The sequence below is a fragment of the Ovis canadensis genome, chromosome 13 (genome assembly GCF_042477335.2).
Source record: "Ovis canadensis isolate MfBH-ARS-UI-01 breed Bighorn chromosome 13, ARS-UI_OviCan_v2, whole genome shotgun sequence".
Lineage (NCBI taxonomy): Eukaryota > Metazoa > Chordata > Mammalia > Artiodactyla > Bovidae > Ovis > Ovis canadensis.
Genome location: NC_091257.1, coordinates 81,793,946 through 81,864,449, shown reverse-complemented (window position 1 = coordinate 81,864,449; position 70,504 = coordinate 81,793,946). Strand labels below are relative to the sequence as shown.

Genomic DNA, 70,504 nt, shown 5'->3' with positions numbered 1-70,504 from the left:
TACAGAAACCCCAAATGGCTCTCTCCCTCCTCAGTCATAGTTGAAGCTCTATGTAGTCCTTAATCAGAGAAAATTAAAATCACAGACATTTGGGGGTTGAAGGGACCTCACAGGCAGGCCCTGTCAAACGCTGAAATCTCTCGTACAGCATCGACCCCTCCCCCACTGAAGAGTTCATTCAGCATCTGTTTGAATTCCTTCAGTGGCAGGGAGCTCACCACCTTGCAAGACAGCTCTTGTCACTGTGACTCACCTTTAATTATGCTGTTGGAACAAGATGTCCCTTCCCATAGTGCCAATCCTTAATGAACATCTCCAAGCTCCTCCCCTACAGCAGCTGGGACATGGAACAAATCAGGGCCCGCCTGACTGGGGAGCCCTAAAGCACCAGTTTGGGGATAGAAATGACGCTCTGGGCGCTCAGAGAAGGACCAGTCACTCTAATGAGCCTGACGACTCCCTTGAAACCAACCGCCCCCCACCGCCACCAATTTGGCATGTAATTTCTGAATATTCATGGACCCCTAAAGTCCCATGATCCAGTCCAAATCTCTTATCACATAGATGAGAAAATTGCAGCCCAGAGACCAAAGAGACTTTCCCAAGGTCAAGGTCACTCAGTACTTAAGAGGCAAAATCAGGATCCAAACCTACATCTTCTGCCTCAAATCCTGCCAAGTTCCCCTCAGCCCACCCCACCTCCATCAGGCCATTTTCCAGCCCAGCCTAGACAAGCCCAGAATCTGAGATCTGAAGCAGAGCCTCCCCCCTGCTTTCCCAGCCTCCCCTCTCCCCATCCCTGGAGTTGGGGAGCGGTTAGATCTGCCTGGCAACCCTCAACCACAGTCGCCACAGGAGACCTTGGTGTGTACACAGGCCACTGAAGGGGGCGGACAGCTGGCCCGGTGATGGGTGGTTTTAATATTTAAACACAGTTTGCTGCTGCACAGCCAAAGGCAAAAGCCAGCTGCCTCCCTTTTCTTCTCCTTCCTCTCCTTCCTTCTTCCCCCCCTTTTTTTTTTTTAAATCTTTAATGTCTCCCGCCAGCCCGCCAGTGGGGGAGGTGTTGCTGGAGTGTCATATTTCAAAGGGTTGCCACAGCTGGAGGGATATTCAGAGCATTTCCAGCCAATCCATTGTGTATAAATACACAGATATATATATATAGGTTTCATTATCCCCTTCAGGGCTGCCAGAGAATATATTCTTTTAATATGTATAATATATTTGAGCTGCTACATGACTCGCTGAGGCAGGAGGGAGGGTGGGTGGCCCACAACTGACATTTCAGAGGCATTTCCAGGGAAGAGAAACAGCTGACTTTGGGAAAGGGGAGGACTGCGTTCAGTTGAGATTGGCTTCTGGGGTCCTGTCGCTAGGATGGAATGGGGTCCCCATCTTCTGCCTGAGCCCAGTGTGGAGATTTATCTGGTCCCTTGAGATGCTTCATCTGATCCTTTTGGGTATCTGTAGCTTTCCACTGATCGGTGGTGTTCAGCTATAACAAAAGATTTGAGGGCCACATTACCCTGACCTGCCACAGTCACAGAAGTTCAAGGCTGTATGCCTGCTGTGTGACCTTAGGCAAGTAGTTAAACTCTCTGAACCTTAGTGCCTTTGTCTGTAAAAGGAGATGTCAGGCCTGCCTTGCAGGGTGAAATCAGATCGTGTCGGTGAACATGGAAACAGATTGCCAAGTGGGTGCTCACAGTGGGGGACATGACCCACTTATGGGAATGAGGTTGGGGTGAGGGAGGGCTTCCCTGGAGAAGTGCCAGAGACCCCAGAGATGACTCCAGAAGAAGAGGGTCAGGGCAAGGGAATATTCCCTTCTCTCCCAAGCCAATATTCCCTACCTCCCAGGCCTGCAAGGCTAACGACCTTTAGGCCATTTAAGACCCACTAATGGGATGAGTCCAGAATGAACTGGGCTGCCCTCAGTGGGCAAGCTTAGTTTGGAGTGAGCCCAGGGCCCGAGTGCCCCTGACTTCCGCCTCTGCAAGTGCATGGTGCAAGGCTTGAACCTCTGTGTTTTGTGTCGCTTGCCAATTCCTCTGGGTGATTCCCCCAGCTACTTCCCAGGAAGCAAAGTAATATCTTTCTTAGTAGCTGGGATTATTTAGAAATGAGGTCAAAATTAAAAGGAGGCTTGTTTTCCCCTGGCATTTCTCAGCATCTCAAAAACTCTAGCAGCCTCTGCTCTTTTGTCTCTCTCGGAGTTCCCTCCTCATTCTCTTGCCACTGCCTCTTCCCTCACTTGGGTAGAGCCACCCGGGAGAGGAGGACAGAGGTCACCAGGGTCCCAGTGGAAACAGACACCCTGAGCTCTGAGGTAGGGGTTCCCCCAGATCGGTTGAATCAGCAACCCCGGGAAGCTTTCAAGTGGGTAGACTGGGGGCCCAGGGATCATATTTCCCAACACTCCAGGGTGATGCTGAGGCCACGTTTAGGCGCCACAAAGCTGAGCTCAGAACCACAATCCACCCCAAAGGCAGGGGAATAGAGGCAAGCTGGAGTCCGTCTTGGCATCCCTAAGAGTCTGCCAGCGGTCGTCAGTTCTGTGACCCTCCCTCTCCACTTGCTTTCCTCATACGCTTCCCCATCTCAGCACAGAGCACTCCCAACCACCTAACTCTTTAAGGCATCATCTTGGATCCTCCCCTGTCCCTTATCTCTCATCTAGCAGAATCCAGCACCCGCCTGGCCACCCTGATCTGAGGCACCAGCATTTCTCCCCTGAATTATTACTACTGCTTCCTCTCTGGCTGTCCAGCTTTCACGCCCTGCCCCAGCCCGTCCTCCTCCCAGCAGCCAGAAGGATCTTTTAAAAATATGAATCTGATCACTTTCCTTGCCCTGTTTCCCCCCTTTCCACATGCCTCGCCTGTGCATGACTGGCTCCATCTCATCTTTCAGCTCCTAGTTTAAATGTTGCCTCATTAGAGTCCCTCCCCTGACAGTTCTGGCCAAGAGCAGCCTCCCCCTCCTTGGTTACTCTTTATCTCTGCCCTTTCCTGGTTCCCTTCACAGCACTGATCCCAATTTGTAATTATTTGGTTGTTGTGTACTTGTTTGACAATCTGTCTCCCCACTCAGGAGGGGTAAGGTCCTAGGGGAAGGACCTCATTTTCCTGTTTATTGTTCCCTCCCCAGGACCCAGCACAAAGACTACTGCCCTGCGCTGGCTTCCATATCAAATTCTGGAAGAGCAGGTATTTGATTGGCCCAATTCATCATTTTGAGACAGGCTGCTTAGGTAATAAAAATACACACCCTCAGGTCAGATGACAATCCCATTTTCCAACTGAGCAGGGTCCAGGAATGAGCAGGGTGGTCTCATCTAGAAGCGGTTGTCTGGCCAGGGCAAGGATGGAGTCCCCAGGACACTGGTCCAGCCACCTCTTAAGCCACAGATGAAGCAGAAAGGACAGGAGAGAACTGGAGGAGATGGTTCCCTACACATCTGTTTTACAGATGAGTAAATAGGTCTTTGGGCTTTTCTCTGTGACTCAGTAGTAAAGAATCCACCAGCCAATGCAGGAGATGCAAGTACCATCCCTAGGTGGGGAAGATCCCCTGGAGGAGGATGTGGCAACCCACTCCAGTATTCTTGACTGCAAAATCCCATGGCCAGAGGAGCCTGAGGGGCTACAGCCAGACCAGACTTAGTGACTAAACAACATCAAAAGGGGCCTTCAGCCTCTCCCTTATACTGGGTGACTTCCAGAGGGGCAAGTCTCCCCAGCCTTGACCACCAGACCTCACCCCCAGGCTCACAGACCTCGCGGCAGCTAACGAAGTTCTCTGAGGGGATTGAGAGGTCGAGTCTATACCCCTGCCTCCGAGCAAGTCTGAGTGGCCCAGTGAGAAGACAGTCAGTCCCTCCGCTCTACCTCCCAGAGACGCCCTCCCTTCCCACGCCAAGTCTAGAGAAGGGTGTGGTGCGGTGGGAAATTGGGCCTGGGATTTGGGAGATCTCAGTTAGCCTGCCACCCGCTTTCTGAGCCTCAGTTTCCGTTTCTGGACGAGATGAAGTATTTTGAGGCTGCGGAAGTCTCGCACCCAGTCCAGCGCCGTCTCTCGCAGTCCCCAGTCCGCCCTCCGCCCGCAGCAAGGCTGCAGCGCAGCTTCTCCGCGGAGCGCCGGCGCCCCCTGCTGGAGCGAGATGGGAGGACAGCCCTGGCCCGGCCGCCTCCGGTGTCTCGAGGTGGCTTCCCGGGGGGTGGGCAGTACCACCGGGCCTGGAACCATGGGCTGGCACAGAGACATCGGGCTGGCAAGAGATTCAGATACACAAGGACACAGATACATTCCAGGGCCACCCTAAAACATGGGCCCAATACCACCCGCGCCCTTCCCATGGTTCTAGGAGCACAGAAAAGCAAGGGGCAGAGGATGGCAGAAGGTGTGCAGAGTTTGCACACATGGACCACAGTAGGGACTCGTATGTGTGTCTCGGAGGCCCTTCATGGTGTGTGAGGACGCGGAAGAGGGTGGGCTGCATAAACACCTGGTGAGGGAAAGGCCCCCAGGGCCCCAGCGCTGGGAGAAATGCCACACGCAGGGGCAGCAGGCTGAGTCCTAAGGGACACGAGAGGAGGCAAGCGCCTCTGCCACATCTCAGGGTTACAGGAGACCCTCAGGAATTCCAGCTGTGAGAATCAAGACCCCTGAAGCCACCATGTAACGATTTCGCCTCTCCTGTGTACATTGTTCCCCTGCGGGGCTCAGAAACTGTCAGCCTTCCCCAGCAACCACAGCAGGAACCGGCCACGGGGGAGGAGGTGCCCCCAAACCCAGCAGACCCCTGGCTCAGAGCCCTGACATTTGGAAATCAGCCCTCCTGACTTTTTATTCATTCATTGTGGACATGCCACGTGCTTGCTTGTCTGCATCCAGTGGTGAGCCAAGTCCAGCTCCGAAGATGCAGAGTAGGGAAAAGGGACTGTATACAAAAACCAAACAAATAGGTAATGTAATCCCGTTGATTATCCAGCAGGTTAACAGTTCAGTATACCCAAGAGAATTGAAAACATACCACCATATGTCCACCCGTAGATGTACGTGTGACTATTCATAGCAGCTTTAGTTCTGATACTTGAGAACTGGACACAGCGCAGGTGTCCATCAACAGGAAAGTGAACAAATCACCTGAGATCCATCCATATGGTGGAATACAGCTCAGCCACAGGACTGCATGAACCCCCTCACGACAAGCGTGTGCATGCATGCTTAGTTGCTCAGTTGTGTTATAACCTGTAACCCTCCAGGCTCCTCTCTGTCCATGGATTTCCCAAGCAAAAATACTAGAATGGGATGCCATTTCCTTCTCCAGGGGATCTTCCTGGACCTAGAGATCGAACCCGGGTCTCCTGCATTGCAGACGGACTCTTTTACCGTCTGAGCCACCATCAGTTCAGTTCAGTCGCTCAGTCGTGTCCGACTCTTTGTGACCGCATGAATCGCAGCACGCCAGGCCTCCCTGTTCATCACCATCTCCCGGAGTTCACTCAGACTCACGTCCATCGAGTCCGTGATGCCACCCAGCCATCTCATCCTCAGTCGTCCCCTTCTCCTCCTGCCCCCAATCCCTCCCAGCATCAGAGTCTTTTCCAATGAGTCAACTCTTCGCATCAGGTGGCCAAAGTACTGGAGTTTCAGCTTTAGCATCATTCCCTCCAAAGAAATCCCAGGGTTGATCTCCTTCAGAATGGACTGGTTGGATCTCCTTGCAGTCCAAGGGACTCTCAAGAGTCTTCTCCAACACCACAGTTCAAAAGCATCAATTCTTCGGCGCTCAGCCTTCTTCACAGTCCAACTCTCACATCCATACATGACCACAGGAAAAAACCATAGCCTTGACTAGACGGACAGTCGGCAAAGTAATGTCTCTGCTATTGAATACGCTATCTAGGTTGGTCATAACTTTTCTTCCAAGGAGTAAGTGTCTTTTAATTTCATGGCTGCAGTCACCATCTGCAGTGATTTTGGAGCCCCCCAAAATAAATTCTGACACTGTTTCCACTGTTTCCCCATCTATTTCCCATGAAGCAATGGGACCGGATGCCATGATCTTCGTTTTCTGAATGTTGAGCTTTAGGCTCTTTTTCGCTCTCCTCTTTCACTTTGATCAAGAGGCTTTTTAGCTCCTCTTCACTTTCTGCCATAAGGGTGGTGTCATCTGCATATCTGAGGTTATTGATATTTCTCCCGGCAATCTTGATTCTTGTGTTTCTTCCAGTCCAGCGTTTCTCATGAGCCACCATGGAAGCCCCATAATGATGAGAGAGAATCTCAGAAACAATATGGTGAGCAAAGGAAATCAAACACAAAAGAACATGTGCAAAATTATTCCATGTATGTGGAATTCTAGAAAAGAAATAGCTGAGCTATAGTGACAAAAAGTGGACGGGTGAGTGCGTTGGGCAGGGAGAAAGCCATCTGACTGAACTTTGGAGAGTGATGGAAGTGTTGATTCCAGTGCATACATATTTGTTAAAACTTGGCAGACTGCACACGCTAAATGAACGTCTTGTAAGTTATACCACAATAAAGCGGTTTTTTAAAAGATGCAATACCAAGAGCTATAAAAACAATAGAATGAAGGGAAAAGGAGTGTGTTTAGGATTATGTGGTCATAGATGCCTCTTTGAGGAGTCAATATTTAAACTAAGAATGGAAATAGATGAGCTGGACTTGGGTGTGTCTTAGGGGAAACATCTCAGGGGCAGGACCTGCAAGTGCAAAGGCCCTGAGGCAGGAAGGCCCCTCCCTCCATGTGCCAATCACCTGAAACAAAGCTTATGCCAGCAGATACCCAAGGGCTGCCAATCACTGGCCTAAATGAAACAATAAAAAGGAGGCTTTCTACCCCTTCCACAGTCTTGGTTTTCTGGTTGTGCCTACAGACTGCTATAACTGGTGGGCTATTAGGGTACACACTAGCTCTGGGTTTCATTTGGGTGGATGAAACCTACATCTCCAGGGCAGGAGGGAGACATAGGGGTATCCCTGGCATTTCTTGCTTCTCTGTCTCCCCTGGGGTCCCCTGAAGGCAGACCCTGAGCAAAGGATGCAGGTGCTTTTGCAGGGCAGTGGTCCCAGGAGGCACAATCTAAGAGCAAGAAGTGAAAGAAGGGAAGAAAACTTAATACAGGGTTGTTAATGTGGGGCTCCTGCTGTGTGTAATGGGGGCTGCATCTGGCTGGGGGCCTCTGGGACACTGCATGAAGCACACGAATGAGGGCCAGTCCTGGGACATGAATTCAGCTAGTCCAGCTGCCTGGTGTGTAGGCTGACCCGGTTCTGGCTAGAGAATGCTCACTGGCAGAGAGACACTCAGAAAGATGTCAGCGAGGATGGTACTGTCTGCGAGCCACCTGCAGCATGGGCTGAGGGAGGGGGATGAGCAGGGCACCAACCGCATCTGCTGCAGCATCTGACTGGGAACACGGGGCAGGAACTATAGAGTTCTGCAAATTATATTTCATTGCAGGATATAAGAATCCGAGTCTTATAAGGTGAAGCCACTCTAACATGACTGACTCTGGCACCACCTTAAAAGTAGCCTGGTCCCTTCAAGCCAAAAACCAGGGCTTCCCCCAACTCCTCATCTTTTTTACTCCCATATCCAATCAAACCCCAAGACCCATGGATTCTTGCCTCCTTCCTGCCCTCTAGGCTCTGGACTCATGTCCTCCTATCACTCCCCAGTCAAGCCAGGTGGCCAATGAGCAGGCAGAGTGAGCCTCAACGTTCCAGCCTTGCCTTGCTCCTCCCTCGTTTCATCCTTGCTATGGCGCCCACCAGCCTCAGCAGTATTCATCAGTCATCTATCCCTGATCTACCTGCTTTTGTTATTTACTTAATATTTTCCTTCAAGTTGACTCGCCTGTTTGATTTATGTACATTTATCTTCAAAACAAAACTATTAAAAATCCCATCCTATTTTAAAATCCTTGTGAAATTATGAATTTGACATCCTATCTAAAACCATCCAGCCTCTTTCCTCTTTCCCTCCTTGGTACCCTCTTGGGGATCAGGAGTGGGTGTTTGGGTGGGCATCCTAGGGGGGCTATGTCCATCAGCAGGGAGCCTGAGTCTGGGTACCACTGCCAGCCCCCAGCTACTCCCTCGACATTCTATCTAAGCTTTAGCATCTCCCTCCTGGAATACCAGCTCTCTTCTGGCAGCCCTCTCTGCCGCTTATCCTCCTTACCCCATCCAGACCACCTCACACTGATGCTTTATAACCCAGGGTTGGCCACACTACACCCCTGCTCAACCCCCTTCAGTGGCTCCCAGACCCCTGAGACAGGGTCTGAACTCCTTTCAGCATTGGAGGATTTCTTGACCTCACTCCCTCCACCTCCTCTGCCTCCTCAACTCCCACCCTACACACACACACACACACACAATTAGGGTAGCACTCACCTGCTCCCAGGCTTTTAGCTACACTGTTCCCTCTTCCTGACATCTTCTTCCCACATCTTTATGTACCTGATGCTCTTCTCTTCATCCTTCAAAACCCATTTCAAATAGCAATTGCTTTCTAGATTGTATTCACTCTCTGAGCTCCCAGAAGAATTAATTTCTCTCTCATCTGGCTTCCCACACTCCTCTGCCCCTTGTCTGTTACAGCACAAATCATCCGGTGTCATAGAAGCTTGTCTAGATGCTTCTCTTCCTATGCGGCTGGGGGTGTTTCTTTTAAGGAAAAGGGTCTGAGGTGTGTCTTATTCATAAAGCATTCACAAACACTTATTTAGTACCTTCTGTATACTAGGCACAGTGAAGGACATGGCAGATACAGTCATGAGCAAGACAGACCCAGTATTTCTCTTCGGAATCTCACAGCCTCAAGGGACTAAATACACAGACAAACAAATGAGTATATAACTTCCAGATTGTGGTAAATGCTATTAAGAAAGCACCCTCGGTGTTTGGAGACAGAATGATGAGGAATCCATTTGGACAGAGCGGAATAGAAGGCCTTTTGTCGGGTGGCATTTGAGCTGCATCCTGAGGAAGACAGCAGGAAGAAAGGCTGAGGGCAGTGTTCCAGGCAAAGAAAACAGGCCCTGAGTTGGGAAAGTGATATATTTCCTGATGAGCATGGAGGTCAAGGTGTCTGGAGTAAGAAGGAGAGCAAGATGAGGTTACGAGGATGATGGTGTCTAGGTACTTTCCCTGGTGGTCCAGTGGTTAAGGATCCACCTTCCAAGGCAGGGTATGCGGGTTTGATCCCTGGTAGGGGAACTAAGATCCCACATGCCGCAGGGCAACTACTGAGCCCACACACTCCAGAGCCTACGTGCACCAACGAAGATCCAACACAGTCAAAATTAAAAAAAAAAAAGGGATGGTGGTAGGCAGATGTCACAGAATGGAGGAGACATAGCTGACGGTGCTTCAGTCATCAGCGTGCACACCCCCTGCTGGCTTCCTGTGTCTTGCTGCCTGAGAGTCACTTACCCACAGCCTTGAGCCTGGCTGAATTTCGAGAACAAGTGAGGAAAGTTAAAGCCCAGGGTGACCCTGGATCAATGAGGATCAGAATTTAAGGGATAAACTCCCCCATCTTCCCTTGGGGCCAAGATGAGTCCAGGATGTGCCCTGGGAAGGGAGACACGTGGGGCACGAAATTTGAGACTTTCACAGTTGTGCAAGCCTCGAGTCAGCATCTGAGAGCAAGCACCTCCTTAACTGTTTTTATAATCACTTTATCGAGATGTAATTCGAATACTATAGAGTTCACCCTCTTAAAGTGCACCATTCAGCAGGTTTTAGTATATTCACAAAATTGGACAACCGTCACCACTCTCTAATTTCAGAACATCTTCATCACCCTGAAAGGAACTCTGAACCCGTTAGTCATTTCCTGTCTCACTCCCGTCTCACCCCAGCCACAGGCAGCCTCCTTTCTATCTCCATGGATATGCCTACTGTGGACATTTCACAGAAACGGAATCATCAGTACGTGACCTTTTGCGACTGGCTTCTCTCACTTGCTGTTGTTCGGTCCCTAAGTCGTGTCTGACTCTGCAACCCCAGGGACTGTAGCCTACCAGGTTCCTCCGTTCTCCACTATCTCCCAGGGTTTACTCAAATTCATGTCCACTAAGTCAGTGATGCTATCAAACTATCTATCCTCTTTCACTTATCATCCAGCATACCATGGTGTGTCAATACTTCATTCCTTTTTTATGGCTGAATAACATTTCATTGTCTGGATAAACCACGTTTCATTTATGCATTCCTCAGTTCATGGACATTTGAGTCGTTTCTACTTTGGGGCTATTATGACAAACGCTGCTATGAACATTCATATATGGTTTTTCATTTCTCTTGGGTGAATTACTGGGTCATATGTTAACTCTGTTTAACTGTTTAAGGAGTTGTTTTCTACACTAGCTGTACCATTTTACAAGCCCAGCAACAGCAAGTGAGGGCCCCAGTTCCTCCACACCCTCGCCAGCTCTTGTTCTTGTTCGTCTTTTGGATCGGAGCGATGTGGTGGGGTGGCGGGGTGGGAAGTGGTACCTCGTGGTTTCTCCTTGGCTTTGGCACCCTAGATACCTCGCTTGCCTCACCCTAGTCCCGGCTCCCGGTTCCTCGCCAGTCCATGGGGGCCCTTCGGATTCAGATACCTTCATCTCCCCCTAGTCCCTCCGAGTGTCCTCTGTGGGACTGAGCCCGTGGTCCACAGCGGCAACACACCGTCACAGCGCCCCCTGTTGGCCTGCCCGCTCATCTCGCTTCCCAACTCCCCACGCACGCTTCCTGTGATCACCTCCCGTTTAAAGTTCTTGCCCCCAATCCTTATCTCAAAGTTTGTTTGAAAGGAACCTGAACTAAGACATATTGCCGGAAGGGTCGCAGTGAGGAATTAACATTGAAACTCTCTAGAAGTGACAAGAGCTCTAAGCAGTCTGGGAGGCTGTCATCGTCCTGGGACTGGCACTTGCCCACGGGCAGGTGGAGCTGGGTCCCGGAGACTACGGCTACAGGGCCCTGGGGTTCCTGGGTCTAATGCCTGTGCACCGGTATGTGGGCCTGGGTGCTGGGCACTCTGGCAGGCAGGGCTGAGTCTAGGAGCGGGTGTGGGCTAGGGGTTCTTAAGGCAGCCTGTCTGCTGGTGGGCGGGGACGGAAGGGAAGGGGGGTAAGAGGAAGAAGGGGCGAGGGGGGAGGGGGGAGGGGGGAGGGGGGGTGCTGTGTCATCACCCAGTTAGTTGCTTGGCTTGAAGTGTTCCAGTACTGGTACCTACTGTTGGGCTGGGGCATGGCTGGCTCCTGACGCTGGTAAGCTAAAGGGAGGATTCCACAGTGGCACCTGCTAGCACCAGTGTCTACATGGTAGAACTGTCACCGAAAGAAGTGTGTGTGTGGATTCGGCTCAAAAAGCCAATAAACAGGCCAGGCTGGTGGAAACGAAACTTTGCTTTATTTCAGATACCGGCAACTGTGGGGTAGAGGGACATCTGTCCAAAGGCCACCCCCCTCAACTCCCAACAAGCAAGGGACCAAGAGCTTTTATAGGCAGAAGTGGGAGGCAGCTACATGCAGAAACAGCACATCTTCTAACTCCTCTAACAGTCATCTTCAGATTGGTCATCAGTGGTCTAGCCAGCGTCATCTTGGTTGTTATAGGTACAGTGACTCTTCAGTGCCAGGATCCATTTGTTCCCATTTCTTTGCGGCCAGATCTCAGAACTGCGGCAGCTCATGTTCTGGGTACAGTCTGGCTATCAGGTAGCTAACTTCTCCACCTGGTGCTTTAGACTCGATAAGAGAGCTCACAGGATATAGCTCATGGCTCAGAATATTATCTGTAGCCCTTGAGAAAGAACTAAAGGTCCTTGACTGTGCTTCCTGACTACATTATTATTATTTTGTCTCCTTAGACTGTCTCCCTTTGTTTCTGCATTTCTCACTTCTCTGATTAAACTTACTCTTTGACTAAAGTTTTCCACAGACAGAAGGCAGGCAGAGGACATGGGGCGGGGGAGGCGGGGCAAGGACCATAGGATCTAATCTATTTCAGAATGAGCTTGCAAAGATGGGAGGGAGTGTCTGTGTCCCCAGGGTGAGCCCCAGTTGCCTGCTGCCTCTCTGGGAGACTCTCCAAGATCAGCAGGTAGGTCCGAGGCAGGCTCCTTTCACATTTTTGTATGCGTCTGCCCTGGGTCCTGGAACACGTGTGATTTTGTGAGTGCCCTTTGTTATGCCCAGTGTTCAAGTCCCCAAAACTGAGAGAATAAGACATCCACAGCAATGAAAAAGCATAAAGGGGTTTATTGCTAGCTCGAGCTAGGGCTCAAGTCTCATCCAGCACAGTGGAGTCTTGATGAGAGCCCCGAGCTTTGAATCACAGCTGCTTATATACAGGCGGTCTTTTGTCTCAGCAATAGTGTAGTTGGCGTGTGGTGATTGACTCAACCTTGGGTCATCGTGGTGATTGACTTAACCTTGGCGTCATGGGGGGGGGGGGTGGACCTTGGTGTCATCAGGGACCTTGGTGTTATTGGGGACCTTGGTGGGGCTTCCCAGAATTATGACTCATGCTTACAAGAACCTGAGGCCTAGGCCCAGTGTGGCCCGTCGAGCCTGTCATCGCTCAGGTCAGGTCCCAACATTCTCCCATCTTTTGATCATATGGAGGAATCTTCCTCTATCTGAGGGTCCAGGGTGATTCGTCTGGGTCCTGTCGACGGGTGAGCTTCATCTTTAAAGGGTTGGAGGGATGTGGTGTCACCTTCCATTCTCTCTGGGCCTTTTCCTGTTCTTCCGGAGTGGCACAGCACACGTGGTTATAGTGCACCCAAGGTCCAATGCCGTCGACCTTCAGGGAGGTAGGGGTAGTAAGAAGAAAAACCTAAGGGCCCTTTTATCTAGGCTCTAATGTCTTGATTTGATGCTGTTTGAGGGGGTATTATGTGCTCGGAAGAGAGCGAAGGGAAGGCGAGTCACCCAGTCCCCATCAGTCTCTATTGCCAGTTTTGCCAAAGTTTTTTTTAGAGTCCAATTCATTCTTTTTACCTGTCTTGAGCTCTGGGGATTGTATTTGCAATGTAGTTTCCATTTGGTCCCCAGAGCTAAGGCCAGTCCCTGAACAATTTGACTCACAAAAGCAGGTCCATTATCAGAGCCAATGGTTACCGGCAGCCCAAACCTAGGCACTATCTCTTCTAGGAGTTTTTTAGCTACCATTGTTGTTGTTTCCCTCTTAGTGGGATATGCTTCCATCCACCCAGAGAAAGTATCGACCAGAACTAACAGATAACGGTACCCATACTTGCCCGGCCTTACCTCTGTAAAATCTATCTCCCAGTGTTGTCCCGGCCTTTCTCCTAGGTACCTTACACCCGTGTGCTGTCCTTTTCCTGGTCTCATCATCTGGCATGCCTTACAGGCACAGACTATGTCTTGTATAGTTGCCTTTTGTCGGGGAAACCGCAGACGCGCTGTCTGTAAGAGTGCTAGAGTCTTTTTCTCTCCCAGATGGGTGGTCTGATGTAGGTGCATGCAAAGGTGTCGACCCAAGTTAGCCGGAAGCAATAAGTTGTCATTTTGGTCTCAATACCATCCGTCTTTGCTCTCCAGACAGTTGGCATTCTCTTGAATCCAGCTTAGATCGGAAGAGGAATACTTGAGGGTCGGGGGCAGGGTTCCCATTCCCGGGGGTGGCAATCCCACAGTCAATATGGGGGTTTTACAGTCTCTGAGGGCTGCTTGAGAATCTCTTCAATGGCATGGGGAGTGTAGACCAGGAGCTGTTATCCATACGTTAACTTGTCGGCATCATGGACCAGGAGAGTAGTGGCTGCGATGATTCGGAGGCAGGGTGGCCACCCCGTGGCCACTGGATCTAGTCTTTTAGAGAGGTAGGCTACAGGTCGCTTTTAAGGCCCCCATTGCTGCATCAAGACTCCCTTTCTTACTCCCAGTTTTTTATCCACAAACAGTTGGAAGGGCTCAGACGGGTTAGGGAGAGCAAGGGCCAGGGCTTTCAGCAGAGCCTGCCGAAGTTCTTGAAATGCCTGTCTCATTGGCTCAGTCCAAGTCCAGTTTTTATTTTCCCTGCTCCCTTCATATAATGGCCAGGCCTTTTCAGCAAACCCCAAGATTCACAGCCTGCAATACCCAACAGTCCCAAGAAATTCTCTCACTTGACTAGGAGTAAGGACTGAGCATTGGGCCCCCGTGTCCACCATGAAGCCGACCGGTTTCCCCTCCACATGTATAGTTACCCAGGACTCGGGGAGGGGGGCTGAGCCCTGACCCCCCCCAATCGCTATCATCTCCTGCATATAAGACGAGGGCCCCCGGGGAAGGTGCTTCTTCCCTGGTGGGCTTTTCCCCCGGTTTTCTTTTAGGGCACTCTCTTTTCTAGTGTCTTTGCTCTTGACAATATGCAACATTGGTCCTTTCTTAGTCTCTTTCTTTCGTCTCTCAGCCTGACTTTACTAGTTCCCTGAGAATTAGCTCCTTGTCTCACCCCTGCAAAGAATATCTGGGCTAATTCTTTTTGATCTTGTGGTTTTCCTCGGCCCTGAACTCTCTCTCTTTCCCTCTAACACGTTCTTTTCTTTCTACTGGAGTTTCCCTATGGTTAAAAACCCTCTCTGCTGCCCTCACCAGGTCTTGTATGGATTGTTCCCCTAACCTCTCTATTTTCTGCAGTTTTTTTCCTGACATCCGGGGCTGCCTGATTCACAAATGCTAGCATAACTGCCGCGCGTGACTCATCAGCCTGTGGGTCCATGGGGGTATATTGCCTAAAAGCTTTTATTAATCTTTTAAGGAAGGCTGCCGGGCTCTCATTTGGCTCCTGCCTAACCAGATTTACCTTAGCCAAATTTGTTGGTTTTCTGGCGGCTGCTCAGAGACCAGCCATAAGAGTCTGGCGGTACACTCAGAGACGCTCCCTACCTTTAGCGTGCTCAAAGTCCCATCGGGGCCGCGTCAGGGGGAATCTCTCATCAATCAGATTAGGTTGCATTGTAGGTCTCCCATCTACCCCTGGAACATTTTTTTGTGCTTCTGACAATATCCATTCGCGTTCCTCTGTGGTGAAAAGCCCTTGTAATAGCTGCTGACAATCATCCCAAGTGGGGTTATGGGTGAAAAGAATGGATTTTAAAAGGTCAATGAGGCCCTGAGGCTTTTCAGCAATAGTGTGCCATTCCAGAGGAACAAGAAATCATTAGTTTGTTCTTCATTAACACCGATAGATTTCGTGCTCTAGACTTAAAATCAGAAAAGTGGTCAGTCATAAGGGACAAAGGAGTAGAAGTTGCTTGCCCCCTGATTACAGAGAAGAACACAGGAGACAAATGAACACATAAAGAGCAGAGACAATGCTGGCACTCACACAGATACGACAAACAGATAACAAATACACATTGGCCGAGAACACAGCACTAGGTCTTCCTGGGCCCCCCTGAAACTTCCTTTCCCTTGAGGTTATCTTACCAACAAGGTGTCCACAGAGCCAGCCGCCTTCCCAGCACAATACCGGGCCTTGGCCTTACGCTGGCTAGGTGTAATCCCCTTATAGAGCCAGCCGCCTTCCCAGCACAATGCTGGGCCTTGGCCTTATGCCGGCTAGGTCGACCTCTTTCAGGTTAAGGAACCCCTTCTGCCAGGAGGGTGTTATTCCCCTCAGTTAAAAGGAATCCCAGACGAGCCCCCAAATGTTATGCCCAGTGTCCGAGTCCCCAAAATTGAGAGAATAAGACGTCCACAGCAATGCAAAAGCATAAAGGGGTTTATTGCTAGCTCGAGCTAGGGCTCAAGTCTCATCCAGCACAGTGGAGTCTTGATGAGAGCCCCGAGCTTTGAATCACAGCTGCTTATATACAGGCGGTCTTTTGTCTCAGCAATAGTGTAGTTGGCATGTGGTGATTGACTCAACCTTGGGTCATCGTGGTGACTGACTTAACATTGGCATCATTGGGGGGGACCTTGGTGTCATCGGGGACCTTGGTGGGGCTTCCCAGATTTATGACTCATGCTTACAAGAACCTGAGGCCTAGGCCCAGAGTGGCCCGTCGAGCCTGTCATGGCTCATGTCAGGTCCCAACACCCTTTAAGAGTGGAGTCTGTACTTCCTACAGTCCTCTGGGACTCTTGAAAGGAAGCCCTGCTTCCCTTCAAAGCCAGATGTTCTAGGGATTCATCTTCCTGGCCCAAACCCCTGGGGTTGGGGAACCTGATGTGGGTCCCAGGCCCCTCACTCCTTGCAGAGAACCTTCCTATCTTGTTGTGCTTCCTTCTTTGTAACCTGTGTTGCAGCAGATCTTTTCTGGTAGGTTCCAGTCTTTTTCATCAATGCTTATGCTATCAGCAGTTGTAATTTTGGTGTGCCTGTGAAAGGTAGTGGGGCTTTGGGGTCTTTCTAACACCCTCTCAGCCAATCTTTCTACTCACTTTAGTTACTACACAGCTTACTTAAAAGCTTTTATTGTGGCAAAAATACACATAAGTATTTTATCCTTTTTGGCGCTATAGTAAAGGAAATTTTTTTCTTAGTTTCCTTTTCAGATTGTTCGTTGTTTGTGAACAGAGATGCAGCTGACTTTTGTGTGTTGACTTTGTCTCCTGCTAATTTGCTGGATTCATTTCTTAGTTCTAACAGGTCTTTGGGTGAAATCTTGAAGGTTTTACATAAAGGATCATATCATCTATGAAGAGAGATCACTTTATTGTTTGCTTTCCAATTTGGATGCCTTTTATTTCTTTTGATTTCTTAACCTGGTTAGAACTTTCAGTACTGTGTTGGATAGAGCTGGTGAAAACAGACATCCTTGCAAGAGCTTTCAGTTTTTCACCATTGAGTATGATGTGCACTGTGGGTTTTTATGTATGGCTTTTATTATGCCGAAGTAGTATCCTTATTACTAGTTTGTTGAGTGTCTTTCTCATGAAAGGTCATGGCATGTTTTTCAAGGACTTTTCTGTATCTGTTGAGATGGTCATGGGGGGTTTCTTTCCCCCTTTATTGTGTTAATGTGGTGCATTACATTGATTGATTTTTGTATGTTGAGCCATCCTTGCCTTGCAGGGATAAATTTCATTTGGCCATGGTGTATAATCATTTTAATATGCTGCTGAAGCAATATTTTTATGGATCCACCTGATAGATTAATGAAAATAAAACAAAAATAAACAAATGGGACATAATCAAACAAAAGTTTTTGTAGAGCAAAGGAAACCATAAACAAAATGAAAAGACAACACTCAGAATGGGAGAAAATAGTTGCAAATGAATGATGGACAAGGAATTAATCTCTCCAAATATATAAATAGCATATGCAGCTCAATATCAAAACAATGACTACAACACAATCAAAAAATAGGCAGAAGATCTAAATAGACTTTTCTCCGAAGAAAATATATAAATGGTTAAAAAGCACATGAAAAGATGCTCAACATCACTAACTATTAGAGAAATGCAAAAATCAAAACTGCAATAAGGTATCACCTCAGAATCATAATGGCTATCATCAAAGTCTGCAAACAATAAATGCTGGAGAGGTGGAGAAAAGGTAAGCTTCCTTCACTATTGGTGGGACTGTAAACTGGTACAACCACAGTGGAGAACTATATGGAGGTTCACTTAAAAAACTAAAAATAGAGTTATCATATGATTCAGCAAACCCACTTCTACATACATCAGGAGAAAAACATTTATCAAAAAGATACATGCATCCCAATGTTCATTGCAGCACTGTTTACATTATAGGGGTCCCAGAAGGAGGAGAGAGAGAGAAAGGACCTGAGAAAAAATTTGTAGAATTAATAGCTTAAAACTACCCTCACCTGGGAAAGGAAATAGTTGTCCAGGAAGCACAGAAAGTCCTAGGCAGAATAAACCCAAGGAGGAATACACCAAGACTTATAGCAATCAAAATAATGAAAATTTAAAACAAAGATAAAATGTTAAACGCAGCAAGGGAAAAGCAACAAATAACATAGAAGGAAACTTGCATAAGATCACCAGCTGATTTCTCAACAGAAACTCCACAAGCCAGAAGGGAATAGCATGATATATTTGAAGTGATGAAAGGGAAGAATCTACAACCAAGGAAACTACCCAGCAAGGCTCTTGTTCAGATTTGATGGAGAAATCAAAAACTTTCCGGATAAGCAAAAGTTAAGAGAATTCAACACCACCAAACTACCTTTACAACAAATGCTAAAAGAACTTCTCTAGGCAGGAAACACAAGAGAAGGAAAAAATCTAAACAAAATAAACCCAAAACAATTAAGAAAATGGTAATAGGATGATACATATCAATAATTACCTTAAATGTAAATGAATTAAATGCACCAGCCAAAAGACATAGACTGGCTGGGCAGATGAAAACGTGTATGTATGCATTTCCACTTACCACATCACTCTACTTAACCCCTAAAATTGTACATAAGTATTTTATATTATCTTGTTAGCTTACTCGTGTTTCCATTATGGCTTGCAATTGTAACTATCTTTTATTTTTTGTCTGGTTATTGATTGTGAAAACTGAAAAACATCTTTTACTATTGGGATTGTGTGAGTGACTATTGTGATTATGTAACTGCTGCTGCTAAGTCGCTTCTGTCGTGTCTGACTCTGTGTGACCCCATAGATGGCAGCCCACCAGGCTCCCCCCCCTCCCTAGGATTCTCCAGGCAAGAACACTGGAGAGGGTTGCCATTTCCTTCTCCAATGCATGAAAGTGAAAAGTGAAAGTGAAGTCGCTTAGTCGTGTCCAACTCTTAGTGACCCCATGGACTGCAGCCTACCAGTCTCCTCTTTCTATGAGATTTTCTAGGCAAGAGTACTGGAGTGGGTTGCCACTGCCTTCTCCAAAATTATGTAACTATTATAGGCTTAATATCATTGTATCATGACTGGTCAACAGAAAAAAATAGAATTCTATATCACCATAACTACCACTTAATAGAAAAACCTGTGATTACTTTTTAAAATGCAGATGCATATCAGAATTATCTTGGAATGTTTTGAAAACTACAAATGCCCAGTTAGTGCTTTTTTCCTCCAAAGCTCCAGATGTGTTGCTAAGGAATAGCCATGTTTAAAAACAACTGGACTATATGATTGTTATTTTGCTTTTCTCTAGTTTGCTTCACTTTTCTATGTCATATTCAGCGCTCCCATCTCATTTAGTTTATGTTTTCCAATTTCTCCATCTCTTTTTTATATATTCTTTCTCAAGTCTTTATCAAGCATAGTAGAAAAGGTTTTTTTGCATGAATATATACATGTTTGGATAATATAATATATATATTTTAGAAAACTTAGGAACTTCTGCCTAGCTAAAAAATTTATGACATTTTGATTCCATTTGTTTGACTTAGCATGAATAGAACACTAGATTTCTAATTTATATTCACTCAAAACTTTGATAAAGTTCCATGTATTTTGGCATCTAATATTACTGCTAAAAGTCTAGAAAGTTTATCATATTAGTGATTTTAAAAAATTTCCTTTTGATGAAGCTTGAAACTTCTAATCAAATTCTGAGAATATAAAGAAATACTATGTTGTTAAAAAAAACAGGGAATTAACATGTGATGCAGTATTATTAGCTAAAATACAGATTTTGTTCAAATCTCACAAGATTTTTTGCTAGTGTCCATTATTTGTTTTCATACCCACTCAAGATTCCACATTGTATTTAGTTGCATTGAGCAGCTTCAGCTGCATGCAACAAATTCTGGTAAATTCTCTTTTAATTTTTATTCTGTTACAAATATTTTCTAACTTTTCTTGTTATGGCTTCTTAAATACACCCATCATTTAAAAGTGGCATTTAATGTCCAAGACTAGAGATCTCTTCAAGAAAATTAGAGATACCAAGCGAACATTTCACGAAAAGATGGGCTCGATAAAGGACAGAAATGGTAGGGACCTAACAGAAGCAGAAGATATTAAGAAGAGGTGGCAAGAATACATGGAAGAACTATACAAGAAAGATCTTCACGACCCAGATAATCATGATGATATGATCACTAATCTAGAGCCAGACATCTTGGAATGTGAAGTCAAGTGGGCCTTAGAAAGCATCACTATGAACAAAGCTAGTGGAGGTGATGGAATTCCAGTGGAGCTGTTTCAAATCCTGAAAGATGATGCTGTGAAAGTGCTGCACTCAATATGCCAGCAAGTTTGGAAAACTCAGCAGTGGCCACAGGACTGGAAAAGGTCAGTTTTCATTCCAATCCCAAAGAAAGGCAATGCCAAAGAATGCTCAGACTACCACACAATTGCACTCATCTCACATGCTAGTAAAGTAATGCTCAAAATTCTCCAAGCCAGGCTTCAGCAACATGTGAACCGTGAACTCCCTGATGTTCAAGCTGGTTTCAGAAAATGCAGAGGAACCAGAGATCAAATTGCCAACATCCGCTGGATCATGGAAAAAGCAAGAGAGTTCCAGAAAAACATCTATTTCTGCTTTATTGACTATGCCAAAGCCTTTGACTGTGTGGATCACAATCAACTCTGGAAAATTCTGAAAGAGATGGGAATACAACACATGTAAGAATTAAAGATTTTAAAATTAAAAAAATAATAAATAAAATATTAAAAAAAAAACATACCATAGCTAATAAATTTGACCAAAAAAAAGAGATGGGAATACCAGACCACCTGACCTGCCTCTTGAGAAACCTGTATGCAAGTCAGGAAGCAACAGTTAGAACTGGACATGGAACAGACTGGTTCCAAATAGGAAAAGGAGTACATCAAGGCTGTATATTGTCACCCTGCTTATTTAACTTCTATGCAGAGTACATCATGAGAAACGCTGGACTGGAAGACACACAAGCTGGAATCAAGACTGCCGGGAGAAATATCAATAACCTCAGATATGCAGATGACACCACCCTTATGGCAGAAAATGAAGAGGAGCTAAAAAGCCTCTTGATCAAAGTGAAAGAGGAGAGCAAAAAAGTTGGCTTAAAGCTCAACATTCAGAAAATGAAGATCATGGCATCTGGTCCCATCACTTCATGGGAAACAGATGGGGAAACAGTATCAGACTATTTTGGGGGGCTCCAAAATCACTGCAGGTGGTGACTGCAGCCATGAAATTAAAAGACGCTTACTCCTTGGCAGAAAAGTTATGACCAACCTAGATAGCATATTCAAAAGCAGACGTTACTTTGCCGACTAAGGTCCGTCTAGTCAAGGCTATGGTTTTTCCTGTGGTCATGTATGGATGTGAGAGTTGGACTGTGAAGAAGGCTGAGCACTGAAGAACTGATGCTTTTGAACTGTGATGTTGGAGAAGACCCTTGAGAGTCCCTTGGACTGCAAGGAGATCCAACCAGTCCATTCCGAAGGAGATCAGCCCTGGGATTTCTTGGGAAGGAATGATGCTAAAGCTGAAGCTCCAGTACTTTGGCCACCTGATGCGAAGAGTTGACTCATTGGAAAAGAGTCTGATGCTGGGAGGGATTGGGGGCAGGAGGAGAAGGGGACAACCGAGGATGAGATGGCTGGATGGCATCTCAGACTCGATGGACGTGAGTCTGAGTGAAGTCCAGGAGATGGTGATGGACAGGGAGGCCTGGCGTGCTGCGATTCATGGGGTCGCAAAGAGTCGGACACGACTGAGCGACTGAACTGAACTGAATGTCCAAGTACATGGGTTTTAAAAGTATCTTTGATATTAATTTCTCATTTTGATGTTAATTTCTCACTTAAATACTTTCTTCTCTGCAATCACTCTGTGTTTTTTAAGTCTTCTAACTTTATTGAGGCTTTCAATGGCTAAGTCAAAGATCTATCTTGGTAAATGTCACACTGCATTTGAAAATATGTGAGCTATTTTCAAATATCTTTTTATATTGATCTCTGACATAATCCACAGTGATGAGAGAACAGACTGTATTTTTTCAATACCTTTAGACTATGAAACTTTTGCGCCTGGTCTTATTCCCTGGATATGCTCCAGTGTTTCCTAGTTTATAGTCTATGCAAACTTGAATAGAATTTGTATCCTACTGTTGTATGAAAATTGTATAAATCTTAGTTATGTTGAATTTGTTCATAGTGCTTCCCAGCTCTACTACTTTCTTCTACTTCTCTGTATATTCATTCTATTAATTTTTGAGAGTTTGATACTGAAACTCCAACAAAAAATCTTAATTTATCTACTTAAAAGATAATTGTTATATATGGTAGAACTATATGTAACTTTGTTCTATATTTTCGAAGTCTCCTGTAAATGTGTTATCATGTTTTCATAATTTAAAAAATAAAAAAGGAAGGGAAGAATTTTGAAAAGTGCGGTAGCATGTTATTACATACACTCCTCAGTAAATAGGAAGATTTATGACCAATCAGAACAAGCCCTTTATTTCAATATTACTTCATTTGGGGTTAAGATAAACTTCTAGGCAATAATGATTCTCACTGTCAAATGATTCTCATTTTCAGAGTTTTTAAAAATCCAGCAGTGAGAATCCCTCTTCAGATATATGTACTCAGATAGACCACGATTCTTTCATTCAACAAATATTTCACCAGGCAGTCTGCTAGAAAGGAGGCTTGCATCAGGAAATGAAACAAGCAAACATTCCTGCCCCCATGAAATTTACATCATAGAGGGAGAAGTCAGATAATAAACAGTAAACATGCTGAATGAATAAATTACATAATATGTTAGAAGGTGGTAAGTGCTGTGGGGAAAAAATAGGATTGAGTGAGAAAGATCTGAGTGTGGGATAGGCTGCAGTTTCAGATAGGATGGTGAGATCCACCTTGTTGAATAGATGGTACTTGAACATAGATTTACAGGAAGAAGTCTGGAATCTGCAAGGAACAAACATGGGACTGGAGTGCTGCAGAGGTGATGTCAGAGGCAGAGCAGAGAGAATCTTCTAGGATTTAGGATTTAACTCTAGGAGAAATAAAGGGACATTGGGGATTCCGAGGAGAGTATTGACATGATCTGATTTATTTTTAATGAAATCACCATGGCTGCTGACTCTTGACCACAGCAGAGCAAGGCTGAAATGAGGAGGCCAGTAAGAAGGCATTTGCAATAACCCAGGTAAGAGATGATGGTACCTTGTATTAGAATATTAGTGGCAGAAATAGTGAGAAGTGGTTGAATTCTGGAGTTATTTCAAAGCCGGAGTCACAGGGATTGACCAGATGTAAGAAAAGTGCCAAGGATAACTCAAAGGAGAAAAGGGAAGGGTGGCCTTGCCATCAGCTGAGACGGAGAACACTGAAAGCAGAGCAGATTTGGAGTAGGGGAAGGATCAGGACTTCTGTTTTGGACACTGAGTTTGAAATGCCTGCTAGACATGTAAGTGATGGTATCCAGTAGACAGTTCAGGAAAGTGGTATTAACCCCCTTCTCTGTCAGTGTCTCGGAGAAGGCAATGGCACCCCACTCCAGTACTCTTGCCTGGAAAATCCCATGGATGGAGGAGCCTGGTAGGCTGCAGTCCATGGGGTTGCTAGGAGTCGGGCACGACTGAGCGACTTCACTTTCACTTTTCACTTTAATGCATTGGAGAAGGAAATGGCAACCCACTCCAGTGTTCTTGCCTGGAGAATCCCAGGGATGGCGGAGCCTGGTGGGCTGCCATCTATGGGGTCGCACAGAGTCGGACACGACTGAAGCAACGCAGCAGCAGCAGCAGCTGTCAGTGTCAGACACTGAGAATTAATTCCTTATCAACATGTTGTGGCTTCTGCATACCAAACTTTTGTTTCTGGTTCATGGAGTATGTCAAATTATTTACAGATGTCTGCAAAGTGATGGGAGAAGGGTTCTTAGTCTCTCAGAGCTATTAATATTATACAAAGGAAAAGCACTTGCTACTGAGAAGAGCATCTATCGCGGGCACCTGAATTCATCTGGAAAACTAGAGAGAGCATCCGAGGAAGCAACAAGAAAACTAAGACCTAAGAATGAGTTTGACTCAGCCGGATGAAGAAGGGGAGGGACAATATTCCGGGAGAGTGATATGGGGTGTGGTCCGTGCAAAGGCCCTGAGGCAGGAAGGAAAGAATCTGAAACTTTCTTCTTCAATTGCCTCTCAATTCCATGAGCCCCAAGATTTTGCCGATACATTTCCTTTTTACTTAAATTAGCTGAAATTCCACTGCTTTCCACCAAAGGAGTATACACTTCAAATTTTAGGCAGGAATTTTTGGCTACAGTCTGCACTCTTTTCTCAGAGTCACAATCAACCTGAGCCTCAAATCCTCACCTCAATGGACTCACTGGCCAGTTCCTGTGTTAATGGACGTGTGAGTCCATCTGGCTTCTCCAAGGAAAGTCAAAAGAGTATTCTTGTGTGCAACTAAGTATTGAAAGGCTTCTGATTTCCTTTTCTCCTCATGTTGATTCTTCAGAGGGAGTCGATGGCATGATCCTAAACACGCAGACCTAACGTGGTCTCTCTCAGCAGCCCTTCTGGCACCTATTACCTCCTCCCATCCGTGTGTCTGGGGCAATCACAGAGCATAACCTGGGACAGACGAAACAACAGCAAATCTCTACCCTCTGCGGGTATATCTGAACTCAATATAGTCTCCGTAAGCCTGCTATTCCCTCAGTCTTACCCATTTCAGTAAATCCATCCATTTTCAAGCACAAATCCCAAGAACCTTCCTCAATTCCCTTCTTTATCGCTTCACATTTTAAGCAACCAGCCAATTCTAACAGCCTTGCCTCCAAAGAAACAAACTAGCCCACTTCCCTGCATCACCATTTCCTCCACCCTCCACGAAGCCACCACCACCACGTAGACATCTGCCCCGGCCTCCCCACCACCTCTCCACAACCTCTCTGGTTCTCCAACCTATTCACTTCATCTAGAATGATCTTTTAAAGATACGGGTATTCTGCTTAAAGCCTTTCAAAGCCTCTCCATCGTCTTAGGATAAAATCCAAATTCCTTTAAGACCCTGTGTGATACGACCATGACCAGGTCAATCTCTTTTCACCCTCACAGATCCAGCCACACTGACCTGTCTGTGTTCTCTAGACCAGTCCTGATCTCTCACCTTTGGGCTGTCTCAAATTGTATTCTCTTTTCCTATAATACTGTCACCCGTATTCATAATCCTTTCTCATCCTCAGGAATCCGGTTAGATGTCACCACCTTCAGGGAGCCTTCCTTGGCCTCCCCCACACTAAAGGGACCTTAGGTCCGCTTGTTTATGATTCTTCTCCTTCACACAGTGACAGCTTGTAATCTCCATGTCTGGCGTCTCCACCATCAGACTGTGAGCTCAGTGAAGTCAGGGGCTTTTTCGTTCCTGTTCACCACCGTATCCCTACAGCCTAGCATGATGCCTGGCTCACACTAGGAACTCAGTAAGTGTTTGTTGTAAGGTTGAATGAGTGGATGACAAATGGGATTCTGCAATCTAGGCTTTACAGCAAGTCTTTGTCAGGATCCCATTATCTTCTGGGATTGACTTGGTCACCTGGGAAGGAAAGGCCCCCTCGGTCCTAAATTCTCCAAGGAATATTAGGGAGACATGTTACAGCTTATTCAAGCATGAAAGTCTAAGCTTCATTTATTGTCCCTAAAACAGCTATGAATTATAATTATGTTCTGCATGAGGCAGGAATATGATTTTTCATGTTTTCTCAGCATTCATTCAGAGGCCTGACATAGAGGAGTTAAAAATGCAAACTTCAGGTCCACACGGCCTGGGTTCAAATCCTGTTCTGTCATCTACAGCTATGTAGCCTTAGGCGACTTCCTGGCTTTATCTTCCTGAATCTTCCTTTCCTCTTCTGTAAAACAAAGGTAATAACAATTTTCTTTTTATAGAATTACATTGAAAATTAACTAACACAACTCATGTAACACTCAGTGTCTAGCATAGGGAATACCTAACCATTACTGGTGAAGAATGTAACAGGTATTGTTCATACAGTTAATATTGTTAACTGTATTATTCATACAGTTAATAAGTTGAAGACAATTTGTTAAGAATGTCAGGCATTTCCCCATATTACCACTAGATGTCGCCACAGACTAGGCTAAAACAGCCATAAGTTCCAAATGTGGAAGCCCTGAACGTCGACATTCTAGGAATCAGCGAACTAAAATGGACTGGAATGGGTGAATTTAACTCAGATGACCATTATATCTACTACTGCGGGCAAGAATCCCTCAGAAGAAATGGAGTAGCCATCATGGTCGACAAAAGAGTCCGAAATGCAGTACTTGGATGCAATCTCAAAAAACGACAGAATGATCTCTGTTCGTCTCCAAGGCAAACCACTCAATATCACAGTTATCCAAGTCTATGCCCCAACCAGCAACGCTGAAGAAGCTGAAGTTGAACAGTTTTATGAAGACCTACAAGACCTTTTAGAACTAACACCCCAAAAAGATCTCCTTTTCATTATAGGGGACTGGAATGCAAAAGTAGGAAGTCAAGAAACACCTGGAGTAACAGGCAAATTTGGCCTTGGAATGCAGAATGAAGCAGGGCAAAGACTAATAGAGTTTTGCCAAGAAAACCCGCTGGTCATAGCAAACACCCTCTTCCAACAACACTAGAGAGGACTCTACACATGGACATCACCAGATAGTCAACACCGAAATCAGATTAATTATATCCTTTGCAGCCAAAGATGAAGAAGCTCGACACAGTCAACAAAAACAAGACCGGGAGCTGACTGTGACTCAGATCATGAACTCCTTATTACCAAATTCAGACTCAAATTGAAGAAAGTAGGGAAAACCGCTAGACCACTAAGGTATGACCTAAATCAAATCCCTTATGATTATACAGTGGAAGTGAGAAATAGATTTAAGGGCCTAGATCTGATAGATAGAGTGCCTGATGAACTATGGAATGAGGTTCGTGACATTGTAGAGGAGACAGGGATCAAGACCATCCCCATGGAAAAGAAATGCAAAAAAGCAAAATGGCTGTCTGGGGAGGCCTTACAAATAGCTGTGAAAAGAAGAGAGGCGAAAAGCAAAGGAGAAAAGGAAAGATATAAGCATCTGAATGCAGAGTTCCAAAGAATAGCAAGAAGAGATAAGAAAGCCTTCTTCAGCGATCAATGCAAAGAAATAGAGGAAAACAACAGAATGGGAAAGACTAGAGATCTCAAGAAAATTAGAGATACCAAGGGAATATTTCATACAAAGATGGGCTCGATAAAGGACAGAAATGGTAGGGACCTAACAGAAGCAGAAGATATTAAGAAGAGGTGGCAAGAATACACAGAAGAACTGTACAAAAAAGATCTTCACAACCCAGATAATCATGATGATATGATCACTAATCTAGAGCCAGACATCTTGGAATGTGAAGTCAAGTGGGCCTTAGAAAGCATCACTACGAACAAAGCTAGTGGAGGTGATGGAATTCCAGTGGAGCTGTTTCAAATCCTGAAAGATGATGCTGTGAAAGTGCTGCACTCAATATGCCAGCAAGTTTGGAAAACTCAGCAGTGGCCACAGGACTGGAAAAGGTCAGTTTTCATTCCAGTTCCAAAGAAAGGCAATGCCAAAGAATGCTCAAACTACTGCACAATTGCACTCATCTCACATGCTAGTAAAGTAATGCTCAAAATTCTCCAAGCCAGGGTTTAGCAATATGTGAACCGTGAACTCCCTGATGTTCAAGCTGGGTTTAGAAAAGGCAGAGGAACCAGAGATCAAATTGCCAACATCTGCTGGATCATGGAAAAAGCAAGAGAGTTCCAGAAAAACATCTATTTCTGCTTTATTGACTATGCCAAAGCCTTTGACTGTGTGGATCACAATCAACTCTGGAAAATTCTGAAAGAGATGGGAATACCAGACCACCTGACCTGCCTCTTAAGAAACCTGTATGCAGGTCAGGAAGCAACAGTTAGAACTGGACATGGAACAACAGACTGGTTTCAAATAGGAAAAGGAGTACATCAAGGCTGTATATTGTCACCCTGCTTATTTAACTTATATGCAGAGTACATCATGAGAAACACTGGACTGGAAGAAACACAAGCTGGAATCAAGATTGCCGGGAGAAATATCAATAACCTCAGATATGCAGATGACACCACCCTTATGGCAGAAAGTGAAGAGGAGCTAAAAAGCCTCTTGATCAAAGTGAAAGAGGAGAGCGAAAAAGTTGGCTTAAAGCTCAACATTCAGAAAACGAAGATCATGGCATCTGGTCCCATCACTTCATGGGAAATAGATGGGGAAACAGTAGAAACAGTGTCAGACTTTATTTTTTTGGGTTCCAAAATCACTGCAGATGGTGACTGCAGCCATGAAATTAAAAGATGCTTACTCCTTGGCAGAAAAGTTATGACCAACCTAGATAGTATATTCAAAAGCAGAGACGTTACTTTGCCAACTAAGGTCCGTCTAGTCAAGGCTATGGTTTTTCCTGTGGTCATGTATGGATGTGAGAGTTGGACTGTGAAGAAGGCTGAGCACCGAAGAACTGATGCTTTTGAACTGTGGTGTTGGAGAAGACTCTTGAGAGTCCCTTGGACTGCAAGGAGATCCAACCAGTCCATTCTGAAGGAGATCAGCCCTGGGATTTCTTTGGAAGGAATGATGCTAAAGCTGAAGCTCCAGTACTTTGGCCACCTGATGCGAAGAGTTGACTCATTGGAAAAGACTCTGATGCTGGGAGGGATTGGGGGCAGGAGGAGAAGGGGACGACTGAGGATGAGATGGCTGGATGGCATCACGGACTCGATGGACGTGAGTCTGAGTGAACTCCGGGAGATGGTGATGGACAGGGAGGCCTGGTGTGCTGCGATTCATGGGGTCGCAAAGAGTCGGACACGACTGAGCGACTGAACTGAACTGAAGTCTGGAACCAAAGGACCTGGGAGAGACGGAAGACAGCTTGGGCAGGAACTTCTCAAGGTCATGATAGCAGGTCTGGGACTTGACTCCACTTGTCCTGCCTCCCTGAGGATGGCAAATTTAAGGGCCATGGTTGGGAGGCGCCCTCCCCACCAGGGTTCCACAGCTCATCCAGCCCCGGGGATAGCCTGTTCCGTCCATTTGTTGTTCAGTCACTAAGTTGTGTCCAACTGTTTGTGACCCCCTGGACTGCAGAACACCAGGCTCCCCTGTCCTTCACTATCTCCCAGAGTTTGCTCAAATTCATGTCCATTGAGCCAGTGATGCTATCTATCCCATCTTCTGCCTCCCCTTTCTCCTTTTGCCTTCAGTCTTTCCCAACATCAGGGTCTTTTCCAGTGAGCTGGTTCTTTGCATCAGGTGGCCAAAGTATTGGAACTTTAGCAACAGTCCTTCCAATGAGTATTCAGGGTTGTTTTCCTTTAGGATTGACTGGTTTGATCTCCTTGCTGAACAAGGGACTCCATTTGTACTAATAGGTAGCTTTGAGTGCTAACTTTGTGACACTGTTAACAGAAAAAGGGGTTTCCCTGTGGCTCAGCTAGCGAAGAATCTACTTGCAATGCACGAGACTTCCCTGGGTTGGGAAGATCCCCTGGAGAAGGGAAAGGCTACCCACTCCAGTATTCTGGCCTGGAGAATTCCATGGACTGTATAGTCCACGGGGTCGCAAAGAGTCAGACATGACTGAGCGACTTTCACTTCACATACTTCACTTAACAGAAAAAGAGCAAAACTAAGCATGAACTTCTTGAATTCTCAGGAACAAACACATGGGACAGAGTCTCAAGTTTTCCTCATTATACCCCTGGGAAATGCGATGAGGCTTGATCACGCCAACTCCGCCCATGGCAATGCGAGGCACAGAGAGGTTAAGCCACTTGTTCAGTCACACAGCCAGTGAACGCAGAGTGGGACTAAAACCCTGGCATTCTGGCTGCAATCTGTGCTACTGTAGAGCTCACTGCTTGGTAACAGTGTTTCTTATTACATTTTTTAAATTAGAGTATAGTTGATTTACAATATTAGTTTCAGGTGTGCAGCATAGTGAGTCAACCTTTTTATAGATTATATTCCATTTAAGGTTATTGCAAAATAATGGCTGTATTTCTCCATGCTGTACAATATACTCTTGTTGCTTATTTTTATACATAGTAGTTTGTGTCTTATAATCTCTTATCATTATCTTGCCCCTCCTTTCTTCCCTCTCCTTATTGATAACCACGAGTTTGTTCTCAACATCTGTGAATCTGTTTCTGTTTTCATATATATTTGCATCTTACTACATTTTAAATCTTTTGATATCACATAGCTTCTTCGGTGATTTAGCAAATAACTATTGTTCTCTTCCAGTTAAATTTCCTGACTTTCCTGTCTTGATAAGGAAATAATGTTGATCTGCAAAAAACACTATTGTCATGTGGAATGATGATCTAGGAAAGTAGGTCTTATCGGTTCCCCAAAGCTTGTGCTATAAATAACAACCTTTTGCTGATTCGTTATCATTTAGCTCCAGATTTGCCATCCAGTTCCAACCAACTTCCATGGACCTGGTTACCAGCTAAATCAGAGGCTTGGAGGCAAATGAGAAAGGGCAGAGATTTTCCTGGCTTTTCATCCATCCATCCATTCATTCACCAGTTACTGCTTCCTCCTTCCTGCCGGGCCCTATCCTGTGCTCTGAGGCCAAGAAGTGACCTCAAAACGAGCCCTGCCCTCAAGCAGCTGTAGCCAAGTGAGAGTTAACAGATGCAGGAAGTGCGCACAGATGGGCGTTGCATAACTGCCCACCTCCCCGGACCGTGTACATAGGGCGTTTGTCTCATTTCTCTATCCTCCATGCCTAGCACAGGACTGGGCCACATTTTAGGTGCTCAATAAATGTTTGCTGACTGAATGTGAAGGCTTCGTGGATTGACCTGGGGCTTCGACACTGGAGAGGCTACTGACAGGTGAAGACGTGGTGGCGGGTAGAGGGGGCCACCCCCTCAAGAGGACCAGTGACAAGGCCATCTTAGAAGGGTCATCCTGGCTGCTGTGTGGGGAATGCGGATTCTGGGTGAGATGGGAAGTCGGGGGGCGGGTGGGGAGGGAGACCTGCTAGGAGGCCAATACAGTGTCAAGGAAAGAGAGGACTGTGGTCTGGACCAAGGCTTTGCTAGTGAGGCCAGGAAAGGCCTGAGGGGAGACTGTGAAGGAATGGACAAGATGTGGGAGGCGTGAAGCAGGAGAGCGTGGGAGTCACAGGTGAGTCTCGGTATCTGGGGGAGGGGGCAGATTGGCTCTGTTGAGCAAAATTTGAGGGCAGAAAGACCTTCCAGGTCCCTCAGGTCAGCTCTGGTGTCATTTCTGCTACCTGGAACGGAGCTGGGCAGGAGGGGGATGGGTGCAGCTGTCCTGTGCAAAAAGGGAAGTCAGTTCCTTACGAATTAGAGGCCCTGCCTCACCTTCACCTGTTTTCTGGGCCCTGAGGGGGAGAAGGTTTGCCCCTGGGACCTTGTCAATGCCCAGAGGGTCGCTGGAGGGTGACGTTCCTCCAAAAATGCACGTTCTGATTCTTGCTCAGCTGCACACGCTGCACCCCATGGACGGCAGGACCTCCTCCTCCTTCTGAATATCTTTTCTTTTTCTTGGGATATAACATACATAAAGTATGTAAAATCCTCTAATCTTAAGATATAGCTTGCTGAATTTCTGCCCACATCATCACCATCCAGACTGAGATATGGACCTTTGCCAGCACCCCAGAAAATTCCCTCCTGCTCCTCTCCCATCTCTATGCCCTCCTCTGACCCAGGTGACTACTATTCTGATTTTTAGAACTGTAGGTCAGTTTTGCCTGCCCTGGAACTTCCTGGGAATGGAATCATACATGATGTGTTGTTTTGCATCTGGAGTCTTTCAATCCACATACTCTCCATGACTATAATCTACATGGTCACGAGTCAGCAACTCATTATTTTTTTTCTTATGCCATGCCACTCGGTTTGTAGAATTTCAGTTCCCCCATCAGGGACTGAACCCAGGCCACAGCAGTAAAAGCCCAGATTCCTAATCACTAGGGCACCAGGGGACTCCCAACAATTTGTGCTTTTTTATATATAAACATAGTATTCCATTGGATGGACACGCCATAATTTATTTATCCATTCTGTTTATGAACACTGGGTTATGTCCTCTTTGAGCCATGAATAAATCTGCTATGAAAACCCTTGCACAAGGGACTTTCCTGGCAGTACAGCGGTTAAGAATCTGCCTTGCAATGCAGGGGATTTGGGCTCCATCCCTGGTGGTGGAATTAAGAGTCCCATGTGCCACAGAGCAACTACTGAAGCCCAAGTACCGCTAGAGTTCCTGCACTGCAAGGAAGGGTCCCGAGTGATGCAAAACAGATTTCTGCGTGCCGCAACTAAGAGCTGGCACAACCAAATAAATATTTTTCTAAATCCTTGCACAAGTCTCTTTGTAATAAGCACTCATTTGTCTTGGAATGAAAAGCAAGGAGTGGAAATTCTAGGTCATAGCATAGGTGTCTGCTTACATTGAGCAGAAACTGCCAGTATTCTGAAGTGATTGTACCGATTTCCTCTCTCACAGGCAGTGGGCAAGAATTTTGGTTGCTCCACACCCTTGCCAATGCTTAGCCTTTCTCTTTTCTAAACAAGTTTCCACTGTGAGACTCCTCTTTTCCTCCAGTGTTGGATATTGGGTGCGCCTGGCATGAGCACATAGATCCCTCAGTCCAGAGGCAGCAAGACAGAAGTCACATCTAGTTTGAGTCTTACCTCTGGGGGAATGGTCATCTCCTTGATGTGGATGGGACTCCAGGATCTGGGGTGGCCATTTTATGACCATGAGTATGAAACCAACATGAGGACAGCGGGGCAGACCTGGAATGGACCTGAGAGATGGAATATCCGTAAGGACATGGCCAAGCCATTCAATTAATCTACCACTGAGTGGCGGGGTACTTATTTTTTTAAGCCAAGTGAATTAGGGTCTTCTGTTTGGAACTAGAATCATAAAGGATACAGTCCATAAGTCCCCCTGGTAACCAAACTGAACGGTGCCATTTCCTTCCTCCACAGCAGACAGCACCACCAAACACTCCCTCCACCCTTAAACCTTCTCTCTGGAATCCCATGCTCACCTGGTCCTCCTCATACCCCACAGGTCACTGCTTCTCAGCCTCCTTTCTTGTCTCCTCCTCCTCTGCCTACTTTTAAATCTACCTTTGTTTTCTAGGCTCTCATCCAGAACCATGACGTGTGTGCTGTGTGTTGATGCTACCAAAATATGTCTCCAGCCCAGACCTCTCTTTGGAGCCCCAGTCTCATATACAACCGCCTGCTGACCTTCTCACATCCATACATGACCACTGGAAAAACCATAGTCTTGACTAGACGGACCTTTGTTGGCAAAGTAATGTCTCTGCTTTTCAATATGCTATCTAGGTTGGTCATAACTTTCCTTCCAAGGAGTAAGCATCTTTTAATTTCATGGCGACAGAGGGTGAGATGGCTGGATGGCATCACCGACTCGATGGACGTGAGTTTGAGTGAACCCTGGGAGTTGGTGATGGACAGGGATGCCTGGCGTGCTGCGATTCATGGGGTCACAAAGAGTCGCACACGACTGAGCAACTGATACTGAACTGAACTGATTGACCTTCTCAATCCAGTCATTGCCCAGGCTTTTCAAACTTGCCTTCTTAGCCAAACTTGATCTTTCCCCTCAATCTGAGCCTTCTGCAGGCTTTACTGCCTTAGTCAAGGACTCTTCCATTCCTGCATACCCGAGGCAAAGATGGAGGTATCATCACTGATGCCTCAACAACCACCCACATCCCATCTGAGATTCTTTGCATCTCCACCTCCCCAAGCCACGACCTTGCCAGGGTCACAGGTTGGCATCTGGAAACCTTCAGCAGCCTTCTACCTGGTCTCCCCACACCCACTGGAAAGTGTTTTCTGAGCCATGAAGCCAGGGTGGCCTTTCAGAAACCCAGACCTGGTATGATTCCCGTGATGCAAACGGTTCTCCTTACTCTCAAGATAAAATCAAAATTCATTAGGCAGCACTATCTGCACTACTTGCTCATTCCTCACCCTCACTGGCTCCTTCCCTCCTCCACAACATCTGGGACAAGCAGTTCTTTCTGCCTGGAACATTTCCCCTCTCAGTCTTGCCCCAAACAACTCTTAACTATCCTTGCTTTTTCAGCCTAAATGCCAGCTTCCCAAGGAGAGTCCACCCTCACTCTTCACCCTACATTTGTTGTCGTTGTTCAGTTGCTCCTTGTGTCCAATTGCAACCCCATGGACTGCAGCCCACCAGGCTCCTCAGTCCATGGGATTTTCCAAGCAGGAGTACCTGAGCTGGTTGCCATTTCCTTCTCCCTCTCAGGGATCTTCCTGACCCAGGGATCACATCTCTTGCATCTTCTGCATCGGCAGGCAGATTCTTTACCACTGAGCCACCTGGGAAGCCCTCACCCTACATTAAGACTCCATTAATTTTTCATAACACTCTTCATTCCGCCCCCCCCCCCCAGCACTTCCCATCATCCATAATTATATGTTGATTTGATTAAAAGTATTAAGTGATCGTTTTGATGTTTTAAAATTTTGACATATAGTTGATTTATAATGTGGTAATTTATGCTGTACAGCAAAGTGACTCAGTTATACACATATATATATACAGTTCTTTTCATATTCCTTTTCATTATGGTTTATCATAGAATACTGAATACAGTTCCCTGTGCTATACAGATCTTATTTATCCATTCTATATGTTGCATCTGCTAATCCCAGATTCCAAATCCATCCTCCTCCCCCCAACCACAAGTCTGTTCTCTATGTCTGCGCGTCAGCTTCGTAGATTTGTTCATTTGTGTCATAGCTTAGATTCCACACGTAAGTAATTTGATGACCAGTTTCCCACCTTCCCCCACTTTTTCCCCCACTAGCAGGGCAGCGTTTTGAGTTAAAACAGCGCCTATGTCACTCTCCATTCTATCCTCTTGCCTTTAGCACTGCACTTACACAGCAAGTGCTCAAGGAATGTGTTTAATTAGCTAATAGATGGATACACTGAGTCATTTAATTCCTATAACAACCCTGTTATGTAGGTATCCAATCAAACTTGGGGAACCGAAGAGTCAAGGCAAGTAGCAAAGTACAGCACAAGGGGAAGTTAGGTCCTGACTCAAGTCAAATCGTAAATTCTGAGCCGGAATATTTCCGCTCCTGACCGCTGGCCTTGGTAAAGGGGCCGGGGAGGAGGCCGACTTAAGGGTTTCCCCGCAGAACACGGGTCATCCCCAAGAGTGAAAGTGATCACCTACGGAGACTAGGGTACACCCACTCCGCTCCCCGAGTGCAAAGATCACAATCTACTGCATATGCATGAGGGGACCAAGGGAGCTGTGACTCGGGGCTGTTCAGGACGCGCCTGATCAAAAACTCTTCGGATTTGAAGAGTCCAGAGCCCGCAGATTTCGGCACACACTAATAAAAATCTTCAAATGGTCATCTATGCAAATGTTAGGAGCGTATGAGGCCAGGGCGAGCCCCCAGAATTTAGGTCGCTGGATCAGGCGTCTGCTGTAGGCAGCCCGATTCCAGGAGGGGTCCTCGACCGGCTCGACTAGAAGACGAAGGGGGCGGCTCCCCGGCTTCCTGCGGCGTCGGTGGCGAGCTGAGGTGGAAGAGGGTCGCGGCAGCGAAGGCGACAGCAGCGGCGGCGGCGCCATGGCGGGTCTCGCAGGTACCGTGGCGTCGGCCTCCGGGGGGCGGGATGAGAGGCCCTCATGCGACCGCGCCGCCATGTTGTCCCTTCGGGGTCACCTTAAGGCGTCGTCCGGCCCCTCTCTGGGGTTTTCCTTCCGCGCACCCTGGGGGCCGCCCCTGTCCGGTGTCACGTGATCGCGCTGTTTGGCCTCCGGGCCGGGCCTTATGGGGGCGGGGGAGGGGGCTACTACCTTCCTGGCCCGAGGGCGGATCCCCAGCCTCCTGGGTTCTTGTTCTGGCCTCCAAGGTCAGCGCTTGCTTGTCAGCTCCCGGGAAGGGGCAGGCAGAACCGGGGAGCGCGGGGCTGGGGGTACGACCACCGTGTCTTCAGCCCCCGGGACCCGTGGCAGGGGGCCCAGCTTGTGAGAGATCTGTCACTCTGTCCCCGCCACTTCAGTTGCTTTTTCTTCCTCTTTTTTTTTTTTTTTAAATCAGAAGGGGCATAGAGGAGAGGGGGGAGAAAAAGGTCTCCCTCCCCGGGTCCCCGCCGTGCTGTCTGGGGTGATAGGTTGACGCTCTGCTTTGGGGCGCGGGTGGTTCTTTACGCCAAGTCTAGACACCCGTTCCCTTTCCTGCAATATATATGGGGAGTGGCCCTCAATGGCAGCTGAAGGAATGAAATGCCTGGCACACTAATGGCCTGGAAAGAATGGGGGATGGAGGACAGTTGATTTTTCCTTCCCCCTTCCACAGCTTCTTTAATTTCCTTCGAGGCCTGCATGTCCCTTTGCAACGCTAAATGTTGGGGCGCACTGGGGTCTATCCTAGGAAAGAAATGGTCTTTCTGTTTATAGGTATGGATCGTGTTTTATCCCTTACAGGGAACTGGTGTCTTGGGGACGGCTTCTCTTTGCCTTGCCTGACATGGTACCACCATCCCCTCAGCCTTCTGGACGGCAGCACCAAAGCCAGAACCTCCCCCCCACCCCTCAAAAAAGTTCCAGCTTAAGTGCTAATGCCAAGTGTTAGATCTTGTTTATTTATTTGTTTGAAATCAGAGACTAATTAATGTCAAGCAAAGCTGTTGAAAGATTGCCGAGCCCTGGTCGGTTTCCAGTGACCAGATCACTTCCATAACTAAAACAGGTCTTGTTAGAATTGCTGCCAATAACAGTTTACCCTTTTGTCTGTAATCTGTTGTTTCAAAGAGGAATCTTGAAGTCTGGGTTTGGTTGTGTTTTTCTGTTGTTGTTCTCTTATCTTCGAAGCATATGCATTCCATTTCAAGCCTGTCACTGTGTGATATACCAAGGACCATGTGTGGCTTGCCTCTCTGACTTCCTGTTCTGGGAATGCTCTGTAATCTGGATCCTGCTGGGGAATGGGCCCCATGGGAGGGAGAAAGGGAGAGGGGAGGTTAAGCAGGACCATAACCAGAGAAGATGGTGGCATGTCTCTGGGGCTTATAGAGGAAATCAGAGGTCACCAGGGAAAAAGAGACTGTTGTGAGATTAATGTTTTGTATGTGTGTGCACGTTTAAATCTCTGGGGGTGAAACTAACTGCAAATTTAGAATCTCACTTTAGGGTGCTGGCTCCTGAGTAGGTACAGGTTTGAAAATAGTTGTCTAGCAAATGGCTTACAGCACACCTGCTCCCACCTCCAACCCACACGTAATAAGCTGTTGCTGTCCTGCAGCTGAAGCTCAAGAAACCTGTCCTTCCATCGAAATCCAAATATTCCACAGGGAGAGGTAATGGTGTCACATAGCACCCCACAACTCTCAACGGTCAGGGTACCTAAACCCCTTTGGGGTTTAACCGAAGCTGGTTAGGCTAAGAGACTAACATCCTCTGGGGGCATTTGTCCCAAGAGCCTTGCCTGCTGTTGGGAGTCCCACTCAGCCATTCCAGTTCCTTCATAACTCATCTGCTCTATCCTTGGTCTCGTGGGGGCAAAGCGGGGGTGGTAGAGAAAATTTAAGGAAAGGGGGGTGCTGTGGACTAAGGGCTTTGCAACAAAATTGTAGTCATTTTTAACTCCTCCCATTGTTCTCTATCAGAATAAAATGTTTTAATGGTATTGCTTCTGGAAAAAAAATTTTATAAACAAGTTAGGTTTGGACCAGACTTCTAAGCACTTGAACAGGAGTGGAAAATGAACACATTCCTTCCGTCTTCTCCAGTGGACTGTGTTTCCTCCCATAACGTGAGGGCTTGATGCGGAGCAGAAGGGCGGGGGGAGTGGACTTGGCATGTTTAAGCCGCCTGTGTGAGTGCAGCCCACCAGGGCAGCCCTGGCCGGGAAGTCTGTCATCTCATCATGCCACACTCAAAGTCCTGCTGCTGGATGGATGGAGGAAGCCCTGCAGTGAGGCTTTGCCAGGATCATCTGGGAAGCCCTGGGGCTGCCAGCAGCCTCCTGCCTTTTTAAAGGGGGGCCTACTGTGTCAAGAGCATCCAGGCACTTCCATGCTGCCTCATCTCGTCTCCCTAAGCCCAGCTGCCTTATACTTGGGCCAAGACTAGAGCATCTGGGGCAGTGGGGCCATGGGGCACACCCCTTGAAGGCTCTGCGAGGAGGGGCACCCTTCATTGAGAACACGTGTTGGAATATGTTTACGAGTCTCCCGGTTGAGTGTGGAAAACCACGAATACTCCCAGTCTTGAGGCTTGCCAAGATATGGGCTTCAGAAGGGAGGTGTGGACATTGCCTGCTGCTGAGTCACCCTGGGGCATGAGGAGACCTGCCCCAACCTTCAGGCTGTGGTAAGGACTGGAACCACCCAGCCCAAGCCTTGGATCGTACATCCCCACCCCAGTCCCGTTGAGTCCTGATTGCCACTTTAATGGTAGAATGTTTCTAGCAGGTTGGGGTTCCCTGGGATCTTAGCAGTCCTTTCACAGAGGGGAACTAAAGGTAGGACTAGGAGTGACTTGACCAGGTTCCCTGGGCTGACCAATGGCAAGGCCACTACCTGAACTGAGGTCTGCACCCTCCACCCCCTTAATTCTCTAATCTTGAACTCAAGTTATAGGTGCCTCTGAAGGTGCTGGTGGTTGGCCTGAGAAATGCTAGGGGCTGGATTAGGGGCGGGCAACATGAGGCTCAAGGGATTGAGGTCCTCTGTGCTCTAGAAGTGCTTGCGACAGCTGTGACTAAGGGATTTAAGGAAGTGGCAGAAAGATTTATGGCCCTCCAGCTCACTCCCTGGATGTTGACCCGGGAACAGGTGTGTGGTGACAGGAACACATAAAGCACAGACGAGGCTGAACAGGCGGCAGAGCCACTTGGTGGGGCAGTCAGCTGACCCCACGTAAAAGAAGCCCTGACTCACTGAGGAGTGGGAGAGAGAAGTCAGGAGCTGAGCAGCCTGCCCACCTACCCACCCTGGCATGATGGCAGGGGAGAGCCCAGGGTCGGGGGCCTGGTAAGCACCCTTAGGAATATGGAGGCTAAGGGTGGGAGAAGCAGAGAACCCAGTGATGGGGAAAGTGAGCTGGAGAGAGGTTCCTGAGGGTTGGGGAGGAGGCCCTGGGAGACTAGGCCGGCCTGGCGGGATGCCCATGTCGCAGTCCTGGTAGAGGTTATAGGGCCTGAAGGAGTGAGCTGGGCAGGGGAGAGCCACACCACACCTTTTATCCCAGGGAAGTGTGGCGTGCTGCAATCCATAGAGTCGCAGAGTCAGACCTGACTGAACGGCAGAACACCAGCAGTGTCCAAACCTGTGTACCCCATGCTTGTTTCCTTGGGGATCCTGGATGGATCCCCAAGACTTTGTGTTCTGAATTCCTGATTACCCTCTTGGTCCCTAGTATCCTCAGGGACCTAGGGCTCCTCCCACCTTTCCACTCCTCCCACCTTTCCGCTCCTCCTCCCACCTTCCCTCCTCCTCCTTTCCCTCCTCCCACCTTTCCACTCCTCCTCCTTTCCCTCCTCCCACATCCCCCCCCTTTCCCCCTCCTTCTACCCTTCGCCTCCTCCCATGTTTTCCCCCTCCCATCTTTCTTTCCTCATCTTTGCCAAGGCCCCTATCCCAGGATGAGTGAAGCCCACCCCTTTGGGGAGGGATAAGTGGTCCCTTATTTCGAGACCAGAAGTGAAAATGGTTCCCCCTTTTCCTGTGGGTGGTGGAGGGTGACGTCCTTTTTATTAGGACAGTGTTGAGATGAAACTGGGTGTGTGAAGGCTTATTCCCATTTTGTTGCCTCCCTCCACCCCAAGTAGTGTGCCCACCCAGACCAGTCTTAGAAGTATGTGTTGAAGCCATAAGAAGTGACAGGAGACAAAATTTTTGGTGCGCCTCCACCGCCCCGCAGGGTCCTGGGACACTGTGCGAGACAGGGGAGGTACTTTTTTATTTTTAGTAGAGGCGGTCCCTGTCCTCCAGGAGCTTACAATCTAGCCGGGGAGATACAACTAATGCACACTTATACAATTATTACAATTAGCGATTACCACAATATTGACCACAATTGCATGAGACCTGGGGGATTCAAGATCAGTGAGGGGCTGGGGGCTTGGAGAAGGTGTTTTGATAAAGATGGGATTCGTTTTCTTGTTCAGTAGGTCCAAATTGAGTGACACATTTCTTTGGGGTGGCAGTGAGGAAGAAAGGGGAATCGAGGGAGCAAAGGCAGCAAGGCTGGAATGCACATGCCTTAGGCAAAGGACAGTGAGGGCCCTGCTCTGCTTCTTAACCCTCCCCCCTCACCCTCTGCCCTCCAGTCCTGCCACACAGGCACAGAGTTGCTGCTCGTCTGGTCTGCTGCACCGAGATTCAGGGCTTCGGCTGGTGATGCTGGAATGTCCACTCTGCTGGCTGGTGTAGTTGTCTGGATCTCTGTGGTGCGGCCTGCTGGCATGGCCATGGCTGCGGGGCTGGGATGGCGCTGTCCCGACTTGGTCCAGATCTGAATGCGTTGCCTGTGCCCAGATCTCAAGAGTCTGCTCCCTCCGAGCCCCCCTCCTCCCTCTAGGCCACCCGCAGTGGGAGGGGTGCAAAGGGGTGGGGAAGGGATCTCGTGTTGTCGTCATTGTCGGTGCTGCTTCTCCGGGGGCCTACCAGCCCCTCACTGACCTTGGCAAGTGCTCCTCTGGCGAGAGGGCACAGGGGACGCCCCATTCCTGCGCGGCGCTGGCTCCCGTGCTGGTGGAATGGCACAGGAGCACCTGGTGACGCGGCCGCCCAGGGGAGCGGGCTGGAGCCTCAGTTGGGGGCCCGCTGGCGGCGCTCTCCCAGCACGTGCCGTCCGGTTCTCGACACCGTGTATGCCAGCTTCTGCAGGGAGTACCTGAACACCTGTGGCGAGCGAGAGACCCAGGACCTGCCCTTAGAGGCGGGCACCCGCAGTGCCTGCAGCGCTGCCGGGCCCGCCCCCGCCCCGCCCCCTGCCCCGCCCGCCTGTCCAATGAGGAGAGGCGGGTGCGGGCGCAGCTTGTCCACGAGTCAGGGCAGCTGGAGCTTTTCCAACTGTGCTGAAGGCTGCATGGCCGCAAGCTGATTGGACCCACAACTTAGGTATACCTCACTTCTCGCAATGGGCTGTGTCCCTGGAGGATTTCGAAAAGCGAATCCTACCCAGTAAATGCAGCATTCCAGGAACACCTTGAAGGAAATATGCGATTCCTTTGGCAAAGGATTCCTTTAGCAGGGAATTCTTCCTCCAAGGGGTGCTTTTAGGGTAGATGATTTTATGTACAAAGCGCTTTCTTCTAACATATTTCTTTTTACACAAAGCAATTTCACTATTTTTAAATAAAGCGAACTGTCCTTTTTCGGAAGCACTTTTTTCCTATTTTTCCTGCAAAGAACCTTTTCCTCTAATTGTTTTCTTGAGAGCGCTTTTATTGATTCATAATTTCTGTTAGATCCTTTGTCTGATTTTTTTCTGCAGTGCGTTTTTTTATCTAATGTATTTTTTTCTGCCAAGTGCTTTTGTCTGATTCTTCCTGCAATGCGCGATTTCTCTAATTCATTTTTTCCCGCGAATTTTTCTGATTTGTTGTATTGGTGGCTTTTGCAAAGTGCTGGGGTTTTTTCCCTGAGAAATGTCTTTTTCTAACTTATTTTTTGTCCCACCCCCACAAATCCTGTATTTTCTGAAGGAAAATTTTTCCGCAATGCGCAATTTTTTTAAGGCAGAAAAATTTTACTATGAGCGGTAAAGTCTCTCTTCGCAAAACAGAAGTGCCCCGCCTCCCTCCTGGGGTGGAATCTGGTGTAGCGGGATTTTCTTACCACGTTGGTCGCTAAGAGCCTCGGTGATCATCAGCGGCAGGCGCCCGCCGCGCCCCAACTCTTTGTTCCCGAGCGGGCGCACTGGGAAGGGTCTACGCAAGGAGGAGGGCGCAGGGAACGGGCGGGGGCGTGCAGTGCCGCCCGCGGCACTTGGGCGGGCAAGGATCGCGGCAGTTGGGGCAGGAGGGGTTGGGATGCGGCAACTGCAACGCGGGCTTGCCGGTTCTGGGGACGCGCATCGGGACCCTCTCCCACCCAGAACCCGAGCACGCTTACCTGCAGCAGCACGCGGAAAATGTACCAGCCGATGATGAGCAATTCAGCCGACGCTGCCGCCACTGCCGCCATGGTTCCGAGACTGGTGGGTGGGTGGTTGAGAGCGAGTGCTGCTGGTTCCGAGGTCCGCTGGCCTCTCGGAGTCCGCTGTTGGGCGCACTGCCGCAACCGCGGTGGCCGCGCCTTAAGTATCTGCCCGCTGCCCAAGTGCGCATGCGCACTTGGGCGGGGGGTCCGTGAGGAGGGGTAGCTGGGGGCGCTCCTCATTCGTCAGAAGAGGAAAAAAAATAATCCATCTGCTCTTTCCACATCGACCCCCGCCTCCTGAGTTCATCTTCGCCCCTTTCCAGAAGATTCCGCTGTGCCCGCTCTTTGAATTTTAATTTAAAATGGGAAATGTTACTCTGAGTTGGCGCATAGGGTGGAAGTAGAGGCGCGCGCTTCTTGGTAGCGGAACCCCTCTCTCTGACCCCAAGCCTGCAGATTCGAGCCCAGTGTCCGATGCTGCGCTATATCGCACCTTGGGCTCAGGTGGAAAATCAAGGGGACCTAAGTTAGGGATCATCTGCCCTGCGGAGCAAAAACAGGTGCCCCTTCTAGAAGCCTTGACTTCACAGGTCCCCTGCACAGTATTCTTTTTCTAATACTCAATGTGTTAGAAGCCCACGTCCTCTGCTTTGCAAGAGTCCCTGCGCTCGGAACCTTTCAGGGATTCCTCACATCCCGCTTCTTACGGTTGTTAGATCTGCAGCCGTGGCAGTTGTAGGGAGCTGAGCCAGGACACTGAGCCCTAGGTGGAAGAGCGATAGTCACCGGGTGTCTACCTTGTAGGATGGGAAGTGGCCGGGATGGCGCCTTTGTGTGCGCGAAAGGGATGGGATGAGCTCTCCAAAGTAGTCGTCTGAAGGCGCTCTGGGATAGTTTTCTGCTAGGTGAGTTATTTCAACCTCTGCTACCCTACCCCCAGGCCCTGGTAGGTCTTCCGCAGCCCGCGAGGTTCTTTGTACCCGTTAAGCTGGACGCCTGGAGTTCGGAGCGGGGTTTTGCTACAGCCACTGGAGGGTCGTGGCTACTGCGGTTCGGATAGCAGGCGCGGCAGGAAGACTGGATCGCGGTCTGCGAGCGCGGCCCTGGCGTACCAGTGGCCCGACGCTCAAGCGCACTTCTCTCCAGCGACTGCCCGGCACAGGCGCCAACTGGCATTTGCCCCAATATGGATAGACAGTTAATTCTGATTAAAATCGCATCGAGGGCAAGTTCTATACAGTGCCGGCGGCAGATGGAGAGCGCAAGTGAACTTGGGCAAGTGGTCATGTTGGATGAAGCAGAAGGGAGATTTTTTTTTTTTTCCTATTTTGACTTTCGAAGAAGTTGGCAGATTTTGGCAGAATGACACTGGATTATTTGAAAGAGCCAAGCTCATTCTGGGCTGCCATCTTAAAGCAAAATATTCAGAGATGCTGCGGCAGCTTCACAGAGCTTGCGAGGAACCATTGCCTGCAATCTGCCGCCGGCGGTGCGCCGCTACTTTACACCAAGCACCTGCTGTGAAAGAGACCGCAGGCAGAATCCTTTTCTTATTCAGCGGGGGTACAGCACGGAGCCCATGGCCGTCCGGTGGCAACCACAGGGCGGTATTGTGAGGTCTGGGCCCCTTGAGGACGGGCCGCAGCCCCAGGAGGCGATACATGATCTCTGCTGGGCAGGGCCCAGGCAAAGCCAGTCCACTGTGCCGGACCTGCCTAGAGCCCTCTGGCCGAGCCGCCCCCCCTCCACCCGCCAGAAGGGGAGACCCCCCAGGACGCTTCTTCAAAGGGTGACTTGGAGAAGAGTAGACTTCCATGGGAGGGCAGGGAGGAAAGGGCATTCACATTTGCTGTTGTTAACCATGATCCATTTTTCCAAATAAGTATACATTCTGTTCCTGTTTTTTTTTTTTTTTGTCTGTTTGTCTGTCTGTTTTGTGTCTGTTTGTCTATTGTGTTGACTTTTCTCTTCAGGATCCCTGCTGCCTTGGTGATCCCGGGCTGACAGCCAGAGAGCACAGCGGCTCAGCTCCTGGAGAGCGAGGGTTGAAGAAAGCAGAGGGCAGCCGCCCGCGCCCGCTAGCTCCTATTAGGTCGGTTCCTGCAGCGGTGCCCGGTGGCCTTGGCGAAGGCCCTGTCCGGCAGAGATCATGTATTGCCTCCAGTGGCTGCTGCCCGTCCTCCTCATCCCCAAGCCCCTCAACCCCGCCCTGTGGTTCAGCCACTCCATGTTCATGGGCTTCTACCTGCTCAGCTTCCTCCTGGAGCGGAAGCCTTGCACAATTTGTGCCTTGGTTTTCCTGGCAGCCTTGTTCCTCATCTGCTATAGCTGCTGGGGAAACTGTTTCCTGTACCACTGCTCCGATTCCCCGCTTCCAGAATCAGCGCACGACCCTGGCGTCGTGGGCACCTAACAGCCAGCCCAGTTAGCTTTCCAAGGAAGCAGAAGACGGGAGGGGAGGCATTGACATAGGTCATAAAGCATTGGAGTTTCAAATCCCGCAGTCCTGCGGGTGCCACATTCCTGACGGCGCCTTTTTGGCCTGTGATGTTTTATCCTTATAATGTGAATAATGGGCACTGACCGGTGCTTTTATTGTAGAGTCCTGTAGTCGTGGGTGGTCTTGTGGTTGTGTGTGTTCTGTCCCCATCGTGGCCCCCGGCTGGCAGGATGGCCACCCCCCTCGCCACATTCCCGCGAGGCGTCTGCACCCATCCTGGCCAGCTGCCCCAGCATGACCGGGGCAGATAAGATGCCAGTCTCACTGTCGCCTCTGTCCTTCCTTCCGAGTGGTACTGACTCCTCCGTCCCTCTCTTGGCTTCCTGTAAGTTCTCTTTACCCCTTTCCTTTTTGGGGGAGCACCTGTTCAAGACAGGTCTCGTTTTTGCACTTATCTCGAATATAAAGAGATTGCTGACGCCCGAGAGCCTCGCTTTTTCATCTTTCTTTCCCGGCCAACAGGCTGGACAGCATTGTGTCTCGCCTGCTGGCCACAGATCTTCAGTATTTTCCCCACTTCATTTTGAAGGAAGAAGTAACAGATAACATGTTGCTCTTTCATCCAGGGGTCTGGGCTCCTGCTCAGCCACCCAGCTTCACTTCCTTTGCCCTTCCTCCTGCCTTTCAGCTGTCGTGAGGAGGGGGCCTCATTGTGTCTCCCATGCATGCACTGCAGGATTGATGTGCAGGGTGTTTATGCAGATCTAGCAGTCCCCAGCTGAGTGAATGGGAGCGTACTTGTGTGTTTCATAACAGCCAGGATCCCCTCGATAGGTGTTTGGATATTTTTTGGTGTGGTGTGCTGTGCGTGCTGCGTGTGTGTTTATGTACCTGTACAAGTACATGTTGTAAATCCCTTATAAAGAAGCTTTATTGAACGTGTTCTGATTTTGAGGTGTCACAATAGGTAGCTCATAGGTGCCGCTACAGTGTGTATTTAGCATGGGGATTGCAGAGTGACCAGCACGCTGGACTCCGAGGTGGTTCAGACGAGACAGAGGCGAGCGGTGGCCATCGCCCTCGTGCCAGGAGTTTCTCCGGTCCTGCGCGTGTATAGACTGTACCTTACGAAGAATACACAGGAAGACTTTGTGACTGTCACTTGCTCTTTTCTTTTTTCTGCGCTTCAGTAAAAGTGTCAGCAAATGAGACTGTCTCCTGGCCCCTGCCCACTGGGGATCAGCATGGTTGTCCCTCCAATCTAAAGCATCCATCTTTCTCTTGCCTGAAGTGGGAGGGAGATGGGCCAGGCAGAGGACAGAACTGGAGGCAGTCCATCTAGGGAACGGGACCTCAAGGCCACACTTGCGGGACATTTGGACTGCTATTCTGGGGCTTTTATTTCTGGTGTGTTCGTTGCACAGCTGTTTGAAATGTTTAATAAAGCTTTATAAACTTTACTCTGTGGTTTTATGTGGCTGCAGTCCGTTTGGGTCGTGGTATTGGATTTCTGAGTTGGTGGGGGGCAGAGAGGGTAGTATGGAGGGGCAGAGTCCTTGGCGCCAGAATACCTTAGCTCGAAAATTCGATCTGCTCTCTGGAGAGCAGATGGTGGGGTTGGGGGCGGGGGAGCAGAGGGCAGGCCAGGCGGTGAACAGGAGGGAGCCTGAAAGTTTTCAGAGAGGAGACATGTGCGTTTCTCAGCTCCCATGGCTTCTCGCCTGAAACTGTTTCCCTCCATAGGAGATCGGGGTAACCAATCCCTTGACAAACAACTTAAGACAGCTGGAGCTCTAATCATCGAGGATTTTTATGGTGCTGCTTTTGAAGTAAAAATAAAGTGAAACCCCTTTCGGCATTTCAAGTGGAAAAATAAATAAGGCCGGCCGGCCATGCAGGGGCCTCTGGGCAATGGCTGGAAGCGCGGTTCTGTGCTATCGATGTGCACGTGTTCCCGTGGCCGTGACCTTTGAGGCAAAGCCGGGTGCCTTGTCAGGGCCCCATGCTGGGTGTCCACCTCTCCATCTTGTCTCCTAGAAAATGTAACAGGAGCACTGCCTGTCCAAGGCACAGGACTATTGTGAGAGTTTATTGTGAAAGAACTTGGGTCATTTTACCTAGATTGCTAATTTATTGCTCTAAAGTACTGTGTAATTTTCTCCTGCCCTTTTCAATCTCCCCGTTGTCCGTTTATCTCTTTTTCATTCCTACTGTTGCCTATCAGCGCTTTCTCTTTTCTTGGTCAAAACTTGCCAAAGATTTGTTCATTTTAAAGGTATTTTGAGAGAACCAAACTTATTGATTGTATCTGCTGGGTGTTTTGCTTTCTGATGCTTCTGTTTTTCTCCCTGCATTCTTTTTTTTCTTCTTCTGGGTTTCTGGATGTATTTTGTGGTTCAACAAAGTCTTGTCAAGCTGAGGAGTCCTACACGTGGAAGGGATGGTTTGTTCAGCAAACACTGAGTCCCTGTCCTGGGCTTGCTGGGGATTTCAGGGCCAAGACCTGGGCCTGACTCTCCAGGAGCTCATGACTCTAACCTAGTGGGAAGACTTAAGAAAACAGACAACTGCAAATTCCAAAAACAAAACAAACAAGCAAAAAAGGCTTTTGTGACCATGCTCTCCCATGGAGACACCTGGATGATAAATGAAGCCAAGATTATTGCTTATTTTGCTCTCCTCTAGAAAGCAGCTTTCTGTCATAGGTCAGGCTCACTAAAGAGTCACAAACAGGCCTCTCTCTGAAAGATGTGTGGCCTTTTCCATCAGGGAGCCTGCAGGCCGCCCCTCCCCAAGGTGACTGCCAGATCAGCATTCTGTCTGTCCAGCACTGCTCTCCATCTTACCGCAGCAGCACCCAGCCCCTCTTCCTGAAATGCCTTTCAGGAAAATGAGAAGGAGATGCCTCTCCTGCAAAAGAGCAGGGTACAAGGTATTAGAAAACCGCACCCAGCAATTCTGGTGGTCTCTGTGGCTCCTAGTATGAAATGACTGGTACCTGATAACCACAGGATTCCATGAGGCCTTGGTCTGGGCTTTTGTAGGAGCTGGTCCATGCTCTCGTCTGGCCCTCAGTTTCCTTATAGGTAAAATGTGGTTTTTGGAGCAAACAGTCTTCCTACCCCTAACATACAGGGAATCCTTTCTCCTAGGATCTTCGTGTCCTCCTGGATGCACTTGAGGAAGGTGACTGAGATCTGGGAAGGTGGTATTGCCCTTGCAGGGCAGCCTGCATGTGCTTTATGATTTAATCATCATACCACGTTAGCCCAGGAGGCCTCTGTCAGGAAGCCTTCCTGGACTTCTTCCCTCTCCCGAGAGATCCACTTGCCCAGGTGACTTCACTCAGTCCTCTGTTGAGTGCTAATGTTCATGCAGACTTCCTCAAAGACTGGGTTTCCCCCCACCTCTCGGGGTCTTGCGTTGTTATTCAAGCCAAGGTACTTAAGCCGTATGGAATCCTGTAGGGGACTAGGCCTTGGGGCCACACAGTGGACAAGATGGATCGTCTCTGTCATCAGGGAGTCATCTGGGCTAAAGGGAATGACGTTGGGTGTATAATCCCACAGATAAGATATAACAAGCGCCCTAAATGGAGAGGACCTGGTGAGGTTCAGGCTGTGGCCTGAAGCCAGTGTGAGTACTGGAGCCGTGAAATAATAAAGGAGATGTTATTTTTCACTGTTTAATCAAAGCATCTCTGGCTTATAGCTAAAGAGACTGCCTGGGCTGAAAGTAACAGGAAGGACCATCAGGATCTGGCTGCCCTGGAGGGCAATGTTGGGAGAGAGTGAAAGGGTCTAAGGTTGACATGTTGGTGGCAGGCCCACAAACTCAGTCCTGATTGAGAAGCCTTCAGTTTCCAGCTGATGGAACCATCACAGATAAGGGTGTGCTGGGGATAGGGGGTGACCCAATCACAGCAGCACTTAACTTAAGATGGGATTTTTTTCAGTTGGAAACACAATAGCATTTGTGCAGTGAAAGCAACAGGATTGGCAGGAAGGCCCCTGCCCTTTCTAGATCATCACACATGGGGAGAAGTGGATCCAAAGAGCCATGATGGATGAGGAAGACAAGGCAGGGAAGAAAGCAGGCTGAGGAGGGAAGACAGAGATAGACTCCCATTGAATAGCTGCAGGAAACCGCCAGGGAGGGGTCGCTCTTGCGTTCAGTCAGCGGGCCAAGCCAGAACCCTGGCTCCTGGCATCTAGTGCAAAGCTCACCCTCAGTCCCAACCCCCTCCCGCACCCCACCCCCAAGGGGAGAAAGGGTCACTGCTCTGGAAAGAAGAACTAAGCAGTGCTATCCTTGGCAACAAGGGAAGGTGATCCTGACCAAAAGCCAGAAGAGGGGCAGAGTTTGGTCTGCCAGGTTCAGGGAGAGAAGTCCGTATCTTGAGAAAAACTTAGGTTATAGAGTGTTCTTGAGGTAAAAGGGAGTAGCTGGCTGAGCAACAGCGGAAGGTTTCAGACAGAAGCCTTGGGTCTCCCTTTCAGCTGTCAGGTCTTGGTGGGGTGAACTTGGGGAACAACTTAGGGCTGACAAACGTGAGAGACGAGGTTTTGGGGAGCCTAGACCCTATGCCCCCGTCTCTGTGACCATATGTCCCTAAGCCTCAGTTTCCTCACCTGTAAAACGGAGATCATAGCACCCACTGGAGCTTGGCTCAAGGCCGAGTCTTCACACATGTTCTCGCCTCTTCTGCGCCCGCACTGCCCTCCACCGAGCCTAGCTTCTTAGGGATGCGATCTGATCATCCAGTTCTCCTGCTCATTCTTTCCTACAGGGAGTATTTGCCAGGCCCTGTACCAAACCCAGAACCTGAGAAGGCCGTGCGCTGCTTGAGGAGCTCAGCAGGAGGGAGAGCTCTGAGGCGGTCCTGTAGACGCATAATTACAGTCCCGGTCATCAGGGCTGCATGGAGTTAGGGAGAGACCTCATTTGGGAGGCCATATGTCGGCACCTCTACAGGAATTCCCTTAATTATTTTTTTACAAGGCCCGAAATGACAGTATCCTAAAAGGGAGAGGAACACCTAGACAGTGCTCTTTCCTGAGAGGCCAGAGTCCTGTTTGGCCACTAGCTTGCCCAGGACCATCCAGGGATTTTTGCCTCTTGGAGAGAAATCCCTGCCTGTACGGCCGTCTCCTCACGAGGGACCCGGATGTTCGAGAGTGTCGTGTCAGATGTGGGTGAACATGAACCTTCTCCATGGCTGGCCGTTTGAGCGGTTCTGGCCTCTCACCTCTCTTCCTGGCAGCTTGTGGAGTGTCTCCACAGGGAGGCCTCACCACTTTTTCCAAACCTGAACGCTGCCCCTCCCCGCTTCACACTGCCAGTGGCAGGAAGCTGAGGCCGTGGGCCCATTCCAACCCTCTTCCAGTGTGACCCTGCCCTCCTCTGCCTGCTCTCCTCCAGGGCCATTTCCCCATCTGTTCACCAAAGAGGGGCTGACCCAGGAAGCCGTCCACATTTCCAAAGCTGCCTTCTGAGAAATATCAGTGAACTTTATCCTTATTACTTCAGTCTGAGAGATCTTGATTGAGAGAAAGTATGTTAAAGCAAGCATTTAATCAAATACTTTTTTGCATTAAAGAATAAACTTCACATCTCTTGGGTGCAGAAGTAAGTGTCAGGAGTCTTAGAGGCAAAGCAGACTTGGAAGGGCCTCTGAGAGAGGAAGACAAACACAGCCCTTCAGTGGCTCCCTGTCACTTGTGGTCCTGACTCCTAAACTTGGCCGTCAAAGCCCTGCACAACCCTTGAGGGTAGGGGCTTGAACTTTGCTCCCTGACCAGGCATGGCATAGACTGCTAATTGGCTTGCCGGCGGGTGGATGGCTCAATCAGTCACTCTCTAGACTCCCTAAGGAATGAAGAGGGCCAGTCTTTCTTAGAAGTGAAAGAATTCAGTTTACCTCCCAAGTCTACTCTTGGCAACTCTGAAGTGACAATATTTTCCAGCCTCCAGACTAATATTTTACACACAGATATCACAGACACTAACATGTTACAACAGATATGTGAAAAGAACCTCCTGAAAGGCTCGATAGCCTGGTATCCTTCCTTCAGCAACAGGTGGCTGTGAGTCACCTCCCCTCACTGGGCCTCAGTTTCCCTATTTGTAAAATGAGGCATTTGGGCTAGATAACCCTTGAGTTCCTTTCTAGCTCTGGCATTGCCCTCAGATGCCCTAGTTCCTAGAGCAGTCATTGGACAGGGGTCATGGTGACTCCAGGATCTGGGTCAAGTCCACGCCTTGGAGCATGGTGGAATCGTGGCAATGGCTGCAGCCCCCAGAAGATGAGCCAGGCAGGAACTGGCTGAGAGATTTTTCTGCTGATGGTGAAATGTCCTGGCGAGTCTGTGCAGGTAGGTTGATGCAGGTGAGGGGAGGGCTTGGGCTCTCCCACCCTTGTGGTCCCTGAGTAATGTTTCCTTGCAGAGTCAGAAGCTATCCAAGACTGTTTGTTGGATGCCAGCTAGATTCAGCCACTCATATTGGCAAAGTGGGTGACCCATCTTTCCACACACTGCCCTGGCCAGGCTTCCAGAAAGGTTTTTTGCTGCTACCCCTTAAATGCTTTCCTGCATTTCATTGTCACTGTGTCTGGAGTCATACCTTCCGATAGCCTTTTGGTTCCCTGTCTAGGTGGCATATTCTCTAAGGATATTGTGGTCCTGATGCCATCATCAGCCAGGAATAACTTAGCTTAGTGTCAGAGCCACAAGGGGAAGACTTCTCCAAAGTTGGAGCTCTGACTATTGAAAGAAAAGTAGTAATCCATTTTCAGCCTCCCTGAGAGCACATACCCAAATTCAAAAACTTTTGATGAGAAGGGAGACAAAAATCCATTAAAAACCAGAGAGGAAAGGAATTGGATATTTAATGTATCTGAAAGAGGAAGCCCCTCTAAGCTAAAAAACAACAAAGTACAAGAAGGCAAAGACCAACCAACTTGACCACATCAAAGCTAAGTATTTCCAAAGTCAAACAGTGTCACAAACAGAACCAAAAAGCAAAGCGGATGAATTGTTTGCAGATCTATAATGTGTAAAAAGATGACACACAAATCCTTAACAGTAAAAATAACCCTCACCCTTACCCAACAGATAGGCATGTCATTCACCTCAACAGCATACAGAAGAGAAAACAGACTTGACTGAAATTTTTTTGAGAAAATAATTCAATTTCAGTAATAACAGGAGATCAACAATAAAAACACAATAAAGAAGCACTAGTTTTCACCAACAAATTTGGAGGCGGGGAAGTTTAAGAATACTCAGTGCTGATGAGATACAGTCAGACAGGCACTAAGTACAAAGGGAACTGTGAATTGGTATAAACTTTGTGGAAAATAATGATAGTCAAAGAGAAGGAGAAAGATGGAAGTTTCAAGCAAGGGCCAATGACCTATATATTAACACAAAATTTGAGTGTCTACTTTGAAATCTGCCTGCAAGGCTGGAGGATCTGGGTTTGATCCCTGAGTCGGAAAGACCCCCTGGAAAAGGAAACAGTGACCCACTCCAGAATTGCTGTTGGGAAAATCCCATGGACAGAGGAGCCTGATAGGCTACAGTCCATGGGGTGGCAAAGAATTGAACACGACTGAGTGACTAGCACATTGTGTCACCCATAGTGCTGGGTGTTAGAATGTGAAGATAAATAAGATATATTGTCTGCTCTTGGGCATTTGGTCAAAGAGATAGAAAAACACAGATTCTAAAATGATATGTAGTAAGAAGGCCAGAGATATGCTTGGGACATGGGCAAAGCATGGAGCAGCCGAGATGGGTGGTGCAGGTATGAAGCTTCACGGAAGTATCCAGGGAGGTTACTTGTCTACACTTCCTGTCTCTGGTTACTTGGAGACATTTAGAGGTGCGAGAACCAATGAAGAGATGATTGCTTCAGTTCAGGTAGAGAAGGCAAGGCTTGAATTAGGGTCGGGGCAAGAGGATAGACAGAAGGTAAGATTAGGAGAAGCTGCTGGCCGACTGGTTGCTGGGTCAGAGAGTCTAGGATGCCTTCCCTGTTTGTGTCTTGGGTGGATGGAGTACTCGGGAGAAAGAGCAGGCTTAGTGGTGAGAAGAGGATCGTTGAGCCCAATTTTGCACAAGTTGAATGAAAGGTGGGCATCCAGGTAGAGATGGCCTGTGAGATCTAGGAGAGAGCTTGGACCCCAGCAGGGATTTGAATGAAAGATTCAGGTTATGACTGATGGCGACTGTAGCTATGGGCTTTGCTGAGCTGTCCTTGGAGAACGTGGCAGCTGAGAAGAGAAAGGAGGGTCTAGGGCTGAGAATCTTTCCCCTGTTTAAGCGTGGACAGAGAGAAAGGAAAGCCCATAGAGGCAGAGACAGCAGAAAGAGAGGGAAAAAGCACCTGGAGCCTGTGTTGGCATGGAAACCCAGGGATGTGGAGCATTTCCAAGAGAGAATAATCAGTCAACAGAAGAGAAAAGCCAGTTAGATAGGACTGAGGGCCCACCACACAGAGCAATTAGGGGCCCCTCAAGCCCCACAGGAGCAATTCCTGTGAGAGGTGGGCCTAAAGCCCCCACAAGGCGGGCAGAGGAAAGTGAAAGCGGGGCACAGCAGGCAGCATGGCACCTGTCCTGAGGAACTTGGAATGTGAGGGAGAAGCTGCAGAGAATTTCTGGGCTGGTGTGAGAGGAAGGCAGGACGGACGTGATGGAAGAGAGGCTGAAAGGGCTGTCACCTAAAGTCTTCCTGTCTGTGTAAATCAGAGGCAAGATCAAAGGGCATGGATAGCAAAGAGGAAAAATGGCCATAAGTGACCTTGACTAGAGCTGTTTCCAAGAAAGGCCGTCTGCCAGTCTGGAGCTCACAAAGGAGGTGTCGGCCTCTTCCCAGGGGGTAGATGGAGAACTCAGAGGAGTGCAGAGTTCATACACTGAGCTGTGACCGACATTTCAGGGACAGATGCAGGGATGCTGCTGAGGATGTTAAGCGGGGTGAGGTTGGGGGTGGAGAAAGGGCTGAAAAATTGGGGGCCCTGGAGGTCCAGGGAGGAGAGAGCTTCCAGAGATCAGCATGACCATTAATGTGCCAAAGGCACAGAAGTCAGAGGAGATAAAAGTGTCCCTGGTCTTTGGGGACCCCGGCCATAGCATACCCCTTTGGGGTAAGGGGCAAAGCCCAACTGGGTGGGGATGATCTAGAGACTGGCTGAGAAAGCAGGAGGGGAAAGGGAGACCTGAGGGGACAGAAGTTTCTAGAAGGCACTGTCTCTTACACATTGACATTTGGAGGGAGGAGGGCTATACAAGGACACAAGAGCAGGGACAGGTAATGAAAGGGGCGCCCAGAGCAGTGGGATTAAGTGTATAGGTGAAGGGATTAGTTGTGTTGGTGGAAAGGGGCAAAATTAAATCATGTACATTTTACCAAGTAACCGGATCCCTGTGTTTTTCTGAAGGTGGTTTTTCTGCCCTCTGAGTACTGACTGCAGCTCTAATTAGCAGTAGTTTCATCCTGCCTCGTGTTTGGGGCTGTGTCTTATTCATTTTTGTACCTTTCGGTACCTAGCAACAGGCAGCGAGCTAGGTAAAGACAGAATAATTATTTCCTGCTTGAAATCAAATGTCTGAAATAGAGGTTCAGAATTTTTTTTTTTTTTAACCACAAGATTCTGTGACTATTCCCAAGGAATCAACAAACAGGGAAATGAAAGTCAGAGTTGAAGCTGTCTATACGTGAGGCTGTCTGGGTCTCAGGAAATGCACTCTGCATTCTGGTGTGGGTGCTGCTGTTTATAGTTTTTAATGGTGAGGTTGTGATTGTTGTCTCATCTGCTCATTGCAAATCTACCCTCCTGTCCTTACTGAGGCAGACAGAGACCACTAGCCCCATTTCACAGATTAGGAAACTGAGACCTAAAGCGGCAGAATAGACGGAAAGAATCATGAGCAATGAAGTCAGTGGGGATAGGTCTTGAATGCTGCGTTCAGGGTCTTCACACCACTGCCTGGTGTAACCTCCTAGCATGTGTGCTCAAGCGCTAAGTCACGTCTGACTCTTTGTGACCCCATGGACTGTAGCCCGCCAGGCTCCTCTGTCCAGGGATTTTCCAGACAAGAATACTGGCATGAGTTACCATGCCCTTCTCCAGGGGAGCTTCCTGACCCAGGGATCGAACCTGTGTCTCCTGCATTAGCAGGCGGATTCTTTACCACTGAGCCGCCTGGGAAGCCCAGTATCTCCTACACATTGAGTAATTCTGTTTCTTCCAAGGTCAAGAAGGAACCTTGGTCTAATTGGTTGCACTTGGGCCTCATGCCATCCCCTGATAAAAGCTGGATGGCAAGAGGCAGGGCCTGAAGGAGGGGCCTCTGTGGGTTCTGTGTGAGAGAGCATCCCATGTCACGCCACAACCATGTAAAATGGAGAACAGGAAATCTCCCTGAATGTAACAAGGGCTGGTAGGGGGCAATAAGGCCCGACACCCCCACCTCGCCCCCAGACATCTGTGTAAGAAGTAACCAGGCAGAGGCAGGCAGACTTGTTTAGGAGGCCGTTGTCCAGATGAAAGTGGGAGAAGTCTGAACTCAACCAGTGGAAATGGAATAGATCCAGAACTTAGAGGAGATTAAAAACCAGAAATGATGATTAGCTTTTAGGAGGAGAGAGAGAGTGAAGACAAAGACTCCTGTGTGTCTTGGGTAGACAGTGGGTAGACTCCTGTGTATCCTGGGAAGATGGGGAGTGAGTTTGAGGGGCAAGACAGTGGTCTCAGATACAGCCAAGGGGTCAGGATCATAGTCAGGTGGAGCCTAGCAGGCACTTGAGTCAAGGGTCAGGGGCTCAGAAAAAAATTCTGCTGGGAGTACTGGCCTAGGGCCATGGCCACTCAAGTAATAGGAACCCTGACAATGAGTAAGATCACCAGAGAAAGAATGGGACGGGGCCCAGGGCAGAATCCTAAGTTACAGTGACACTTGAAATACCAATCAAGGTGTGGGTAGGTGACAAAGGAGAAAGAGAAGGAAAGGCTTGAGACATGCGACAACCAACCAGGAGAGTGGGTTGCCATGGAAACAAAGGTAGTGAAGGGTTTCAAGGAGAAAGTAATCAACACTGTCAAATGCAGCAGAGAATTCCAATAAGATAAAGACAGACCTCCCCCCCCCCCAGCCCCCGCCTTTGGATTTGATGATTAGTAAGCTTTGGTTGACCTCAATAAGAGCATTTTAGGGGAGTGATGGGGCAAAACTTGAATAATGTTGAGATTGGAGGGGGAGGTGAATTCGTCACAGAGTTCTTTGAGGAGGCCAGAAGGAAGACTTGGAGATGTGAAGGACAAGAGTGGGGAGGTTGAGCATAGGATAGACAGGAACAAGTTCATAGGCTGATATCCACTCCCAAATGCGATGTGTTGTTTAGTGACAAAGTTGATTCATTCCACATATTCTAGTTTACCACCTGTTTGTGCCTGGCAGTGTGCCCAGCATTGTGGATTCTGTGGTGAATGAATTGAAATAGGCAGATTTCTGTTCTCGTAGCATTTATATGATAGTAGGGGAGAAAGATGTGAACCACGTAATCACACACACAAATGTGTAATTTCCAACGTTGACAGAACACACTCTGAAAGAAGGGTAGCCAGTGCTGGAGGATGTACAAGGGCCCCTGCCCCAGGCCAACTCCAGAGGTTTCCCTGCCGTGACGCTTGAACCAAGCTATTAAGGGGACAGCATTCATGGGACTCAACAGATTCGAGAAGAGCCTTCTGGCCAGAGGGACCCGCCTGCCTGTGCAAAGGGAGGCACACTGAGGCCAAAGAGGCAGGCAGGGCTGGGTGGGCAGAGCTCTGGAGGCCAGGGCTGAGCTCATGTGTGCCTCCCGAGAGTGAGAGAAGCATGTTCGAGACCTGCCTGAATATTTCCTGTGATCTGAGACTGGCTGGCCCCTGGATAAGTCATTAGAGGAAGCAGAGGTGGCGTAGCGAGACCAGCTGGGAAGTTTCTGTTGTCACGGTGGACAGGATCTGGACGACACATTCTGGTCAGTCTTGGAGCTGGATGGAAGGAAGATGCGTAAGGAGAGGAGGTGTTCCAGATGACCACTGAGTTTAGGGCTTGCCTTACTGGTGGTGTGGCAGTGCTTTCCTCCGAACTGGGAAGCCCTACAAAGAAATGAGGTCTGTGAGGCAGACCCCCAAGTCTGGTGGTAAACAGCTGAGACATGCAAGCCAGGAACTGGGGAGGAGGTGGTTGAATGCATGGACCTGGAACCCAGAGAGAGAAATCACAGAGACCGTTTCCGTACTCCTGCGGGATCCTGAGTGAAAATGTGAACTGAAGTGGTATCAGGTTTCTGGAGCATTCTGAGGGGATGAGGGAGGCTGATGAAGAAGAGGCCAAGCACCAACATTTGGGGGCCTGTAAAAAGAAAGAAAGATCTTCCTGGGGCACAGAAAAGAAAGAGTGAGAGAGGTCTTTCAACAGAAAGATGGAGTGGTCTGCAGTGGTTATGTGCAGAAAGGTCAGAGGTCAAGGTCAAATGCAGGAGCTCTTCTGAGGTGCAACTGCCCAATCACCATGGCACCCCTGGAATTGGGCAGTGTAGTGTCCCTGCCGATTGGTACCCCCCAGGGCCCATGGGAGACCTCAGGGGACCATAGCAGAGGCAGCCTGTGTAGGGGGTGATTAAGGAGAGAAGAAGTGAAGGACCAAAGTCTAAGGCCTTTAAATTAAATTTTAGTCTTCAAGGAAAGAGCAATACTGGCATACAGATATTTTGAGGGAAGGGAGCCTGAGTAATGGAGTGATTGAGGATAGAGACAATTAGTGAAATGAGTTCCCACAGGGGTTGGGTTCAAGTGTGTGGTGGTGGATAAATTAGTTTGGGGCAATAATGTATATTTGACTGAATGGGGCAAAATTTAATTGTTTACCTTTTAGAGAGTATCTTGATCTCCATGTTCTTTGGGGAGCTTTTATCTGACCTGTGTACCAAATACAGCTCTAATTAGCACCATTTTTATCTTGTCTCAGGGCTGGGATCATGTCTTATTATTTTTTGTGTTTCTTAGCACCTAGCAACAGGCAGTAAGGTCTTTGGGTGCCGAATCAATATTATCTGCCTTGGAATGAAAAATCTGAAGTCAACATTCAAACTTTTTGACCAAGAAGAATCAGTGATAATTCTCCAGAAGTACAGTGTGGGAAAGAACTGGTATAAAGTCCTGGTGGCAGGAGTTTGGGGTGGTGGGGGGTGGAGAGAAAGTATAAGAATCAGCTGTCTTCATCTTTATACGTTCTGTCCCATTTATGCATTTCACATTCATCATCTCATATGAACTTCACCTCCCCTCATAAGAAGGAGAGCATCACCTCCCATCACAGAGGAGGGGACAGAAACCAGAGGAGGGGAACTTCCTCTAGTGGCCCAGTGGCCAAGAATCCACCTGCCAATGCAGGGGATGTGGATTCAACACCTGGCAGGGGAACTAAGATCCCAGCAACAAAGCTCACACACCGCAATGAAGACCTAGCATAGTGCCCCCCCAAAAAAACAGAAGGAAGTGCCTTGCTGACATCAAGCACAAATAACAGGAGCTGGAGTCAACCTCTGTCTGTCAAGGATCACAGTCCTTTCCATAATCAGGTTGAACTGAGAGAGAGGAAGAGGAGTCTGTGAGGTCCGGGTGGAGACGCTCCACCTGGACATGTGCGGAAGGCTGGAGGCACGCTCCAACAGGAGACCGGATATTAAAGCATCATATCAAACTTCGGTGATAACATCTGCAGTGCTAGCACCAGAGCAGATAGCTCATCCGTCTTAAGAAGCCTCCCTACCTCGTGAATGACACACGCATTCTGTATTTACACTGAAGACTTCTGTATTTTTTTTCAATGTTTGTCTTTAGACCCATCTGAAATGTATTTTCATGTTTAGTGTGACACAGAGATCTAATTTGATCTTTTTCCGAATGGATAACCAGTTGGCTAAGCACCATTTATTGTCCCAGCACTATCTTTTCTCCCAGTTCCCTATGTCTACACTCTATTCAGGTCTGTTGATCTGTTTGTCTACTTCTGGGCCAACACCAGATTTTAATAAGCAAAAGCTTTATCTTCCAACCTGATCAGGTAAGTGCCCCTCCCTTCCTGGCCCTTTATTCTTTTTTTAAAGTAGGTTGGTTGTATTGCACATTTACTTTTTCATGCACACACTTTAGAATCAGCTTGTCGAAGTTCCATGAAAATCCTGTGGGAATTTTGAGAGGGACTTCACTGAATGGAGAAATAACATCTTTGGGATATCCGTTCCTCCCATCCGTGAACATGGTATCTGTCTCCATTTAATCAAAGTCTTATTTGTTTAGTTTGATTTTTAATGCCTTTTAATAAAGGTTGGTTGATTTTGTCGTAAAGGTTTTTCCACATTTCTTATTAGGTTTATTCCTGAGAACCTTATCAGTTATGTTCCTTTTGTGAGTGTAAAAGCCTTTTCTTTTTTTCTTTTTGCTTTCCAAATTTTAATCAATTTACTAATCACGATGCTTCATTCACTGACACACTCTCGGAGTAAATGTGCTTTGTCCCTGGGTACACAAACGAGAACACAGCACACATATAAAGTAGAACTAATTGACTGGAAATGAATTAGAATTTTTGAATTAAAATTTAATTATACACGTAATACATGAATACATTTTCCTTTCAATAAAATTAGAGTATTACAGATAAAGAAGTCTCTACTGAACACCCCCTACCCCCAGCCTCCACCAAGATGCCTCTCCCCCTGCTGAGGGAACTGCTCTTAGGTTTTTGCTGCTTATCCAAAATGTTTTCCAAAGCCCACTGAAGCATGTCTTCTGTTCTCTTTTTGTGTGTTTGTTTACACAGACATGGTGTGTACAAGCTGGAGGTGTTACTCAGCTTAGCACGCCCTGTGAGACTCCTGGTATAGCTGACACACTGGGCCACAGAGTTCCTTGCCACTGGCAAGTGGCGGCCCTAGCCAATTACACTGTGTTTGATTTCCTGTTTCCTATTGATTGACTATTAAAGTGTTTCCAGTGTCATTCCATTAAGACACACCTGTAAGAGCCTCTTAGGATTGCTCATTTTGCACATGTACAAGTATTTCTCTGGGATACTTAGAAATGGAACTGATGGGTTGTAGGAAATACGTATCTTAAATTCTAATAGAAATTTCTAAAAATGTTCTCCATTTGCTCCTTTCTCCTGCTCATAGTGTGTGTGTCCATTTCCCCAGACCATGTCCAGGTTTTCCATTTTTAACCAGTGAAAAATAGTATCTTGCTTTAGTTGGTACTTTTCTGAATTACCTACAAGGCTGAAGTCTTCATGTGTTTACTGTCCGTTTTTTGTCTCTTTCTATTGATTTTAAGAGTTCTGTATGTATTCGAATATTAATAGTTTTTCGTGTATATTGCAGATGTTTTCTACATTGTGATGTGTGTCATTTAATTGTATAGTACCTTTTTCCTTTTTGTCTTAGAGAAATTTAAATTTTGATACAATCAAATTTGTCAATCTTAATGTTATGCCATTTTTGCAGTCTTATTTAAGAAAGCCTTTCCTATGTCAAGGTCATAAATATTTCCTGTATTTCCTTCTCAAAAATTTATAGTTTCTACATACATACATATTTAAGCTCTTATACTATATCTAAAAAATAAATTCCTTATGCACAAATCTTAGGGTCTAACTTTAATCCCTTCCCATTCCCCCTAAATGGATAGGTAATTGTCCCAACACCATTTATGGAGTAATGTATCATTTCTCCACTGATTTATAATTGCTGTCTCTACCTGATACTAAACTCCAGTGCAGGTCTATGTGAGAGCTCTTTCTTGTCCACTGATCTGTTTGTCTACTCCTGAGCTTGATAATATGCTTTCTAAGTGATGGGACAAATCCCACCCTCTTTGTTGTTTTTGTAAAATTGCCTTGGTCATCCTTGGATATTTGGCCTACCACATGAATTTTTAAATAGCCTGTCAAGTTTCAGGAACAGTTTTGCTAGTATTTTAATTGGGATCACATTGAGTTCTGGATATCTTTGAAGAAAATTGACACCTTTTTCATATTTGAATCTTTCTCCCAGTGCTCCTTGCTCTGTCTCTCAGTTCTGGTCATCTTTTATGTCTTTCAGAGAAGTTTTATTTATTTATTTTAACTGGAGGCTTTCTCTAGTTAAAATCTTGCGTATTTCTTGATAAATTTCTTCCTAGGTTTATTACAGGTTTTGTTGGCAACTGTGAATAGGATCTCCTCTCCCCTTGTTTGTTTGGCCCTTGTTTTTCCATATTTCATTTCAACCTGTTTACTAATCAGTGGGCTTGACTTGCAGGCACACCCGCAAAGTGAACATTCTTCCTCCTTGGGCACAAACATGCAAGCACAACCAGACTTGCAGAGCCGGGATAATTGGCCGAAAATAAATTAAATCTTTTCAGATTAGACTTTAATTAAAGAAGTAAAGCATGAATACATTTTCCATTTAAAAGTAGAACAATATGAATGTAATTAACGTTTCCTTTGGTCACCTGAGATCCTGGTCCCTTCCCCCTCCACAGAGGTGACCACTGTTCAGAGTTTTATGCTTTGCCTTCCATAGTAAATATGTAGATAGTATTGATGGAGGTATTTGGAATAAATTATACCAAGTCTTAGGTCGTATACTATATCCTGCATTTTTCGTTTAATCTTATATTTGGGGGGAGTTCCCCAGGTTAGCGATACAGCAGCCCTTGTTCCTGCTTTTTAACAGCTGTCTGCTTGGTATATAACTTTCTCACAACTGTACTGTTTTCCCTTCTCTGGTATCCATAGACCAGAGGGTTCCTCCTCTCTGCCCACTATCATGACGAATACTGCCAGGAACACCTCGGCACCTGCCAGCCCCTGAAATGTTTCTATAGGGTAGGATCTGAGAGGAGAACTCTAGCCTCTATGGTGTCCACTGTTTCGGTTTTCATAAACACAGCCCAGGTCAGCTTCGAAAGCTGCTGTGCCAATTTAAGATCCTTCCACAAGTAAATGTCAGTCTCCCCTTTTTCAGACCATTGACAGCTTTTAAATTTATGGATCTGATGGATGATAAAAAGTGGTTTCTTCTTGGTTTCATTTGTGTTTTCCCGGTCACACCATGGTCTCCTCCCAGGTTTCCTGGCCATTCTTACTTCCTCCCATTGGGGTCATCTGTGTCATCTCCTTTGTCCGTCTTTCTTCTGTGGTGTTCTTTCCTTCCTGACTTACAGGATTTCTTAATTTGGTATATTAATTCCTTGTCTGTTCTATGCGTTGCACATAATTATTTATCATTGTGACCCTTGTCATTTTAACTGTATTGTATCTTTCATCATAGAACTTCTCGTTTCTATGTCAAATTTAGAATCTCATCTTGCCTTAAGAAGGCCCTCTCTGTACTAAGATCACAACCATTTCCTGTGTTTTTCCTAAAGCTTTTGTAATTTTCCTTCTTGCATATATTATTTTATTATTTTCACATTTAAGTCTTTATTGAATATGAAGCTAATTTTAAGTGTGATATCAGTGCTTAATTTTTAAAAATGTCAAAATTGATAACCAATGTTTTCAATACCATTTCTTGGATAACCTGTCATTTCTTCAGTAATTTAAAATGCTGCCTCTACTTGACACTAAATTCCAATGCAGCTTTATGTCAGAGCTCTTTCTGGTCCACTGATCTATTTGTCTACTCCTCAGCTTGATAAAATGCTTTGCTAAGTGGCGGGACAAATCCCACCCTCTTTGTTGTTTTTGTAAAATTGCTTTGGTCATCCTTGCATATTTGGCCCACCACATGAATTTTTAAATAGCCTGTCAAGTTTCAGGAACAATTTTGCTAGTTTTTTAATTGGGATCACATTGAGTTCTGGATAAGTTTGAAGAAAATTGACGCCTTTATCATATTTGAGCCTTCCCCTCAATGCTCACTGCTACGTCTCTCAATTCCAGTCATCGTCTGTGTCTTTCAGGCGAGTTTTATGGTTTTCTCTAGTTCAAGACTTACGTATCTCTTGATAAATTCATTCCTGGGTTTATTACAGACTTTGTTGTCAACTGTGAATAGGATATCCTGTTCTCTTATTTGTTTGGCCCTTGTTTTTCCGTATTTCATTTCAATCTGTTTACTAATCAGTGGGCTTGACTTGCAGACACACACGCAAAATGAATGTTCTTCCTCCTGGGCACAAACCTGTGAGAACAACCGAACACACAGAGCTGGCATAATTGGCTGAAAACAAATTAAAATCTTTTCTGATTATACTTTAATTAGAGAAGTGAAGCATGAATACATTTTCCGTTTAAAAGTAGAACAATATGAATGTAACTAAAATTTCCTTCGGCCACCCTCCCAAGTCCTGGTTCCCCTGCCTTCCTCACAGTTTTATGTATCTCCTTCCATATAAATGTAGAGTATTGATGGAGGCATTTTGAATGAGTCATCCCACTTTATAGAGATTTAACTGTAAGCTGCATTTTCCCTCCACCATATATTTCTAAGATATACTCAAATTGATACAAATAGCCCTTGCCAGTTCCTTTTAGTAGCTATGTTATATCCATTCCCATGAGTGGGCCACATATTTCTTTCCTTAAGATCTGTGTACATTTAGTTTTATCTTTTCTTTCCTCCTTCATAAGCAGTGCCACTGAAAACAGCTTCACACTTGCCTCTTCTGTAATGTTTCTCTAGGGTAGTGGTTGAGAAGTGGAATTTTGCTTCTCAAGGTTCCCACGTTTCTAGTTTTAGATATTACCAAAGCGTCCTCCATAATCTCTGTACCATTTACACTTCTAGCCAGAGGGTATGAGAGGATTCCAATCCCCACACAATAAGCAGTTGTTTTAAATATTTGCCAATTTGATGGGTGAAATTGAATCATTTTTTAAAGTTTATACATACTTGTTTGCTAGTGAGATTTTCAAATGTGTATTAGACATTTGTATTTTCTATTTTCTGAATAATCTATTTTTGCTCATTTAAAAAATTAAGTTGTTTGTCTTTATCTTATTGAGTTTATGAATTTCCTAATATACTCTGTTAATCTTTTGTGTGTGTGTTGGGGGGGGGGCAGTTATTTACTTCCAGCTTGTCTGTTGCCTTCCAATTTTTTTAGGAACTTTTGTTAGAGGTTATCAATTTTGACATAACCAAGCTTATTTTTTTTTCTTTTATTCCTTTTATTTATATGTCGTGTTTAGGCCTCTCTTACTCCTAAGGTTTAAATATATTCTGCATTCCTTTCTACTAATTTTGTTTTTATGTGGGTCTTTAGTGCAGCTGGAGTATATGTTTATGATTAAAATGAGATACGATCTAACCTTTCTCCAAATGTACAGCTGATTATTACAACATGATGGATTGACTAGTTCATTCTCTCCACTGAGCTGAGAGGAAACTCCCTCACCATGTCTAGGTAGGTCTGAGGCCCTTGTTCTGTTTCACCCGTCAGTGTATGTCTGTCTGCATCAGACTCTTTCACCCACCGTAGCTTTAGACCACCTTTTGATACCTGTTAAATGAAATGCTTCATTTCATTGTGCTTCCTTTTCAGTTATCTCTGCTAACTATTACTGCACATTAACTCCTCTTCATGAATTTTAAAACCTGCTTGTCAAGTTCTGTGAATTTAAAGATTAATTTGGGGAAAATCGACATTAATACAATACTAAGACTTTCAATCCATGAACACAGAAGAGCTCTACACTTATTCTGATCATCTTATCTCCTCTTCAGTCCCATTTTATGGTTTTTTTCATAAAGAACCTACCCATTTCCTAATGTGTTTATTCCTATACTTTTTATTGTTGTTGTCAATGAGTTTTCTCTACTTCCCCCGCTTTGTTTTTTCTCTTGCTTGCTCCATTTTTTTAAACCTACTAATCACTGTATTTCATTCATAGACACACACAAAGTAAACGTTCTTCCTCCCTGGACACAAACACGCAAGCACTGCCAAATACACAGAGCTGACATAATTGGCTGAAAATGAATGGGAATTTTTCCAAATTAAAGTTTAATGACACAAGCGCAACATGAATACATTCTCCTTTTTAAGAAACAGAACATTGCAGATCTCAAGTCCCTTTTGGCCACCCACTGCCATCCCATTTCCTCCTTCTTCCCCAGAGGCTGCCACTGTGATGGGCTCAATGTTCACTTTCTTACAACTTGTAAATACATAGTAGGTACCCACGGGGAATTGTATGGTATCGTTGACTCAAATAATGAGAATTTTATCTTTTCCTTTTCACTTTTCATTGAGAGTCAGTTTTTGTATTGACCTGGATTTTATTGATATTATGGTTACCGAATGGAATGTCAATATTATCCATCACAACGTGAAAGTAAAGACATGGAAGCTGGGAGACAGAAGTGGAGGGAAGCGGGTCAGAGGACTGACAGGGACGCAGGGGAAGGCACAAGAGCATCTGTGGACACACAGTGGAGTCAGTCAGGAGTGAAGGGGAAGTAGATTTCTTAAAATTGGACCATAATTCAGAAAGATACATGCACCCCAGTGTTCACTGCAGCACTGTTTACAATAGCCAGGACATGGAGGCAACCTAAATGTCCATCAACAGAAGAATGGATAAACAATGGATATTACTTAGCCACAAAAAGCAATGACATTGGATCATTTGTAGAGAAATGGATGGACCTAGAGTCCATCATAGAGTGAAGTAAGTCAGAAAGAGAAAAAACAAATGTCATATTTGATTTTGTTCAGTCTCTAAGTCGTGTCTGACTGTTTGCAACCCCACAGACTGCAGCACGCCAGACTTCCCTGTCCTTCACTCTCCCTTGGAATTTGCCCAAACTCATGTCCGTTGAGTCAGTATATTAACACATAAATGTAGAATCTAGAAAATGTACTGATGAGCCTATTTGCAGGGCAGTACTGATGAGCCTATTTGCAGGGCAGAAAGAGAAACGCAGATGTGGAGAGCAGATGTGGACACAGGTGGGGAAGGGGAGGGTGGAGTGGACTGGGAGGTTAGGATTGACACGGCTGATGTACAGTGTGCGCAACAGGTAGCTAGTGGGAACGTCCATAGAGCGCAGGGAGCTCTGTGGAGACCAAGGTGAGTGGGATGGGATGCAGACATACAACTGATTCACTTCATTGTACAGCAGAAACTGCACAGCACTGTAAAGCAGTTATCCTGCGAAAAAAATTGAAAGATTACCAGCAGAAGCATTTGACAGCTCTGATGGGAAGAATCAAGGAGGGAGGGGAGCAGCTTCCAAGTGACCCAAAGCCTCATCTGCCACATGGGACATTAGTGGGTCTTATGAACTAGAAATCGGGTGTCGTAAATGCTGGCCCGAGAACTCTCATGACCCAATTTTGACTAGGGTCTTGTTCGGGGACATTATTCGGCAGCTTTAAGGAAGCACTTTCCTCCCTGATTAAAGAGATGCATCTGGAAGGCTTTATTGGCCCTGCCCCTTCGTTTCCGCTTAGGTGCTGTTGGGTGAAAACATGATGCTTGGAGCTCTGACAGCCATCTTGTGACCAGGAGGGGAAGGCCAGGAGATCCAACTCTGTGCTGACTCCAGCTTGAACACCTGGCACCACTGACTTCTGGACTTTCTTTGAAATAAATAAAATGTTCTTACTGTAAGTCACTCTTGGGTGTTTTTTTAGCTGTTGGTGAAGGCAGCCTTCCTAATACAAGGTATCTAAGAGCTTCTTAGAGCTGGGAGGTGACCCCAAGGAGCAGATCACATATTCTGAGGTGAGAGTTTGGGGATGGCGAGAAGGCTGCTCTTCTATCTTCTTGTTAATATGTGGACAGTGTTTGCCTCTGGGTACTTTGGGTACTTAGCAGTTTTCTAAGATGTCCACAAATTACTTTTGCAATTACAGAAATACAAAGACCCAAATTCTTAGGAGATGACACATGAGAGAGAGAAATTTTAATACAGGAAAAGGAAGGGCCCAGAGCTTAAAAGAAACTTCCTGGGTAAAATCCTAGATAAAGAATTGGATTCAAAAGATTTGAGAGCTGCAAGATTGGGAGGAGGGCAGTGGAGCAAGCAGAGTGGGCATGGATCTCATCTCTTACTGGGTCCCTGTACGGCCAGCAGCCTCCATGGGATACACCAAGGACGGAAATGAGTCCAGCATGGGTGGGGCACATGAGGGGTGTGAATGCGACTGGAGGGAAAGCAGTGACTCATGTGTCAGGCTGAGGAGTCTGGGCTTTTATCTGAAGACTGCCACAACTGTCCGGGTGAGAAGAGATGCAGGGCTGAGCTGAACCACAGGGCAGGTGGGGAAGAGGTAGATTCAAGATACGGAGGTAGAGGGCCTTCTCGGGTGGTCCAGTGGTTAGGAATCTGCCTTGCAATGAAAGAGACCGGTTCTGTTCCTGGTCCAGGAAGATGGTGCATGCTGCAGGGCAGCTAAGCCCACAAGCCACAGCTGTTGAAGCCCGAGCACCTGGAGCCCGTGCTCTGCACCAAGAGAAGCCACCGCAGTGAGAAGCCCGCTCGCTGCACCTAGGGAGTAGTCCCCACTCTGAGCACCTGGAGAAAGCCCTCAGCGACGAAGAACCAGTGCAGCCAAAAGTAAATATGTATTTTTAGAAGTGAGATGGTTAAAAGAGCAACATTAGAGGTAGAAATAGGAGGCCTGAGGCCGACAAAGCACAAGAGATGAGAAAGAATGAAACGTTGAAGATGGCCCCAGTTTGCTGGCCCAGAAACTGCCACAAACAGAGCCTTGCCAAAATACAGCTGCTTTTATTTCTCCATGATCAAGGTCACTCTTACCTGCACCCCTACCCCTTTCTGTTCAGAAGCACAAAATCTTTTCAGTTCAAGGTAAATGCAGTTGCATCTGGATGTTTCCTAAGTCTCTCTTAAGTAGATTCTTGGTCCGCTTCCTGCTTCTCTGCTTTCCATTGCCCCTTCCCTTCTCCTGAGGGTGTGTCATGTTCTGGGATCTCCTGTTTTGACCTGGTCCCAGGGTGTGCATCTGATCCTAGATCACAGGCTCTATCAACTGCCATCTTCTGAACCAGCATGTCACCCCTGAATCCTTGTCCTGACCACAAAGCATTTTTAAGTCCACCAGCTATACTCACCGGCTGTACTATGCCCTCATCACCCCTACCTTGCCAAAGGAACTCACAGGACCATGTAGGACATCCCAGGCCCATCTGTCAAACACCTCCTCCCATCAAGGCTCTCAAGTTCTCCAGCCCTCGCTGGGAGGTGTTGGTCTCCTGGGAAATACCATGAGAAACCAGACAATATTCCCTTCTACTCTGGGATACTCCCAAATTTCTTTCAGGAGATGTAGCATCTACTGTTAGTTCTGTCTCCATGTGATTCCCCTCCTTCCTCTAGATGGTCAGGATTTTATTCCTTCCAGGCAGAAGGACAGCTTCTGCATTATCCCCGTTTCATGTTCATGGCATCAGTTTTCAGTTCTGAGTCCCCTGAGTTCTGTTTACAAACCACAACCAAACACCCTATCTCTGTTGTAGGTTTCAAGAGACTACTTGAAACCATCGACTTTCTTTCTCATCGCCTTCACGCTGTAACAACGCAAATCTTCCCCCAAAGCTGTGACTGCATGCAGAGAGGGTGGCCATGGAAGCTAGTTTCCAGCGTGGCTGCCAACAATTCCTGCCTCCTCGTATGCACGTACAACTCACATCAAGAAGTAGGGTCTACTTTCTCTTCCTGTGAATCTGGGCTGCTCTTAGTGTTTACTTGGCCAACAGAACATTAGGCTGATGGCAGAAAAGACATTCTGGGACTTGTGAAACTAGGTCATTAGGAGCCTTGTAGCTTCTGCACAGGCTTCTTGAAACAGTTGGTCTCAGGACATTCCCTCTTGCAACCCAGCTGCCATGTTGTGAAAAGTCCAACCCATATGAATCCACATGTGAGCACTCTGATCCACAACCTTGGTTGCCAGCTGTGTGAATCTTGCTCAGTAAGCCCTGTTGAGCCTTTGATGACTTGAGCAGAACTGCCTTCTGCCTGCAACTGCGTGAGTGACTTTAAGCCAGAACCACCCAGCTGAGCCTGTCAATCCCCAGAACCATGAGAAATAATAAAGCATGCCTTTAAGTAGCTAAAGTTTGGGCCTGTTTGTTATGCATCAAAAGAGTGACAGGTAAGGAAATGTGTGGGGGAACACACTGAGTAACATATAGAACAGTGTCCAGCAACACATCGTGTAAGTGGACCATTATAATACGGCGTGGTAAGTGCAATCATGGAACATAGATATGTACAGAACTTTCCAGAGCAAGTGACCACTGGCCTGATTTCTTAAAGATGAGTAGGAATGAGCAAGCTACAAGGGATTGGAAGGACATTCCAAGCAAAGGAAGCACCAAAGCAAAGCCCTAGGAGTGAATAGTAACTAGAGGGAGCTTGAGAACATTTGGTGTTCCTGGAATACAGAGAAGAAAGTGAGAATGTTAGGAGTGGACTGAAGATGTGAACAGAGATCAGACCCCTCAGGGCCGCAGATGCGCTCCATGTCAAGGAGTTTGGACACCATCCAGTGGGTGCTGTTTTCACATTGGTGATGTGTTCAGATTTGTGGCATGGGAAAATCACTGTGGAAGCCCTGCGAAGGCTAGATTTGGAAAAGTGACAGTCTCCAGCTAAGGAGATCAATTCAGAGATTCTGGTCATGGTCCAGGCAAGGTAGGATGAGACCTGACCTGGAGCAAGGGCAAGAAGGATGGACAGAACCTGGAAACTTTTAGAAAAGAAATGCATGTTGATTGTTAGCTGTCAGGATGAAAGTGAGGGTAGAGCTAAGGGTGATGCCCGTGTGTTTTGGGTGGGACCCTCCGTAGATGGTGGGGGGCAGGGATACTTGGGAGGGGAAACACAATATGGGGGCCAGTTTGAGGTGTATAACAATGGGCTTAGTCTCAGGTAGAGCTGTTTGGGGTTGGGAGGTACAGCCCGGCGGGGCCCAGCTGGATCCTAGACCAGGAAGAGTTTTGACTGGAGGGGCCGACCCTGGGACAGAGGTTAATGCATAATTCTTACCCAAGAATGAGTAAGGTCCCCAGAGAGAGAGTGGAGGGAAAGGACCCAGGGCAGCATCGCGAGTTACTGTGACATTTGAGGGGCTGACTGAAGGTAGGTGGTCAACAAAGGAGAGGGAGAAGGAAAGACTTGAGGGATGAGACAAACAACTGGGAGAGGGGGTTGCCAAGGCAACCAAGGTAGTGAAGAGTTTCAAGGAGAAAGTAATCAACACTGATATGGCCCAAATCTCAGGAAAATGAGAAGCCAAGTCCTTTGAATTTAGCAATCAGGGGGCTATTATGAACCTTAGCAAGTACTGTTTCGGGGAGTGAAGAGGCAAAAGCTAGTTTATAGGGGGCGCTGGAGTGAATGGGTGAGGAGATACAGACCTCTCCCACATGAGGGTTAGGAGACTAGGGGAGGAGCTGGGAGGCAACCAAAAAAATGCGAGTGATCAATGGAGGATTTTTTTAAAAATGAGAGGCCCTAGAAGTTCCTCCTCTTGAAAGAAGGGGCACCTGCAGAGGGAGGGGATGAAAAGAGGAATGATTTGTGAACTGGGATCCAGCTTCTGAACCCAGCTGAAAGGAAACAAGTGGGTACGATTGGAGGGGTCTCAGGGGAGGAGAGTGGGCCATGGAGAAGTCTCCCCGTGATGACCTCTCCAATCCTGAAAACCTGGAGGCCAGGTTGTCTGATTCTGCAAGGTGGGTGAAGACTGACAAGAAAAGGGAAATAGCTGGAGAGTCATTGGTGACTGTTCTGGATATTCTTCACTGGTCCCTCCAGAGCCATCCTCTGTCTTTCTGCATCCTGTCCCAGCATCCATGGCCAACATGTACCACCAT

General features: G+C 47.2%; 2 protein-coding genes and 2 long non-coding RNA genes across 7 annotated transcripts; 3 read left to right on the top strand and 1 right to left on the bottom strand.

Moving 5' to 3' along the window:
- Nucleotides 1-30,646: 30,646 nt before the first annotated feature.
- LOC138417732 (uncharacterized) lies at nucleotides 30,647-33,357 on the top strand. Its single transcript, XR_011248264.1, has 2 exons — nucleotides 30,647-30,945; nucleotides 33,132-33,357. It is a non-coding gene; the product is annotated as an uncharacterized lncRNA (long non-coding RNA).
- Nucleotides 33,358-35,543: 2,186 nt separating this feature from the next.
- LOC138417731 (uncharacterized) lies at nucleotides 35,544-66,268 on the top strand. Of its 2 annotated transcripts, XR_011248262.1 has the most exons (4): nucleotides 35,544-35,657; nucleotides 44,138-44,256; nucleotides 63,980-64,056; nucleotides 66,109-66,268. It is a non-coding gene; the product is annotated as an uncharacterized lncRNA (long non-coding RNA). The 2 variants fall into 2 exon arrangements; XR_011248263.1 differs by lacking the exon at nucleotides 63,980-64,056.
- Nucleotides 39,912-42,358, bottom strand: NNAT (neuronatin). Of its 3 annotated transcripts, none has more exons than XM_069548545.1 (3): nucleotides 42,138-42,358; nucleotides 41,148-41,228; nucleotides 39,912-40,922 (listed from the first exon to the last, which is right to left on the bottom strand). In XM_069548545.1, the coding sequence occupies exons 1-3, from the start codon at nucleotides 42,207-42,209 to the stop codon at nucleotides 40,830-40,832; spliced, it is 246 nt and encodes an 81-aa protein (XP_069404646.1). In that variant the 5' UTR covers nucleotides 42,210-42,358; the 3' UTR covers nucleotides 39,912-40,829. The 3 variants fall into 3 exon arrangements, with proteins under 3 accessions (XP_069404646.1, XP_069404647.1, XP_069404648.1); XM_069548547.1 differs by having other exon boundaries at nucleotides 40,603-40,922; nucleotides 41,153-41,228; nucleotides 42,138-42,328; XM_069548546.1 differs by lacking the exon at nucleotides 41,148-41,228 and having other exon boundaries at nucleotides 42,138-42,346.
- Nucleotides 44,222-46,064, top strand: BLCAP (BLCAP apoptosis inducing factor). Its single transcript, XM_069548540.1, has one exon. It carries the CDS (start codon nucleotides 44,314-44,316, stop codon nucleotides 44,575-44,577), a length of 264 nt encoding a protein of 87 aa, XP_069404641.1. The 5' UTR covers nucleotides 44,222-44,313; the 3' UTR covers nucleotides 44,578-46,064.
- Nucleotides 66,269-70,504: the final 4,236 nt, after the last annotated feature.

What these genes read in the sequence shown, in the direction of transcription:
- NNAT (XM_069548547.1), bottom strand. Translation starts at nt 42,209, where the DNA reads ATGGCGGCAGTGGCGGCAGCGTCGGCTGAATTGCTCATCATCGGCTGG. An exon ending in TTTTCCGCGTGCTGCTGCAG is followed by an intron (nt 41,229 to 42,137) that starts GTAAGCGTGCTC and finishes ATTTCCTTCAAG; the next exon opens with GTGTTCCTGGAATGCTGCAT. An exon ending in GACACAGCCCATTGCGAGAA is followed by an intron (nt 40,923 to 41,152) that starts GTGAGGTATACC and finishes CGCTCGCCACAG; the next exon opens with GTGTTCAGGTACTCCCTGCA.
- BLCAP (XM_069548540.1), top strand. Translation starts at nt 44,314, where the DNA reads ATGTATTGCCTCCAGTGGCTGCTGCCCGTCCTCCTCATCCCCAAGCCC.